The following is a 72,089-nucleotide window of genomic DNA, read 5'->3' as shown; positions in this document are numbered from 1 at the left end:
GGGATGAGTTGGAGCGCAGAGTGAAGGCAAAGCAGCCAACGAGTTCTCACCATATGTGGGAATTCCTTGAAGACTGTTAGAAAAGCATTCCAGGTGACTACCTCATGAAGCTGGTTGAGAGAATACGAAACTGTCATCAAGGCAAAGGGTGGTTACTTTGGAGAATCTAAAATATATTTTGATTTGTTTAACACTTTTTTTGGTTACTGCATGATTCCATATGTGTTATTTCATAGTTTTGATGTCTTCACTATTATTCCACAATGTCGAAAATAGTAATAAAATAAAGAAAAACTCTTGAATGAGAATGTGTGTCCAAACTTTTAACTAGTACTGTATATTTTTACCACTTTATATATATATATTTATTTATTTTCGCGGACCCACTGCAGACCCTAGGTTGAATATCCCTGTCTTAGCGCATCGCCACATTTCCTCATGCTAAATGAACACTTGATGAAAGGGCTGGATTCAATCCGTGGCGTTGAGGTTCAGTGTTACGGTGTGACTGAAATTTAAAGGCAACGTTCTCCCGTTAGTGGCAACTGCATTCACGATAAAATGTTAGCATGTTAGCTCAATTTGGGGAAATTACCATTTTAACATTTCTATCGCACGTAATCTGTAACGCTTCAGCGATACAGATTGAAGAAAGGCCCACATGACCATGTGAGGCCTAGCGGACATAAAAGGGCTGTTTCAGTATTGGCTAAGCATGACTGGACAAAAAGAAAACGTAATTACGGGGTGTAATGAACCACTATGTTCATCGATAATCAGCCATATTGGAGACATATCAGTGAGGTAATTGTTTTTTTTAGTATTAGTATTAAATATGTCTCTGTCAACAGACAGAATATCCCGTTTTCCTTCTTTTAAAACATCAGTGTGTCCCCGGACCTGAGATATCTCTGTTGTTCTATATATGTGGGTTAGGTCAGGGTGTGACTAGGGTGGGTACGCTAGTTTTGTATTATCTAGGGGTTTTTGTATGTCTAGGGGTTTGTATTATCTAGGGGGTTTTGTATGTCTATGTTGGCCTGATATGGTTCCCAATCAGAGACAGCTGTTTATTCGTTGTCTCTGATTGGGGATCGTATTTAGGTAGCCATTTTTCCTCATTGTTAGTTGTGGGATCTTGTCTATGTTCAGTTGCCTGTCAGCACTAGTTTTGTATAGCTTCACGTTTCGTTTGGTTGTTTTTTTGTTCATTCATTAAAAAGAGAATGTACGCATACCACTCTGCGCCTTGGTCCGATCCTTATGACGAACGTGACACAGTGTTAGTTTTTTTGACAGATGTTTCCAAATTGTTTTCAAATTATATATTGTGGTAATAGAGTTTCAGCCTGTTCTAAATGTAAAAAATACAACATATTTAACTTGTTCACCCCTTGGCAGGTGAAAGACGAGGAAAGTGGCAGGTTGGGCAGTAATGATCTCCTTTCCCTTTGCCAGGAGCTATTTGTCTATGAAGTAGGCCTATCACTGGTCTGTGGGAACTGGAACAGCTGGGAGATGGAAGATAGCTACACAAAGTGCCTGAATACACATCATTACCTGGCCATTTACAGGAATTAGAGCAGGTGTTGTGGTAGTTCGGGTTGACAGAACTGATGAAGTGAGGCTATCTTCACTAAGGCGTGATAAGGAATTTGGTGACACATCAACCGATCCCCAAACAAAGGGATTTCATGAAATGTAGCCTTCAAAAGGTTTCTGGTATTTCAATGATCCCTGATCATCCCAGATGTAGCGTGGTCCTTCGTACCTTCATTCTTAGTTAGATGATGCCATCTTAGTTCGCCGATGCCATCATAGTTAGACGATGCCTTCTTAGTTAGATGATGCCATCTTAGTTAGACGATACCATCATAGTTAGACGATGCCTTCTTAGTTAGATGATGCCATCTTAGTTAGACGATACCATCTTAGTTAGATGATGCCGTCATAGTTAGATGATGCCATCATAGTTAGACGATGCCATCATAGTTAGACGATGCCATCTTAGTTAGACGATGCCATCTTAGTTAGATGATGCCATCTTAGTTAGATGATGCCATCTTAGTTAGATGATGCCAACATAGTTAGATGATGCCACCTTAGTTAGACGATGCCATCATAGTTAGACGATGCCATCTTAGTTAGACGATGCCATCATAGTTAGACGATGCCTTCTTAGTTAGACGATGCCATTATAGTTAGACGATGCCTTCTTAGTTAGATGATGCCTTCTTAGTTAGATGATGCTATCTTAGTTAGATGATGCCATCTTAGTTAGACGATGCCATCATAGTTAGACGATGCCTTAGTTAGATGATGCCATCTTAGGTAGATGATGCCATCTTAGTTCGACGATGCCGTCATAGTTAGACGATGCCTTCTTAGTTAGATGATGCCATCATAGTTAGATGATGCCATCTTAGTTAGATGATGCCATCATCGTCAGATGATGCCATCTTAGTTAGATGATGCCATCATAGTTAGGACGATGCCATCATAGTTAGATGATGCCTTCTTAGTTAGATGATGCCATCTTAGTTAGACGATGCCATCTTAGTTAGATGATGCCATCATAGTTAGATGATGCCATCATAGTTATATGATGCCATCTTAGTTAGACGATGCCATCATAGTTAGACGATGCCTTCTTAGTTAGATGATGCCATCTTAGTTAGATGATGCCATCTTAGTTATATCATGCCATCATAGTTATATGATGCCATCTTAGTTAGACGATGCCATCATAGTTAGACGATGCCTTCTTAGTTAGACGATGCCATCTTAGTTAGATGATGCCATCATAGTTAGATGATGCCATCTTAGTTAGACGATGCCATCATAGTTAGATGATGCCATCATAGTTAGACGATGCCATCTTAGTTAGACGATGCCATCATAGTTAGATGATGCCATCTTAGTTAGATGATGCCATCATAGTTAGCGATGCCTTCTTAGTTAGATGATGCCATCTTAGTTAGATGATGCCATCATAGTTAGACGATGCCTTCTTAGTTAGATGATGCCATCTTAGTTAGATGATGCCATCTTAGTTAGACGATGCCATCTTAGTTAGACGATGCCATCTTAGTTAGATGATGCCATCATAGTTAGACGATGCCTTCTTAGTTAGATGATGCCATCTTAGTTAGATGATGCCATCTTAGTTAGATGATGCCATCATAGTTAGACGATGCCTTCTTAGTTAGATGATGCCTTCTTAGTTAGATGATGCCATCTTAGTTAGATGATGCCATCTTAGTTAGACGATGCCTTCTTAGTTAGATGATGCCATCTTAGTTAGATGATGCCATCATAGTTAGACGATGCCATCTTAGTTAGATGATGCCATCTTAGTTAGACGATGCCATCTTAGTTAGACGATGCCATCTTAGTTAGATGATGCCATCATAGTTAGATGATGCCATCATAGTTATATGATGCCATCTTAGTTAGACGATGCCATCATAGTTAGACGATGCCTTCTTAGTTAGATGATGCCATCTTAGTCAGATGATGCCATCTTAGTTAGATGATGCCATCATAGTTAGATGATGCCATCTTAGTTAGACGATGCCATCTTAGTTAGATGATGCCATCATAGTTAGATGATGCCATCATAGTTAGATGATGCCATCTTAGTTAGATGATGCCATCTTAGTTAGATGATGCCATCATAGTTAGACGATGCCATCTTAGTTAGATGATGCCATCATCGTCAGATGATGCCATCATAGTTAGATGATGCCACCTTAGTTAGACGATGCCATCTTAGTTAGATGATGCCATCATAGTTAGATGATGCCACCTTAGTTAGACGATGCCATCTTAGTTCGACGATGCCATCTTAGTTAGATGATGCCATCATAGTTAGATGATGCCATCTTAGTTAGATGATGCCATCTTAGTCAGATGATGCCAAAACACAGTCAGTTTAACCCTGGGCCTCCCTGTTGTTCCTCCTGGGGTTTCTCTTGTTAGAAGCTCATTTAAAGGGTTGACCAACCAAGCCTGTATTATCTGCCTGGTTAGGCAGCAGCAGCATGCTGAGGGACTGAACTGCACCACAGTGGGACGTCTGTTGACTTTTACATAAAAAGGAAGTAGCCATCTTCATTTGTCACAGTTTTGTTTTTGAGTGGCTGTTCCTTGTGACCCTCTTCGTAGTCCCTTGAGGCAGACTGTTGACATACGGTAAGGTCGGATTAAACCCCCTCCAAATCAAGTAGCTGGTCCTTCAGGAGACACCTGAAACCCCACCCCTCCAAATCAAGTAGCTGGTCCTTCCGGAGACACCTGAAACCCCACCCCTCCAAATCAAGTAGCTGGTCCTTCAGGAGACACCTGAAACCACACCCCTCCAAATCAAGTAGCTGGTCCTTCAGGAGACACCTGAAACCCCACCCCTCCAAATCAAGTAGCTGGTCAATGGGAACAGAAGACGTGGTTCTGTAATGTAAGATTCCATGGCATAGAAAACAAAATGGAAAAGTCTGTGAATATTCCAGCTCCCAGCAATGTGTGTGATCTTGGCAGCTGTAACTCCTGTCCTGTTCCTGTGTGGGACTAACTGGTTCCTGTGTGGGACTAACTGGTTCCTGTGTGGGACTAACTGGTTCCTGTGTGGGACTAACTGGTTCCTGTGTGGGACTAACTGGTTCCTGTGTGGGACTAACTGGTTCCTGTGTGGGACTAACTGGTTCCTGTGTGGGACTAACTGGTTCCTGTGTGGGACTATCTGGTTCCTGTGTGGGACTAACTGGTTCCTGTGTGGGACTAACTAGTTCCTGCGTGGGACTAGCTGGTTCCTGTGTGGGACTAACTGGTTCCTGTGTGGGACTAACTGGTTCCTGTGTGGGACTAACTGGTTCCTGTGTGGGACTAACTGGTTCCTGTGTGGGACAAACTGGTTCCTGTGTGGGACTAACTAGTTCCTGCGTGGGACTAACTGGTTCCTGTGTGGGACTAACTGGTTGCTGTGTGGGACTAACTGGTTCCTGTGTGGGACTAACTGGTTCCTGTGTGGGACTAACTGGTTCCTGTGTGGGACTAACTGGTTCCTGTGTGGGACGAACTAGTTCCTGCGTGGGACTAACTGGTTCCTGTGTGGGACTAACTGGTTCCTGTGTGGGACTAACTGGTTCCTGTGTGGGACTAACTGGTTCCTGTGTGGGACTAACTGGTTCCTGTGTGGGACTAACTGGTTCCTGTGTGGGACTAACTGGTTCCTGTGTGGGATTAACTGGTTCCTGTGTGGGACTAACTGGTTCCTGTGTGGGACTAACTGGTTCCTGTGTGGGATTAACTGGTTCCTGTGTGGGACTAACTGGTTCCTGTGTGGGACTAACTGGTTCCTGTGTGGGACTAACTGGTTCCTGTGTGGGATTAACTGGTTCCTGTGTGGGATTAACTGGTTCCTGTGTGGGATTAACTGGTTCCTGTGTGGATTTAACTGGTTCCTGTGTGGGATTAACTGGTTCCTGTGTGAGACTAACTGGTTCCTGTGTGGGACTAACTAGTTCCTGTGTGAGACTAACTAGTTCCTGTGTGGGACTAACTGGTTCCTGTGTGGGATTAACTGGTTCCTGTGTGGGATTAACTGGTTCCTGTGTGGGACTAACTGGTTCCTGTGTGGGACTAACTGGTTCCTGTGTGGGACTAACTGGTTCCTGTGTGGGACTATCTGGTTCCTGTGTGGGACTAACTGGTTCCTGTGTGGGACTAACTGGTTCCTGTGTGGGACTAACTGGTTCCTGTGTGGGACTAACTGGTTCCTGTGTGAGACTAACTGGTTCCTGTGTGGGACTAACTGGTTCCTGTGTGGGACTAACTGGTTCCTGTGTGGGATTAACTGGTTCCTGTGTGGGATTAACTGGTTCCTGTGTGGGACTAACTGGTTCCTGTGTGGGACTAACTGGTTCCTGTGTGGGACTAACTGGTTCCTGTGTGGGATTAACTGGTTCCTGTGTGGGATTAACTGGTTCCTGTGTGGATTTAACTGGTTCCTGTGTGGGATTAACTGGTTCCTGTGTGAGACTAACTGGTTCCTGTGTGGGACTAACTAGTTCCTGTGTGAGACTAACTAGTTCCTGTGTGGGACTAACTGGTTCCTGTGTGGGACTAACTGGTTCCTGTGTGGGACTAACTGGTTCCTGTGTGGGACTAACTGGTTCCTGTGTGGGACTAACTGGTTCCTGTGTGGGACTAACTAGTTCCTGTGTGCGACTAACTAGTTCCTGTGTGGGACTAACTGTTTCTGCCTGCGGTGTCTCTTCCACCATAAATCCTCCATTTTAGTCAAAGCCCCCTCCCCTCCTTCCCCATTAATACCTGCTGCTGATACACAATGAACCTCATGGGGATAGTTACCCTCTTAATGTTCCATTGTTACCACTCCTGTTAGGCTGACTGGAGGCAGAGGCAGCTGGTGGAGGGAGGGGGGGGGGAGGGAGAGGAGAGGAGAGGAGAGGAGGGGAGGGGAGTGGAGGGGAGGGGAGGAGAGGAGAGGAGAGGAGAGGGGAGGAGAGGAGAGGAGAGGAGAGGAGAGGGAGAGGAGGGGAGAGGAGGGGAGAGGAGGGGAGAGGAGGGGGAGGGAGGAGAGGAGGAGGGGAGGGGGGGAGGGGAGGGGAGGAGGGAGAGGGAGAGGAGAGGGAGAGGGAGGGAGAGGGAGAGGAGAGGAGGAGAGGAGAGGAAAGGAGGGGAGGCGAGAGGAGGGGGAGGGGAGAGGAGAGGGGGAGAGGAGAGAGGAGAGGGAGAGGAGAGGAGAGGAGGGGAGGGGGAGGAGATGAGAGGAGGGGAGGGGGGAGGGGAGGAGGCAGGAGGGGAGGGGGAGGGGAGGGAGGAGAGGGAGAGGAGAGGAGAGGAGAGGGAGAGGAGAGGAGAGGGGAGGGAGGGGAGGGGGAGAGGAGAGGGGAGAGGAGAGGAGGGAGAGGAGAGGAGAGGGAGAGGAGAGGAGAGGAGAGGAGAGGAGAGGGAGAGAGGAGAGGAGAGGGAGGAGAGGAGGAGAGGGAGCAGGAGGGGAGGAGAGGGAGCAGGAGGGGAGGATGGGGGGGGAGAGAGAGAGGGGTAAATCAGAGAGAAGGAGGTGGATTCTAATCAGTGAATGAAATGTCATGCTCGCGCGGGACAGAAGATAAATGATCCGTTGACAGCCCCCACCCTCTCAGCCTGTCAGAACCCTTGACAAAACAGCCAATTAACGGATTGCTAATTTCGCCGTTAGCCCCTCGGGTCGTCTTGTCCTGGCTCCGACCTACCACTTCCTAAATAAGCTGCCGTTTTGTTTTGTTTTGTTTAGTAGGTGGCAGGGGGCAGAGTGCTACTCAGAGGGGGCATACCTACACTTACACAGGAAGTTGCGGAGGACAATATTTCTTGTTCGAGAACGTTTGGTCAGATCAAAACATTTTTAAAGAAGAGAGTCTCCAATCCTAACATTAGTTTAGAGTGGCAGCCAATTGAGCTGTTTAAAAAAAACTATTTTCTCTATCCTTAATGTTGATCTGGCGTAGTGCTGAGTCATGGTGCTGACATGCCACACCACCAAGTCCTTGAGAAATATATAGTCCTAAAGCCTAATGTCATTTCGTAGAGGAGATTAGTCTTCAGCAGAATGTTTGAACAGTAGAGAGGCCCTGTGTTTGTACCCTGACCTTGGTATGAATCACCCAGGTCATTTAAATACTCCAGACAGGTCCTCCGTTTCACAGAGCAGGGCGTTCGGGGAGCACTCAGGAGATTAGCATGTCTATTTTACATGCAACGGTAAACTACCAACCTGGTTTTAACAGTCAACCCCGTCCCCTCTCCCAGGAATGTATTATCCTGGCGACAGATAGAAGGGGGTTCTAAATAACGACGAGCAGGAAAGGAAAACTTTCATAGAAACATGTTTAGTATGGTAATTTATGTTGCGACAACGCAGGGTGCAGCTCTATTGAGCTACATATGCATCTGCAAATAAAAAGCTTCATAACCAACACTTGGGAGGCTCAAGATCAGCAATATTACTCCAATAATATATCAAGGATGAAAACTCCTACTTTAAAATTTTTATTTTATTTAACTAAAACAAGTGAGTTAAGAACAAATTCTTATTGCAATGCCAGCCTACCCCCAGCCAACTGTGCGCTGCCCTATGAGACTCCCAATCACAGCTGGATGTGAAGCAGCCTGGATTCGAACCAGGTACTGCTGTGACGTCTCTTGTACTGAGGTGCAGTGTCTTAGACCACTGAGCCACTCGCTCGTCACACACAGGTCCTCCCATGTCAATGTGTGAGGTTGAAGATCGTCACACACAGGTCCTCCCATGTCAATGTGTGAGGTTGAAGATCGTCACACACAGGTCCTCCCATGTCAATGTGTGAGGTTGAAGATCGTCACCTGTTTGGAGCATTTGGGAGACCGTTTATGAGAGAAGACAAATTTATTATACTGGAATGTGTTTAAAGAACAAGAAGGAGGAGGAGGAGGAGGAGGAGGAGGAGGAGGAGAGAGAGGAGGAGGAGAAGAGAGAGGAGGAGAGAGAGGAGGAGGAGGGAGGAGGAGAGAGAGAGAGGAGGAGAGAGAGGGAGGGAGAGAGGGAGGAGGAGAGAGAGGAGAAGGAGGAGAGAGAGGAGGAGGAGGAGAGAGAGGAGAAGGAGGAGAGAGAGGAGGAGAGAGAGGGAGGAGGAGAGAGAGGAGAAGTAGGAGGAGAGAGAGGAGGATGAGGAGGAGAGAGGAGGAGGAGAGAGGGGAGGAGGAGGAGGGAGAGGAGGAGGAGGAGGAGGAGGAGAGGAGAGGAGGAGGAGGAGAGAGGAGGAGGAGGAGGATAGAGAGGAGGAGGAGGATAGAGAGGAGGAGGAGGAGGAGAGCGAGGAGGAGAAGGAGGAGAGAGAGGAGGGAGAGAGGAGGATGAGGGAGAGAGGAGAAGGAGGAGGAGGAGGAGGGAGGAGAAGGAAGAGGAGGAGGAGAGGAGAGGAGGAGAGAGAGGAGAAGGAGGAGGAGAGAGAGAGGAGGAGGAGAGAGAGGAGGAGGAGGAGGGAGAGAGGGGAGGAGGTGGAGAGAGAGGAGGAGGTGGAGAGAGGGAGAAGGAGGAGAGAGAGGAGAAGGAGGGAGAGAGGAGGAGGAGGAGAGAGGAGAAGGAGGAGAGAGGAGGAGAGAGAGGGGAGGAGAGAGGAGGAGGAGGAGAGAGGAGAAGTAGGAGGAGAGAGAGGAGGATGAGGAGGAGGAGGAGGAGGAGGAGAGAGGGAGGAGGAGGAGGAGAGGAGGAGGAGGGGAGAGAGAGGAGGAGGGAGGAGGGAGGAGGAGGAGAGAGGAGGGGAGGAGGAGGAGAGAGGGGGAGGAGGGGATAGGAGGAGGGGGAGAGGAGGGGAGGGAGGGAGGGGGAGAGAGGAGGGGAGGAGAGAGAGGCGAGGAAGGAGGAGAGAGAGGAGGAGGAGAGGAGGAGGATGAGGAGAGAGGAGAAGGAGGAGGAGAGAGAGGAGGAGGAGAGAGGAGGAAGAGGAGGAGGAGAGAGAGGAGGAGGAGAGAGGAGAAGGAGGAGGAGAGAGAGGAGGTGAGAGGAGGAGGAGAGGAGGAGGAGGGAGAGAGAGAGGGAGGGGAGGAGAGAGAGGGGAGGAGGTGGAGAGAGAGGAGGAGGTGGAGAGAGAGGGAGAAGGAGGAGAGAGGAGGAGAGAGGAGGAGGAGAGGAGAGAGGAGAAGGAGGAGGGAGAGAGAGGGAAGGAGGAGGAGAGAGGAGGAGGAGAGAGAGAGGAGGAGGAGGAGAGGAGGAGGAGGAGGAGGAGAGAGAGGAGGGAGGAGGAGGAGAGAGGAGATGGAGGGAGGAGAGAGGAGGAGGAGGAGAGAGAGGAGGAGGAGGAGGAGAGAGAGGAGGAGGAGGGAGAGAGAGGAGAAGGAGAGAGAGAGGAGGAGGGAGGGGAGAGCGAGGAGAGGAGGGAGAGAGGAGGAGAGGGGAGGAGGAGGAGAGAGGAGAAGGAGGAGGAGAGAGAGGAGGAAGAGAGAGAAGGAGGAGGAGGGAGAGAGAGGAGGAGAGAGAGGAGAAGGATGAGGAGAGAGAGGAGGAGAGAGAAGGAGGGGAGAGAGAAGAGGAGGAGGAGGAGGGAGAGAGGAGGAGAAGGAGAAAAAAGGGGGTTGCATCCTAAATGGCACCCTATTCCCTATATAGTCCACTACTATAGACCAGAGCCCTATTCCCTATATAGTGCACTACTTTAGACCAGAGCCCTATTCCCTATATAGTGCACTACTATAGAACAGAGCCCTATTCCCTATTTAGTGTACTACTATAGACCAGAGCCCTATTCCCTATATAGTGCACTACTTTAGACCAGAGCCCTATTCCCTATATAGTGCACTACTATAGACCAGAGCCCTATTCCCTATATAGTGCACTACTATAGACCAGAGCCCTATTCCCTCTATAGTGCACTACTATAGAACAGAGCCCTATTCCCTATATAGTGTCCTACCATAGACCAGATCCCTATTCCCTATATAGTGCACTACTATAGACCAGAGCAACATGGGACCTGGTCAAAAGTAGTTCACTATATAGGGAATAGGATGCCATTTGGGACGTGCCCTGGGAGGGTTGGGGTTCAGTGGGTGATACTAATGAATGATTTCCTCTCGTTCTGTCCATCGCGGAGGAGAGAAACACCTGATTAAAAAACAGCCAGTTCTATTGGTGGGCGTGTCAGCTCGTTAGCTAGCAGAGCAGAAGGCATGGAGTGAACACACAGAGCTAATTGAACTGGCAACTTTAATGTCCTGTCTCTCTGCTGCAGGGACGAGAGCAGGGACACCGAGAATGATGATTAAAACCCTGGGTTTTATAACTACTTGAGGTGTCTGGGAGGATGAACAGGAGCTATGATTAGATCAAGTTATCAATCACACACGTTCACATCTGTCAGCCTATCCTGGACTAGCGAGAGCAGGCTGTTTATTGGGTCCTGTCGACAGGAAGGCTATAATCTTTGAACATTTTGTGATGTTCTGTCATCTTGGTGTTTTTATGTTATTGATAAAACACGGTACTCATTGTTTGTTTTAACATTTTAATGATTTTAGAAGGGTGCACAAACTGTACATGCATTCATGATGTACAAGTAATTGCCAAAATAAAGGAAACATAAAGGGTTTTAGTAGTTAGAGAGGCAGGTAGTCTAGTGGTTAGAGGAGGCAGGTAGTCTAGTGGTTAGAGTGTAGGGGAGGCAGGTAGTCTAGTGGTTAGAGTGTAGGGGAGGCAGGTAGTCTAGTGGTTAGAGGAGGCAGGTAGCCTAGTGGTTAGAGGAGGCAGGTAGTCTAGTGGTTAGAGTGTAGGGGAGGCAGGTAGTCTAGTGGTTAGAGGAGGCAGGTAGCCTAGTGGTTAGAGGAAGCAGGTAGTCTAGTGGTTAGAGTGTAGGGGAGGCAGGTCGTCTAGTGGATAGAGGAGGCAGGTAGCCTAGTGGTTAGAGGAAGCAGGTAGTCTAGTGGTTAGAGTGTAGGGGAGGCAGGTCGTCTAGTGGATAGAGGAGGCAGGTAGTCTAGTGGTTAGAGTGAAGGGGAGGCAGGTAGCCTAGTGGTTAGAGAGGCAGGTAGCCTAGTGGTTAGAGGAGGGAGGTAGCCTAGTGGTTAGAGGAGGCAGGTAGCCTAGTGGTTAGAGGAAGCAGGTAGCCTAGTGGTTAGAGGAAGCAGGTAGCCTAGTGGTAAGAGGAGCCAGGTAGTCTAGTGGTTAGAGGAAGCAGGTAGCCTAGTGGTTAGAGGAGGCAGGTAGCCTAGTGGTCAGAGGAAGCAGGTAGCCTAGTGGTTAGAGAGGCAGGTAGCCTAGTGGTTAGAGAGGCAGGTAGCCTAGTGGTTAGAGAGGCAGGTAGTCTAGTGGTTAGAGGAGGCAGGTAGCCTAGTGGTTAGAGCATCGGGCCAGTAACCTGCTGGATCGAATCCCCGAGCTGACAAGGTGAAAATCTGTCATTCTGCCCCTGAACAGGCAGTTAACCCACTGTTTCCCGGTAGGCTGTCATTGTAAATAAGAATTTGTTCTTAACTGACTTGCCTAGTTCAATAAAGGTTCAAATGTAAAGTCCATGATTTGTTGTTGATGGAAAACACTCAGGAGCCACTCCAGAGTGTTCCATCAGGGTGAGATCTGGTGACTGACTGACACACACACACACACACACAGACACACACACACACACAGACACACACACACACACAGACACACACACACACAGACACACACACACACACAGACAGAGACACACACACATAGACACACACAGACACACACACACAGACACACACACACACAGACACACAGACAGAGACACACACAGACACATAGACACACACACACAGACACACACAGACACACACACACAGACACACACACACAGACACACACACACAGACACACACACACACACACACAGACACACACACACACACACACACACACACACAGACACACACACACAGACAGTCCCCCAATGCTCCTTTCAGACCCGTCTTTCAAAGTCTGCCTGAGGTCTCGGCAGCCTATATAACGGGCAACTGGGCATGTTATATACATGACCCTTAGAATCCTGTTTTAATTAGCTGAGGAACCACACCTGCTGAGGAACCACACCTGCTGAGGAACCACACCTGCTGAGGAACCACACCTGCTGAGGAACCACACCTGCTGAGGAACCACACCTGTGTGGAAGCACACCTGCTGAGGAACCACACCTGCTGAGGAACCACACATGTGTGGAACCACACCTGCTGAGGAACCACACCTGCCGAGGAACCACACCTGCCGAGGAACCACACCTGCCGAGGAAACACACCTGCCGAGGAACCACACCTGCCGAGGAACCACACCTGCCGAGGAACCACACCTGCCGAGGAACCACACCTGTGTGGAAGCACCGGCTTTACAACATACGTTGTATCCCTCAAGTGTTTCCATTATTTTGGCAGTTACCTTCGTTTCGTGACACACCGAGTACGTGCTTGGAATAGTTGTGAGTTGAGGAAACGACTGATCCAGATATGAAGTAAAGCAGAGCTTGTGAAAATACATCCCACCCACGATGCACTGGGAGTGACTATAGCCCAGCCATGTCATCCCTGGGCCTAGAGCAACAGATGTTTGAGACAGTCCTCCAATCCCCAAAAATGAACCCCCCCCCCCCCCTCCCATCGACCTCCCCTTCTCCCTCTCATTGTCGACCTCCTTCTCCCCTCTCATTGTCGACCGTACCGTGTGTCTGTTTGTGGTACCACCTCATTCACAGAGATTGTATCCGGGGCAGTAATTATTGGCTAACACTCCCTCGACACCCCTCCAGCACCTCGTCATTGTGTTGGCGTCTCAACGACGGCGGCCATCGTTAATCAAGCCATTTAGGACGGAGATACACCCCAGAGACCCTGGACCGTCGCTCCGCCCACTGCTGGTTAATGAGAAATGTTCAACCCTCCTGCTCAATCAGAGAGACACAACAAAAGAGAACAGACAGGATGGAAAAAATACATGTTTTCTCATAATATCTGTTGAGTTTTGGATGGACACACTATATACATAGACCCCATCAAGCATGACAATGTAGTTATCTATAGACCCCATCCAGCATTACAATGTAGTTATCTATAGACCCCATCCAGCATTACAATGTAGTTATCTATAGACCCCATCCAGCATTACAATGTAGTTATCTATAGACCCCATCCAGCATTACAATGTAGTTATCTATAGACCCCATCCAGCATTACAATGTAGTTATCTATAGACCCCATCCAGCATTACAATGTAGTTATCTATAGACCCCAACCAGCATTACAATGTAATTAGCTATAGACCCCATCCAGCATTACAATGTAGTTGTCTATAGACCCCATCCAGCATTACAATGTAGTTGTCTATAGACCCCATCCAGCATTACAATGTAGTTATCTATAGACCCCATCCAGCATTACAATGTAGTTATCTATAGACCCCATCCAGCATTACAATGTTGTTATCTATAGACCCCATCCAGCATTACAATGTAGTTATCTATAGACCCCATCCAGCATGACAATGTAGTTATCTATAGACCACATCCAGCATTACAATGTAGTTATCTATAGACCCCATCCAGCATTACAATGTAGTTGTCTATAGACCCCATCCAGCATTACAATGTAGTTGTCTATAGACCCCATCCAGCATTACAATGTAGTTATCTATAGACCCCATCCAGCATTACAATGTAGTTATCTATAGACCCCATCCAGCATGACAATGTAGTTATCTATAGACCACATCCAGCATTACAATGTAGTTATCTATAGACCCCATCCAGCATTACAATGTAGTTGTCTATAGACCCCATCCAGCATTACAATGTAGTTACCTATAGACCCCAACCAGCATTACAATGTAGTTATCTATAGACCCCATCCAGAATTACAATGTAGTTATCTATAGACCCCAACCAGCATTACAATGTAGTTATCTATAGACCCCATCCAGCATTACAATGTAGTTATCTATAGACCCCATCCAGCATTACAATGTAGTTATCTATAGACCCCATCCAGCATTACAATGTAGTTATCTATAGACCCCATCCAGCATTACAATGTAATTACCTATAGACCTAGACCCCATCCAGCATTACAATGTAGTTATCTATAGACCCCATCCAGCATTACAATGTAGTTACCTATAGACCTAGACCCCATCCAGCATTACAATGTAGTTATCTATAGACCCCATCCAGCATTACAATGTAGTTATCTATAGACCTAGACCCCAACCAGCATGACAATGTAGTTATCTATAGACCCCATCCAACATTACAATGTAGTTATCTATAGACCCCATCCAGCATTACAATGTAGTTATCTATAGACCCCATCCAGCATTACAATGTAGTTATCTATAGACCCCATCCAGCATTACAATGTAATTACCTATAGACCTAGACCCCATCCAGCATTACAATGTAGTTATCTATAGACCCCATCCAGCATTACAATGTAGTTACCTATAGACCTAGACCCCATCCAGCATTACAATGTAGTTATCTATAGACCCCATCCAGCATTACAATGTAGTTATCTATAGACCCCAACCAGCATTACAATGTAGTTATCTATAGACCCCATCCAGCATTACAATGTAGTTATCTATAGACCCCATCCAGCATTACAAAGTAGTTACCTATAGACCTAGACCCCATCCAGCATTACAATGTAGTTATCTATAGACCCCATCCAGCATTACAATGTAGTTATCTATAGACCCCATCCAGCATTACAATGTAGTTACCTATAGACATAGACCCCATCCAGCATTACAATGTAGTTATCTAAAGACCCCATCCAGCATTACAATGTAGTTATCTATAGACCTAGACCCCATCTAGCATGACAATGTAGTTATCTATAGACCCCATCCAGCATTACAATGTAGTTATCTATAGACCCCATCCAGCATTACAATGTAGTTACCTATAGACCACATCCAGCATTACAATGTAGTTATCTATAGACCTAGACCCCATCCAGCATTACAATGTAGTTATCTATAGACCCCATCCAGCATTACAATGTAGTTATCTATAGACCCCATCCAGCATTACAATGTAGTTATCTATAGACACCATCCAGCATTACAATGTAGTTATCTATAGACCCCATCCAGCATTACAATGTAGTTATCTATAGACCCAATCCAGAATTACAATGTAGTTATCTATAGACCCCATCCAGAATTACAATGTAGTTATCTATAGACCCCATCCAGCATTACAATGTAGTTATCTATAGACCCCATCCAGAATTACAATGTAGTTATCTATAGACCCCAACCAGCATTACAATGTAGTTATCTATAGACCCCATCCAGCATTACAATGTAGTTATCTATAGACCTAGACCCCAACCAGCATGACAATGTAGTTATCTATAGACCCCATCCAACATTACAATGTAGTTATCTATAGACCCCATCCAGCATTACAATGTAGTTATCTATAGACCCCATCCAGCATTACAATGTAGTTATCTATAGACCCCATCCAGCATTACAATGTAATTACCTATAGACCTAGACCCCATCCAGCATTACAATGTAGTTACCTATAGACCTAGACCCCATCCAGCATTACAATGTAGTTATCTATAGACCCCATCCAGCATTACAATGTAGTTATCTATAGACCCCAACCAGCATTACAATGTAGTTATCTATAGACCCCATCCAGCATTACAATGTAGTTATCTATAGACCCCATCCAGCATTACAAAGTAGTTACCTATAGACCTAGACCCCATCCAGCATTACAATGTAGTTATCTATAGACCCCATCCAGCTTTACAATGTAGTTATCTATAGACCCCATCCAGCATTACAATGTAATTACCTATAGACCTAGACCCCATCCAGCATTACAATGTAGTTATCTATAGACCCCATCCAGCATTACAATGTAGTTACCTATAGACCTAGACCCCATCCAGCATTACAATGTAGTTATCTATAGACCCCATCCAGCATTACAATGTAGTTATCTATAGACCCCAACCAGCATTACAATGTAGTTATCTATAGACCCCATCCAGCATTACAATGTAGTTATCTATAGACCCCATCCAGCATTACAAAGTAGTTACCTATAGACCTAGACCCCATCCAGCATTACAATGTAGTTATCTATAGACCCCATCCAGCATTACAATGTAGTTATCTATAGACCCCATCCAGCATTACAATGTAGTTACCTATAGACATAGACCCCATCCAGCATTACAATGTAGTTATCTAAAGACCCCATCCAGCATTACAATGTAGTTATCTATAGACCCCATCCAGCATTACAATGTAGTTATCTATAGACCTAGACCCCATCTAGCATGACAATGTAGTTATCTATAGACCCCATCCAGCATTACAATGTAGTTATCTATAGACCCCATCCAGCATTACAATGTAGTTACCTATAGACCCCATCCAGCATTACAATGTAGTTATCTATAGACCTAGACCCCATCTAGCATGACAATGTAGTTATCTATAGACCCCATCCAGCATTACAATGTAGTTATCTATAGACCCCATCCAGCATGACAATGTAGTTACCTATAGACCCCATCCAGCATTACAATGTAATTAGCTGTAGGCCTATCTTTCTTAATTTAATGTAGATTCATGAAATTTAGTACGGTAAATAAGGGATCATTTCACCTTTAGCACTGTAATCAATCTAGGTTTTGACTACCCCCCCCCGGTGTAATACAGAGGTCAGATCGTAGCGGCATGGACATCCCCTCAACCTCTGTGCCACATTTACGTATGAATAGCTGAGGGCTGAACGGCTCTTTTAGGGCCCGGGGTAAAGTCACTACCACGGCTGCTCCCCTCATCCAGGACAGTGTCTGCAGCGAGTCCTCTCTCTTTAGGACTTGTTGAGCGTCTGTTCACTACTCCTTTAGGTGATCTCTGCTGAGGAGTGATCTCTACAGAGGAGTGATCTCTACTGAGGAGTGATCTCTACTGGGGAGTGATCTCTACTGAGGAGTGATCTCTACAGAGGAGTGATCTCAACTGAAGAGTGATCTCTACTGAGGAGTGATCTCTACTGGGGAGTGATCTCTACTGAGGAGTGATCTCTACTGGGGAGTGATCTCTACAGAGGAGTGATCTCTACAGAGGAGTGATCTCTACTGGGGAGTGATCTCTACTGAGGAGTGATCTCTACTGGGGAGTGATCTCTACTGAAGAGTGATCTCTACAGAGGAGTGATCTCTACTGAGGAGTGATCTCTACTGAGGAGTGATCTCTACTGGGGAGTGATCTCTACTGAAGAGTGATCTCTACTGAGGAGTGATCTCTACTGAGGAGTGATCTCTACTGAGGAGTGATCTCTACTGAAGAGTGATCTCTACTGAAGAGTGATCTCTACTGAGGAGTGATCTCTACTGGGGAGTGATCTCTACTGAGGAGTGATCTCTACTGGGGAGTGATCTCTACAGAGGAGTGATCTCTACTGAGGAGTGATCTCTACTGGGGAGTGATCTCTACTGAGGAGTGATCTCTACTGGGGAGTGATCTCTACTGAAGAGTGATCTCTACAGAGGAGTGATCTCTACTGAGGAGTGATCTCTACTGAGGAGTGATCTCTACTGGGGAGTGATCTCTACTGAAGAGTGATCTCTACTGAGGAGTGATCTCTACTGAGGAGTGATCTCTACTGGGGAGTGATCTCTACTGAAGAGTGATCTCTACTGAAGAGTGATCTCTACTGAGGAGTGATCTCTACAGAGGAGTGATCTCTACTGAAGAGTGATCTCTACTGAGGAGTGATCTCTACTGGGGAGTGATCTCTACTGAGGAGTGATCTCTACTGAGGAGTGATCTCTACTGAAGAGTGATCTCTACTGAGGAGTGATCTCTACTGAGGAGTTATCTCTACTGAAGAGTGATCTCTACTGAGGAGTGATCTCTACTGGGGAGTGATCTCTACTGAGGAGTGATCTCTACTGAGGAGTGATCTCTACTGAAGAGTGATCTCTACTGAGGAGTGATCTCTACTGGGGAGTGATCTCTACTGAGGAGTGATCTCTACAGAGGAGTGATCTCTACAGAGGAGTGATCTCTACTGAGGAGTGATCTCAACTGAGGAGTGATCTCTACTGAAGAGTGATCTCTACTGGGAAGTGATCTCTGCTGAGGAGTGATCTCTACTGAGGAGTGATCTCTACTGAGGAGTGATCTCTACTGGGGAGTGATCTCTACTGAGGAGTGATCTCTACTGGGGAGTGATCTCTACTGAAGAGTGATCTCTACAGAGGAGTGATCTCTACAGAGGCGTGATCTCTACAGAGGAGTGATCTCTACTGAGGAGTGATCTCTACAGAGGAGTGATCTCTACAGAGGAGTGATCTCTACTGAGGAGTGATCTCTACTGAGGAGTGATCTCTACTGGGGAGTGATCTCTACTGAGGAGTGATCTCTACTGAGGAGTGATCTCTACTGAGGAGTGATCTCTACTGAAGAGTGATCTCTACAGAGGAGTGATCTCAACTGAAGAGTGATCTCTACAGAGGAGTGATCTCTACTGAGGAGTGATCTCTACTGGGGAGTGATCTCAACTGAGGAGTGATCTCTACGGAGGAGTGATCTCTACTGAAGAGTGATCTCTACTGAGGAGTGATCTCTACTGGGGAGGAGTGATCTCTACAGAGGAGTGATCTCTACAGAGGAGTGATCTCTACAGAGGAGTGATCTCTACTGAGGAGTGATCTCTACTGAGGAGTGATCTCTACAGAGGAGTGATCTCTACTGAAGAGTGATCTCTACTGGGGAGTGACAGAGGAGTGATCTCTACTGGGGAGTGATCTCTACTGGGGAGTGATCTCTACTGAAGAGTGATCTCTACTGAGGATCTCTACTGAGTGATCTCTACTGAGGAGTGATCTCTACTGGGGAGTGATCTCTACTGAGGAGTGATCTCTACAGAAGAGTGATCTCTACTGAGGAGTGATCTCTACTGGGAGTGATCTCTACTGAGGAGTGATCTCTACTGGGGAGTGATCTCTACTGAAGAGTGATCTCTACAGAGGAGTGATCTCTACTGAGGAGTGATCTCTACTGAGGAGTGATCTCAACTGAGGAGTGATCTCTACTGGGGAGTGATCTCTACAGAGGAGTGATCTCTACAGAGGAGTGATCTCTACTGAGGAGTGATCTCTACTGGGGAGTGATCTCTACTGAGGAGTGATCTCTACTGAGGAGTGATCTCTACTGAGGAGTGATCTCTACTGAAGAGTGATCTCTACAGAGGAGTGATCTCTACTGAGGAGTGATCTCTACTGAGGAGTGATCTACTCTACTGAGGAGTGATCTCTACTGAGGAGTGATCTCTACAGAGGAGTGATCTCTACTGAGGAGTGATCTCTACTGAGGAGTGATCTCTACTGAAGAGTGATCTCTACAGAGGAGTGATCTCTGAGGAGTGATCTCTACTGAAGAGTGATCTCTACTGAGGAGTGATCTCTACAGAGGAGTGATCTCTACTGAAGAGTGATCTCTACTGAGGAGTGATCTCTACAGAGGAGTGATCTCTACTGAAGAGTGATCTCTACTGAGGAGTGATCTCTACAGAGGAGTGATCTCTACTGAGGAGTGATCTCTACTGAGGAGTGATCTCTACAGAGGAGTGATCTCTACAGAGGAGTGATCTCTACTGAGGAGTGATCTCTACAGAGGAGTGATCTCTACAGAGGAGTGATCTCTACTGATCTCTACAGAGGAGTGATCTCTACTGAGGAGTGATCTCTACTGAGGAGTGATCTCTACAGAGGAGTGATCTCTACTGAGGAGTGATCTCTACTGAGGAGTGATCTCTACAGAGGAGTGATCTCTACTGGGGAGTGAGTGAGTGATCTCTACAGAGGAGTGATCTCTACAGAGGAGTGATCTCTACAGAGGAGTGATCTCTACAGAGGAGTGATCTCTACTGAGGAGTGATCTCTACAGAGGAGTGATCTCTACAGAGGAGTGATCTCTACAGAGGAGTGATCTCTACAGAGGAGTGATACTGAAGAGTGATCTCTACAGAGGAGTGATCTCTACAGAGGAGTGATCTCTACAGAGGAGTGATCTCTACTGAGGAGTGATCTCTACTGAGGAGTGATCTGCTGAGGAGTGATCTCAGAGAGTGATCTCTACAGAGGAGTGATCTCTGCTGAGGAGTGATCTCTACTGAGGAGTGATCTCTACTGAGGAGTGATCTCTACAGAGGAGTGATCTCTACTGAGGAGTGATCTCTACTGAGGAGTGATCTCTACAGAGGAGTGATCTCTACAGAGGAGTGATCTCTACTGGGAGTGATCTCTACAGAGGAGTGATCTCTACTGAAGAGTGAGTGATCTCTCTGCTGAAGAGTGATCTCTACAGAGGAGTGATCTCTACTGAAGAGTGATCTCTACAGAGGAGTGATCTCTACAGAGAGTGATCTCTACAGAGGAGTGATCAGAGGAGTGATCTCTACTGAGGAGTGATCGCTACTGAGGAGTGATCTCTACAGAGGAGTGATCTCTGCTGAGCAGTGATCTCTGCTGAGCAGTGATCTCTGCTGAGGTGATCTCTGCTGAGGTGTGATCTCTACAAATCAAATCAAATTTTATTTGTCACATACACATGGTTAACAGATGTTAATGTGAGGTAGCGAAATGCTTGTGCTTCTAGTTCCGACAATGCAGTAATAACTAACGAGTAATCTAACCTAACAATTCCACAACTACTACCTTATACACACAAGTGTAAAGGGATAAAGAATATGTACATAAAGATATATGAGATATATGATTATATGATATATGAGTGATGATACAGAACGGCATAGGCAAGATGCAGTAGATGGTATAGAGTACAGTATATACATATGAGATGAGTAATGTAGGGTAGGTAAACATTTTTTACATCAATTTCCATTATTAAAATGGCTGGAGTTGAGTCAGTATGTTGGCAGCAGCCACTCAATGATGGCCTTGAGATAGAAGATGTTTTTCAGTCTCTCGGTCCCAGCTTTGATGTACCTGTACTGACCTCGCCTTCTGGATGATAGCGGGTGAACAGGCAGTGGCTCGTGTGGTTGTTGTCCTTGATGATCTTTATGGCCTTCCTGTGACATCGGGTGGTGTAGGTGTCCTGGAGGGCAGGTAGTTTGCCCCGTTGATGCGTTGTGCAGACCTCACTACCCTCTGGAGAGCCTTACGGTTGTGGGTGGAGCAGTTGCCGTACCAGGCGGTGATACAGCCCGCCAGGATGCTCTTGATTGTGCATCTGTAAAAGTTTGTGTGTGCTTTTGGTGTCAAGCCGAATTTCTTCAGCCTCCTGAGGTTGAAGAGGCGCTGCTGCGCCTTCACAACGCTGTCTGTGTAGGTGGACCAATTCAGTTTGTCCGTGATGTGTACGCCGAGGTACTTAAAACTTACTAACCTCTCCACTACTGTCCCATCGATGTGGGTAGGGGGTGCTCCCTCTGCTGTTGCCTGAAGTCCACGATCATCTCCTTTGTTTTGCTGACACTGAGTGTGAGGTTATTTTCCTGACACCACACTCCGAGGGCCCTCACCTCCTGCCTGTAGGCCGTCTCGTCGTGGTTGGTTATCAAGCCTACAACTGTGGTGTCGTCCGCAAACTTGATGATTGAGTTGGAGGCGTGTGTGGCCACGCAGTCGTGGGTGAACAGGGAGTACAGGAGAGGGCTCAGAACGCACCCTTGTGGGGCCCCAGTGTTGAGGATCAGCGGGGAGGAGATGTTGTTACCTACCCTCACCACCTGGGGCGGCCCGTCAGGAAGTCCAGTACCCAGTTGCACAGGGCGGGGTCGAGACCCAGGGTCTCGAGCTTGATGACGAGTTTGGAGGGTACTATGGTGTTGAATGCTGAGCTGTAGTCGATGAACAGCATTCTCACGTAGGTATTCCTCTTGTCCAGATGGGTTAGGCCAGTGTGCAGTGTGGTTGAGATTGCGTCGTCTGTGGACCTATTGGGGCAGTAAGCAAATTGGAGTGGGTCTAGGGTGTCAGGTAGGGTAGAGGTGATATGGTCCTTGACTAGCCTCTCAAAGCACTTCATGATGAAGGAAGTGAGTGCTATGGGGCAGTAGTCGTTTAGCTCAGTTACCTTAGCTTTCTTGGGAACATGAACAATGGTGGCCATCTTGAAACATGTGGGGACAGCAGACTGGGATAAGGACACACCAGCCAGCTGGTCTGCGCATGCTCTGAGGGCGCGGCAGGGGATGCCGTCTGGGCCTGCAGGCTTGCGAGGGTTAACACGTTTAAATGTTTTACTCACGTTGGCTGCAGTGAAGGAGAGTCCGCATGTTTTCGTTGCAGGCCGTGTCAGTGGCACTGTATTGTCCTCAAAGCGGGCAAAAAAGTTATTTAGTCTGCCTGGGAGCAAGACATCTGTAGTCAGGTATAGGTCATTGATCATGGACACTCTAGTTAGGTATAGGTCATTGATCATGGACACTGAGGTCAGGTATAGGTCATTGATCATGGACACTGAGGTCAGGTATAGGTCATTGATCATGGACACTGAGGTCAGGTATAGGTCATTGATCATGGACACTGAGGTCAGGTATAGGTCATTGATCATGGACACTGAGGTCAGGTATAGGTCATTGATCATGGACACTGAGGTCAGGTATAGGTCATTGATCATGGACACTGAGGTCAGGTATAGGTCATTGATCATGGACACTGAGGTCAGGTATAGGTCATTGATCATGGACACTCTAGTTAGGTATAGGTCATTGATCATGGACACTGAGGTCAGGTATAGGTCATTGATCATGGACACTGAGGTCTGGTATAGGTCATTGATCATGGACACTGAGGTCAGGTATAGGTCATTGATCATGGACACTGAGGTCTGGTACAGGTCATTGATCATGGACACTCTAGTCAGGTATAGGTCATTGATCATGGACACTGAGGTCTGGTATAGGTCATTGATCATGGACACTGAGGTCAGGTATAGGTCATTGATCATGGACACTGAGGTCAGGTATAGGTCATTGATCATGGACACTGAGGTCTGGTATAGGTCATTGATCATGGACACTGAGGTCAGGTATAGGTCATTGATCATGGACACTGAGGTCAGGTATAGGTCATTGATCATGGACACTGAGGTCAGGTATAGGTCATTGATCATGGACACTGAGGTCTGGTACAGGTCATTGATCATGGACACTGAGGTCAGGTATAGGTCATTGATCATGGACACTGAGGTCTGGTATAGGTCATTGATCATGAACACTCTAGTTAGGTATAGGTCATTGATCATGGACACTGAGGTCAGGTATAGGTCATTGATCATGGACACTGAGGTCAGGTATAGGTCATTGATCATGGACACTGAGGTCAGGTATAGGTCATTGATCATGGACACTGAGGTCAGGTATAGGTCATTGATCATGGACACTGAGGTCAGGTATAGGTCATTGATCATGGACACTGAGGTCAGGTATAGGTCATTGATCATGGACACTGAGGTCAGGTATAGGTCATTGATCATGGACACTGAGGTCAGGTATAGGTCATTGATCATGGACACTGAGGTCAGGTATAGGTCATTGATCATGGACACTGTAGTCAGGTATAGGTCATTGATCATGGACACTCTAGTCAGGTATAGGTCATTGATCATGGACACTGAGGTCAGGTATAGGTCATTGATCATGGACACTGAGGTCAGGTATAGGTCATTGATCATGGACACTGAGGTCAGGTATAGGTCATTGATCATGGACACTGAGGTCAGGTATAGGTCATTGATCATGGACACTGAGGTCAGGTATAGGTCATTGATCATGGACACTGAGGTCAGGTATAGGTCATTGATCATGGACACTGAGGTCAGGTATAGGTCATTGATCATGGACACTGTAGTCAGGTATAGGTCATTGATCATGGACACTGTAGTCAGGTATAGGTCATTGATCATGGACACTGTAGGTCATGATCATGAGGTCAGGTATAGGAATCATGGACCACAGGTATAGGTCATTACTGTAGGTCCTGTGATTGACACACCACATATAGACTACTCAGGTATAGGCCTGATTGACCACCAGGTATATAGACTACTGTAGGCCTGTATTGAACATGGACATATAGTTAGGTATAGACTACTGATAGGACTGTATTGAACACCACATATAGACTACTGTAGGCATGTATTGAACACCACATATAGATACTGTATAGACACTGTAGGCCTGAACCCCACATATAGACTACTGTAGGCCTGTATTGAACACCACATATAGACTACTATAGGCCTGTATTGAACACCACATATAGACTACTGTAGGCCTGTATTGAACACCACATATAGACTACATATAGACTACTGTAGGCCTGTACACCACATATAGAATACTGTAGGCCTGTATTGAACACCACATATAGACTACTATAGAACCCCACATATAGACTACTGTAGGCCTGTATTGAACACCACATATAGACTACATATAGACTACTGTATTTAACACCACATATAGACTACTGTAGGCATGTATTGAACACCACATATAGACTACTGTAGGCCTGAACCCCACATATAGACTACTGTAGGCCTGAACACCACATATAGACTACTGTAGGCCTGAACACCACATATAGACTACTGTAGGTCTGTATTGAACACCACATATAGACTACATATAGACTACTGTAGGTCTGTATTGAACACCACATATAGACTACTATAGGCCTGTATTGAACACCACATATAGACTACTATACGCATGTATTGGCCCTGAACACCACATATAGACTACTGTAGGCCTGTATTGAACACCACATATAGACTACTGTAGGCCTGTATTGAACACCACATATAGACTACTGTAGGCCTGTATTGAACACCACATATAGACTACTGTAGGCCTGTATTGAACACCACATATAGACTACTGTAGGCCTGTATTCAACACCTCATATAGACTACTGTAGGCCTGTATTGAACACCACATATAGACTACTATAGGTCTGAACACCACATATAGACTACTGTAGGCCTGTATTGAACACCACATATAGACTACTGTAGGCCTGTATTCAACACCACATATAGACTACTGTAGTCTGAACACCACATATAGCCTGTATAGATTGAACACCACATATAGACTACTGTAGGCCTGTACACCACATATAGAATACTGTAGGCCTGTACACCACATATAGACTACTGTAGGCCTGTATATGACTACTGTAGGCCTGTATTGAACACCACATATAGACTACTGTAGGCCTGTATTTAACACCACATATAGACTACTGTAGGCCTGTATTGAACACCACATATATAACTACTGTAGGCCTGAACACCACATATAGACTACTGTAGGCCTGTATTGAACACCACATATAGACTACTGTAGGCCTGTATTGAACACCACATATAGACTACTGTAGGCCTGTATTGAACACCACATATAGACTACTGTAGGCCTGTATTGAACACCACATATAGACTACTGTAGGCCTGTATTGAACACCACATATAGACTACTGTAGGCCTGTATTGAACACCACATATAGACTACTGTGGGCCTGTATTGAACACCACATATAGAATACTGTAGGCATGTATTGAACACCACATATAGACTACTGTAGGCCTGAACACCACATATAGACTACTGTAGGCCTGACCACCACATATAGACTACTGTAGGCCTGAACACCACATATAGACTACTGTAGGCCTGTATTGAACACCACATATAGACTACTGTAGGCCTGTATTGAACACCACATATAGACTACTGTAGGCCTGTATTGAACACCACATATAGACTACTGTAGGCCTGAACACCACATATAGACTACTGTAGGCCTGTATTGAACACCACATATAGACTACTATAGGCCTGTATTGAACACCACATATAGACTACTGTAGGCCTGTATTGAACACCACATATAGACTACTGTAGGCCTGTATTGAACACCACATATAGACTACTGTAGGCCTGAACACCACATATAGACTACTGTAGGCCTGAACACCACATATAGACTACTGTAGGCCTGTATTGAACACCACATATAGACTACTGTAGGCCTGAACACCACATATAGACTACTGTAGGCCTGTATTGAACACCACATATAGACTACTGTAGGCCTGTACACCACATATAGACTACTGTAGGCCTGTATTGAACCCCACATATAGACTACTGTAGGCCTGAACACCACATATAGACTACTGTAGGCTGTATTGAACACCACATATAGACTACTGTAGGCCTGAACCACCACATATAGACTACTGTAGGCCTGTATTGAACACCACATATAGACTACTGTAGGCCTGAACACCACATATAGACTACTGTAGGCCTGTACACCACATATAGACTACTGTAGGCCTGAACACCACATATAGACTACTGTAGGCCTGTATTGAACACCACATATAGACTACTATAGGCCTGTATTGAACACCACATATAGACTACTGTAGGCATGTATTGAACACCACATATAGAATACTGTAGGCCTGTATTGAACACCACATATAGACTACTGTAGGCCTGAACCCCACATATAGACTACTGTAGGCCTGTATTGAACACCACATATAGACTACTGTAGGCCTGAACATCACATATAGACTACTGTAGGCATGTATTGAACACCACATATAGAATACTGTAGGGCTGTATTGAACACCACATATAGACTACTGTAGGCCTGAACACCACATATAGACTACTGTAGGCCTGTATTGAACACCACATATAGACTACTGTAGGCCTGAACATCACATATAGACTACTGTAGGCCTGTATTGAACACCTCATACAGACTACTGTAGGCCTGTACACCACATATAGACTACTGTAGGCCTGAACACCACATATAGACTACTGTAGGCCTGTATTGAACACCTCATACAGACTACTGTAGGCCTGTATTGAACACCACATATAGACTACTGTAGGCCTGTACACCACATATAGACTACTGTAGGCTATATAATAATCCAAAGCTGTTTCCATGTGAAAATGCTGTTTCCATGTGAAAATGTTCGAATGGGACAATTTGCTCCATTGGTTTTGAACAAGGCAGTTGGGCCAGTAACTGAAAATTTGCTTAATCCACTGTTCCCCTGAACAAGGCAGTTAACCCACTGTTCCCCTGAACAAGGCAGTTAACCCACTGTTCCCTGAACAAGGCAGTTAACCCACTGTTCCCCTGAACAAGGCAGTTAACCCACTGTTCCCCTGAACAAGGCAGTTAACCCACTGTTCCCCTGAACAAGGCAGTTAACCCACTGTTCCCCTGAACACCCACTGTTCCCCTGGCAGTTAACCCACTGTTCCCCTGAACAAGGCAGTTAACCCACTGTTCCCCTGAACAAGCAGTTAACCCACTGTTCCCCTGTGCAGTTAACCCACTGTTCCCCTGAACAAGGCAGTTAACCCACTGTTCCCCTGAACAAGGCAGTTAACCCACTGTTCCCCTGAACAAGGCAGTTAACCCACTGTTCCCCTGAACAAGGCAGTTAACCCACTGTTCCCTTGAACAGGGCAGTTAACCCACTGTTCCCCTGAACAAGGCAGTTAACCCACTGTTCCCCTGAACAAGGCAGTTAAGCCACTGTTGTGACGTTGATGTCGATTAAGGCAGCCCCCGATCTGATTCAGAGGGGTTGGGTTAAATGCAGGAAGACACATTTCAGTTGAAGGCATTCAGTTGTACAACTGACTAGGTCTCCCCCCTTTCCCCTTTCCCTATATTATGCTCACATAGCCACAATAGTCTATAGGCTACTGTCTCATATTGTAAGGGTACAGCCTCAGTGTTCACTGTAAACACACACCAGAAGTTGCACCATACATTCACATTTCCACTCACACTACCTCGATTTTTTCAGTGCCCTCAAAAATGGCTGATGTTGTCTATGATTAGATGTGGTGATGATTAGTGGGGGGGGGGGTCAGACACATTTCCTTCTGGGATATTAGTTTCAGCCTGTGATCATGGTTATAATGATACCTGTAATCAGCGATAACCATGTGTTCTCAACTACCAATAACGTTTATTGAACAGTAATACATCGATCAGCTTCATAGACGTTGATGAATGTTTTTTTTTTTTTTTTTTTAACAATACGCCACAATATCTAACACAATGTAGAAGATGGGGAACAAGGAGTGTGTGTGTGTGTGTGTGTGTGTGTGTGTGTGTGTGTGTGTGTGTGTGTGTGTGTGTGTGTGTGTGTGTGTGTGTGTGTGTGTGTGTGTGTGTGTGTGTGTGTGTGTGTGTGTGTTGTGTGTGTGTGTGTGTGTGTGTGTGTGTGTGTCTGACTGGCTGACTGTGAGAGAACTGTCCCTATGTCAGCTGGTGAAACTGAGTGGCAGAAAAGAAAAGTGTCGAGGTCAGATAAAGCCGTGCTTCAGTCATCTCGTCTTCCACTGACTCTCTAACCCTGACCAAACACATGCAGGTCCAAGCTTGCTGCTGTGCCTGGTGCTGTGTCTGACCACCAGCTAACTGACAGACACAGCAGTCGGCCTATGGCAGCAGGACTAGCTTATTGGTTATTCAATTATTTGTTACTATGTTTTGCCATGTAAGGGGCCCGATTCCGACCCGAGTTCAGAGTGTGCACAAATGGAACGTTATTCCCTTTTTAATGCAGTTTCTCTCTATGTGGGGGGGGGGGGTCAAAGAAGTGAAGGCGTGTCTGACCTTGACTTAATTCCCTCATAATTCCACCACCTTCATGAATGATGATGAAACGAAGAATTAGGTCAATCTTTCAGGTTCCAAGTGAAACTAAATCTACGTTATTTTTTTACAATAGAAATAACACACCTGTAATTTACAAATTGATAAGATCTATTTGATAAGATCTATTGATAAGAGCTATTGATAAGAACTATTGATAAGAGCTATTGATAAGAGCTATTGATAAGAGCTATTGATAAGAGCTATTGATAAGAGCTATTGATAAGAGCTATTGATATTATAAGAGCTATTGATAAGATCTATTGATAAGAGCTATTGATAAGAGCTATTGATAAGATCTATTGATAAGAGCTATTGATAAGAGCTATTGATAAGATATATTGATAAGAGCTATTGATAAGATATATTGATAAGAGCTATTGATAAGATCTATTGATAAGAGCTATTGATAAGCTCTATTGATAAGATCTATTGATAAGAGCTATTGATAAGAGCTATTGATAAGAGCTATTGATAAGAGCTAAGTAACTGAGTAAGCCGATTGGATCAGGGGATTCGTTAATATAAATAACAAATAGTGAACAATTGAGAATGTCAACTTTCAGGATCAATCAAACCACTATTTTTTATTCACCAATATATTTTGTGTGTCCAGGCTCAAACCTGTTTTTATTATTGTTCATAAATAGATTCCTAACTCTAAAAAAAATATACCACCTTTTTTTATTTGACTTTTATTTAACTACCAATTGGTGCTGAAAAGGAGATGAATATGTGTGTATTTACATGGCTTTCTGTCATTGATACATAATATTCTGAACTGTTCTCTCCAATTGAAGGTACACAAAATGTAATTTAATAAATGTACTGAAACCCTTTTGAATGAAAACTCCACCAGACAATGTGTTTCCCAGCAATTGGGAGGGTTTTCAATGGTCGAATTAAATGTATTCAGCGGGCACAAGCTAACCAGGCCTGCAAAAGCCGTTCACACCTCTATACAGTAAGTCTGAAAACCAACGACTAAGAAGTACATAGGAAAGGTGTACATCTTCTGAGTCTGAATTCGGCGCTAACATTTTCCTTTCACTTTGCACGCCCTATAATCCCGTTTCAATCCCACATGACACTGGAAACCAATCACAGCCTAGTCAACTGTAGCCCTGTCCAATCACAACCTTGTCAACTGTAGCCCTGTCCCTCCCCATTTCTCAGTCAATCAGACTTTGATCCGGTAATATATCTTTACGGTCCCATATGGGTTTTACTTTCACAAAGATAAAGACACAGTGCCTTTTATTAGTTTAGCAGATAGTCTGATTAATTACATCAGACCATTGAAAACCCTGTTGTTACTATGCAACGCTGGCATTCATAACGGTGAATTTGAAATTGCGGAAAACCCTCGATCATAGGCCAACTTTTAAATGAAGACAAAACGGATATTCTACATATACTTGACTATTCTGGATATATTTTGACTGAAAATAGTCATTGGTGTCCTGTAGGCAAAATATTTGCCGAGAAAATGTAGCCTGACATTTGTGAGAAAAATAAAGGATAAAGATAATAATTAATATTAAGGTGAGATTAAGGTGAGATTTTCGATTCATATTTTGTGGTTGGTACTCTTGTCGTAATAAAAATATAATACAAGGTAGGCTATATCATAATTCATAATATGAAAAAAACATATATAAATATAGCTTATATAGCATTTCTTAAAGAAACAAGTCGTTTACATTTCTGATACTACTCTCCGTATAATTATGTTAGATTCATATTAAATTCCATACAAAGATTCAACCATTTTAATGCCAAACACATTTAGGTTTGGTGAAAAAGACCTAATTCCATTTTGACTTTGATTTTAAAACGTGTGGATGAAGTGACTGAAACTGCAAACTTGGTTTTATGGCGTAAAGTACTTAATTAAGTAAAAATAAGTAAATCATTTCTAATTAAGTTTTTTTGATAGTATTTTTGATAATGTTTACTTTTACCTCACTACTTTCCTAAAGAGAATGATGTATTTTTTACTCAAAACATTTTCCCTGACACCCAAAAGTACTTGTTACATTTTCAATGCTTAGCAGGACAGGAAAATGGCCTAAATCACGCACTTAAAGAGACAATCCCTGGTCGTCCTTACTGCCACTGATCTGGAGGACTCACTAAACACAAGTGCTTTGTTTGTAAAGATCTGCGTGATTCGGAGTGTTGGGGTGTTGGAGCGTGCCCCTGGTTATCCGTAAATAACAAAAACAAGACAATTGTGCGGTCTGATTTGCTTAATATAAGGACTTTGAAATCATGTATACTTTTAATTTGACTTTGGATACTTAAGTATATTTTAGCATTAACATGTACATAAGTATATTTAAAATCAAATATTGTTTTACTTTTAGCAAGTAGCAGTTTACTGGCTGTCTTTCACTTTTACTTGAGTCATTTTCTAATAAAATATCTTTACTTTTACTCAAGTATGAAAATTGGGAACTTTTTCCACCACTGGTCTTATGCACCCAACAAAGTCAAACAATTGAATCAACAAAACATTTAACGTTAATTATTATTTTTGGTATAAAGATGATTTATATCACTGGATATTAGGCCACTTCTTCCTCTTGACGACAGAATTTGTGGACATGTCAATCAAAAATGTTGTATTTATTTTGTCTTAAAATGGAAAGGTCTAGAATCTATCAAAAAAAGATGAATGACAATGGACAGTAGGATTGCGTAATGTTTAGAATCTAAATGATATAGGCCTTTCACTCACTGCACGGGCTCGTAGTATTCCTAGGCTGCTGCTTCCTAGAAAGGTGACAATACATTTCCATAAACGATAGGTTAAATTTGAGCTTCATCTTTCTCCATTGGGTTATTTGTATTGTGTTACGTGCATTGTGATATTTTCTATTATGGAAAGAAATCACTGTGATGTCACGGATGGAAGACTGTTTTTTTTTAGACTTTAACTATTTGTTTTATCTCCTATATAAGCCTAATAAAGACTTTTTCCGCTATCGAGCTCCACCCTTATACTAGATGGATGAATTAAGGTCACTAATTCGTAAGGAACTCCCCTCACCTGGTTGTCTGGTTCTTAATTGAAAGAAAAAACAAAACATGCAGCTCCTCTACCCTCCATGGAATAAGTTTGACACCTGCTTTAAAGTCCTGCCCATGCTGTGTTATACACGCAGCCCAATTCTGATCTGATTGGTCAAAAGACCAATTAGTGGAAGAAGATGAGCCAATCAGAGGCAGGTTTGGGGGGGCGGGTTTGAGGAGGTTCAACCGAGTTGGGACGTCCCAAGGATCCCGTTTATACATTTCCGAGGTTCAATTGCAGAGCGTTGTGAGAAAAGTTGCCAGTTCCAGGTGGGGACGAATCGCAAAGGAAGCAGAGGAGCGACTGGCACCGCACCGCACGGACGGACGGACAAATTAGAACAAAAGAGGGGAAAAAGTAAATTGTCAAGAAAGTGATAACGTAACGTTTTATTATTATTTATTTAGAAAAACTGAAACATTAGACAAACAGTAGTGTTTTAAAACTATCTCGATGAGATGCTGTTTCGTTTCGCCTAAAACAACTATAATCCAGCAATCATAACCCAGAAGAATCATTTGAGTTGGTGTAAAGTCTCAGGAAAAGTACACAATGGCGAAATCTAAGAACTTTGGAATCGACGCGCTGTTGGCGCACCGGGTGGACCGAGACAGCTCCCCGGGACTGTGTTCTGAGGACAACCCATTCTCGTGCCGCCGGTCGGAGACCCCATCCCAGCGGAGGACCACCAGCGGTATCCACATTCAGACCGGGATTATCCCCAAACCGGGTCTATTGAATTTCTCTCACCAGGGACTGACCCAGCTGTCTCAGGGTGCCATCCCTGGAATGTATCCCACCCACATGTACCCCGTCGCGGCTCTGAGTGGCCAGCACACAGCCTTCGCCTATCCCAGTTTCGCCCAGCCGTACCCGGAGCACCTAAGGGCTGCAGTTATGGCTGGGTTTCCTCTTGAACACTGGATGAGAGCTGGAATGATGATGCCAAGACTCGGAGACTATGGTGGCAAGTAGCTTTCAGGCGTCTCATTTGTCATTCTTTGAATATAATTGAAGTGTCTCTCTCTACCACTGTTCATAATAGCTATAAAATATATTGTGTGAAAATAAAGTAGTTGTAAATAAATTATTGAAACATAATGTTGTCTTTTGCTTATTAAACCTAATTACTGTATTGGTGCTGCATAATTTCGGTATATTTTAATTGAATTATTTAGCCGTTATAATTTCGTTGAACAATATGTCGAATTTACTACATTGTAGCAGGACTCATGAAATAAATAAATAAAATATTATTTTCATGTCTGAGATCTTGCTCTTCTTTTTCTGAATTAATTAAAAATACTGGATTTGTAAATTATTCGTTTTGAATGCAGATATTATCTAGAATAAGCAGTCAAAACACACACAACATAAGTTGTCATTGCATCTTTCAGATGATCGTGAGTATCGTTGGACCAGTAGCCCATTTACTCCTGAACCATAATCATGTCTCTTTGTCTGTAATGATTTACCTTTAGTCATAAATAACATTTTAATTAACAGGCGATAGATTATTATTATTACAATATACAATAAAGAAACACCTGATGCAATATGTCCACTTCATCAACAAAGTCCCGCAATTGAAATTTTCATTAATTTAATGGCATTCGGTTGAGTTTTATAGCCCTGCTAAAGCCATATCACCGTGTCCTCAGGCCAACTGTAAACCAAAGTCCAATAAAACTGATATCATCAGAAAGGACGGCGTTTAAAGATGAAAATGTTTATATCTCAGCCCCATCATCCTCCCTTACAGAAGAGCAAGAACCTGAAATAAATGTGACATAAATAAACCATAGATTATTATCATTATAACTATTTTAGAATAACTATTATTATTATTAGTAGTAGTTTAACATGTGATAATAACCTCTCTCATGGTCTCCATTCCAGCCTCTTCTCAGGCCAGTCTGATGGGGAAGTGTCGTAGGCCCAGAACAGCCTTCACCAGTCAACAACTACTACAGCTGGAGAACCAGTTCAAACTCAACAAATACCTGTCCAGACCTAAACGCTTTGAGGTGGCCACCTCTCTCATGCTCACAGAGACACAGGTGAGCATGATGATCCCTGAACTGATTTTCAATCCTTTTTCTTTTTTTTGTGCAATTGTGTGAAAAAATAAAATAAACTTATGTGTCAGGGACCATGCACAATAGATATTGCTCCAGATTTAGCTACATAACTCATATCCATCTGCAGTCCCATAGAGATAACAGTTGGATAACTGTTATCACTAAAATGAGCCGCAGGTTGTTTTGACTGACATGTTTATCGTCGTGTAACTGTCGTGTTTCAGTTCTGACGCTGTGTTCCGGTTCTGTTCAGGTGAAGATCTGGTTCCAGAACAGGCGGATGAAGTGGAAGCGGAGCCGCAAGGCCAAGGAGCAGGCAATCAAGGGCCCAGGTGACTCCGGCTGTCCCCAAGGGGGGAAGCAGGGCAGCAACACCGGGTCTGGAGACACCCGTAACTCTGGTACCCCGGACGATGAAGATGAGGAGGATCTGGAAGCAGGGGAAGAAGATGATGCGTTAAGTGCTGATACCGTAGGAGCTGGAGGAGGTTTACTGTCTCGCCCTACACATTTCCTGAGGAACACTGCGACAGAGCTCAGCTATAGTTCTCATGGTTCCTACTCAGACAATGAACTAGAGGACAGTGGGCCTGAACTGGAGAGAAGGGTTGGGGTGGGGTTATGAGGACAGTGGGCCTGGACTGGAGAGAAGGGTTGGGGTGGGGTTATGAGGACAGTGGGCCTGGACTGGAGAGAAGGGTTGGGGTGGGGTTATGAGGACAGTGGGTCTGGACTGGAGAGAAGGGTTGGGGTGGGGTTATGAGGACAGTGGGCCTGGACTGGAGAGAAGGGTTGGGGTGGGGTTATGAGGACAGTGGGCCTGGACTGGAGAGAAGGGTTGGGGTGGGGTTATGAGGACAGTGGGCCTGGACTGGAGAGAAGGGTTGGGGTGGGGTTATGAGGACAGTGGGTCTGGACTGGAGAGAAGGGTTGGGGTGGGGTTATGAGGACAGTGGGCCTGGACTGGAGAGAAGGGTTGGGGTGGGGTTATGAGGACAGTGGGCCTGGACTGGAGAGAAGGGTTGGGGTGGGGTTATGAGGACAGTGGGCCTGGACTGGAGAGAAGGGTTGGGGTGGGGTTATGAGGACAGTGGGCCTGGACTGGAGAGAAGGGTTGGGGTGGGGTTATGAGGACAGTGGGCCTGGACTGGAGAGAAGGGTTGGGGTGGGGTTATGAGGACAGTGGGCCTGGACTGGAGAGAAGGGTTGGGGTGGGGTTATGAGGACAGTGGGCCTGGACTGGAGAGAAGGGTTGGGGTGGGGTTATGAGGACAGTGGGCCTGGACTGGAGAGAAGGGTTGGGGTGGGGTTATGAGGACAGTGGGCCTGGACTGGAGAGAATGGTTGGAGTGGGGTTATGAGGACAGTGGGCCTGGACTGGAGAGAAGGGTTGGGGTGGGGTTATGAGGACAGTGGGCCTGGACTGGAGAGAAGGGTTGGGGTGGGGTTATGAGGACAGTGGGCCTGGACTGGAGAGAAGGGTTGGGGTGGGGTTATGAGGACAGTGGGCCTGTCCTCATAACCACTATATCTGGAATAGGGTGCCATTCAGGACGTAAACACCATTTTCTCCACACTCACCAGCAGGTATTATTATCAACAGTCATGACTAGTGATGAAGACTGAGAATGTTATCCAAAGTAGGCTACTACTAACTACTCACCTCATCTGTGGCCCTAAGACATTCAGCAATGAGTGGTTATAACACCTCAGCTGTGGCCCTAAGACATTCAGCAATGAGTGGTTATAACACCTCAGCTGTGGCCCTAAGACATTCAGCAATGAGTTGTTATAACACCTCAGCTGTGGCCCTAAGACATTCAGCAATGAGTGGTTATAACACCTCAGCTGTGGCCCTAAGACATTCAGCAATGAGTGGTTATAACACCTCAGCTGTGGCCCTAAGACATTCAGCAATGAGTGGTTATAACACCTCAGCTGTGACCCTAATACATTCAGCAATGAGTGGTTATAACACCTCAGCTGTGGCCCTAATACATTCAGCAATGAGTGGTTATAACACCTCAGCTGTGGCCCTAAGACATTCAGCAATGAGTGGTTATAACACCTCAGCTGTGGCCCTAAGACATTCAGCAATGAGTTGTTACAAATAGTTATTATTTTTATGCTCCTCGTAGTTTTCTCTCTATCAAATGTCACACGTTTTGTGTTTTGTCCATTCTTGTCATAGTTGTGTGTCCAAAAACACCTCTTGTTTAACAATTTTCATTGCATTCAACAAGGATACCAACAATGACACAATTTTGTATTTGTATTTATTACGGATCCTGGGTTCGAGCTAAATAAAGGCAGTTATACCATGTTAAAAACATTACAATACATTCATAGCAGATTTCACAATACATTAAGTCCACTAAGCTATTTTCTTTCATACATCCGCCCAACATTTTGTCACACTTTTACTGCCAATATTGGCCCTGAATAGCACTGTTTGTTAACAACAACAAAAAACTCACAAAAAAGGATTGCATGCATCCAATATTGTATTTGAGGCCACATGTTGGAATTTTTGGATGACATTTACTGCAGTGGTCTAAATCGGGCGTGGGGGATTCTGGGTAGTCTGAAACAAATCTACTTTGAAACAAAAGTATACATCTCACACACATAGTTGTGGGTTTAACAAAAGAGGACGTCTGCACCATGTCAGATATAGAGTTGAAATGTATTCCATTTTGAGTTTTCTTCCCAATATTACACTTTATATACATCACATAAGTTGAAATATAACCTTTGGACATAGAAACACCGGATTTTCAAGCGTATTTAAAATTTAATTAAAAAATGTTAATTACATTCCACCCATGAGGCCACTAGAGGGCAAATTGGTAATTTGACTGCAGGAAAGGGATGTAAAAAAACACACAAAAAAAAACAAAAACAAACACGATCATTTTAATGCAACATAACGAAGCCGACCCAACTCTGAACAAGATATGAACTGTTACTTTAACACTAGGGTGTGAATGACTGTATACACTTCTCCATTACTCATATGGCATTATAAAATCATCCTTGAACCTTGCATTATCTAGGTAAATTGCAAATTATATTCTGTCATGTTATGATGTATTGTTATTGATGTTATTTAAACACTTTTGATTTCTAAGTCACATATTTAATGTTACACTAGGTGCTCTTATGTTGCTTTTTCAATGTCGTCGATGTGAAGAAAAATAATAAGAAAATAAAAAGAGTACTCATGAATGCAATGTTGTAATTGCAAAACCTCAAACAGGAGTGACTCCTAACCTTTCTTCCTATTCTACTTCAGCCAGAATCTATGATTATTATTATTTGACCCTGCTGGTCATTTATGAACATTTGAACATCTTGGCCATGTTCTGTTATAATCTCCACCCGGCACAGCCAGAAGAGGACTGGCCACCCCACAGAGCCTGGTTCCTCTCTAGGTTTCTTCCTAGATTCTGGCCTCTCTAGGGAGTTTTTCCTAGCCACCGTGCTTCTACACCTGCATTGCTTGCTGTTTGGGGTTTTAGGCTGGGTTTCTGTACAGAACTTTGAGATATCAGCTGATGTATGAAGGGCTATATAAATACATTTGATTTGATATAATATTTATTAACTTACTGTATGTCATTTTACATCTTTATAGGAAGAAATTATACACATTAAATATTCTGTTTATTATCTGAAATGACTGCTCAAGCTCCTATTTTAAGTAGACCTAATGCAAAAGATTAGCATTTCCTTATGTATTCTGCAGTGACGTAAGGCAACAGACTAATCTAAGAAGGGTCCCGGTGTTACACATTGAAATGCACGCCCACTCTCTTCATCACCACCAGCGTCAGTCCACCACTCTCATGTCTTGTTTAACCTCCAGATGACACAGAAAAGTATTTTAACACACAAGAGGAATCTACACTGCATAGTAAACACTGTGCTTGGAGAGAGGGACAATTTATGACCATGGCTTTCAAATATGAATTACAGAGGCAGGTTTACTGATAAGTCAAATAATTAAATTAACGAACGGGAAGTTAAAAAATAAAACGGAAATCTCCTGATGGTGATGTCAGCAAGCCCATTTAATTCGTAGAAAAGTAAATTATGATTATCTCAGAGTAAATGGGACTTTACTAGGAGCAGTGTAAGAGGCAAGGATTAAATATAATTAAAGAAAAGGGCTGTTGTATATAACCACGACTCCACACCACAAGGTCTCCATCACATAAGTAGAATGAGATTCTATTTATTGTCCCGTATCCTCCATCTACCGGCGCTCTGGGTCACCAGGCTGTTCATTATAACGCTCACCTGTCACCACCGTTACGCACACCAGCGCCTCATCAGACCCACCTGGACTCCATCACCTTGTTGATCACCTTCCCCATATCTGTCACTCCCTTTGGCTTCTTCTCCAGGCGTTATTGTTCCTGTTCCGTCGATTCGTGTCTGTACGCTGCTCGTGTTTCTTGGTTTTGCCGTTAAATTATTACCTTCCTTGTACTTGCTTCCCGACTCTCAGCGTAGTTACACCTTAAATGTCTACGGTCCACACTCTCCAATAACGTGTTCATCTTGTGATTGAATGCTTCCCCCGCCCTTCTTTCGTCACATATTGAGGAAATTAATTGAGAAATGTTAGTTTTTTCCCCTCATTCATAAGGGAAATTTCACAGGCACATATTTTTCAATTGCAACTATAGTCTGTGTCTGTATGAAGATTTACCAGTAAATGATGTATGATCCCCAACAGAAAGGCTGCAAAAAAATGAATAACGCATTTCGCAAACGAATGACAAATGTCCCTCTCAGGGGCCGTCGTTGCTATGGAGACAAATATTATGTCCTAATATTGAAACTGGAGTATCCTTACCCCGGCATAAATAGTGAATTAAATGTTTATTGTATCGTATTATATTTAAATGAGGTATGTCTATGTTATATTTAAGATTATACAAAAAACTAAATGGTTGTAAATTCTTGTCCAAAATATAGTCAGTGGTGCAACTCTTACTTGCTAGCTAGCTATAGCACATCTAACCTCATAGCCAGTCTAGATTTTTTTGCTGCTATTCCTCTGACAAACTTGTGGGAAAATATACCAATAGTATTGGCTTGAGTGTTTGCAAACAAAACGATAGGTTTTACAACAAGCCCTTTCAATGGGTTGGTTTTGTAATCTCAGCAGCATGACCTAGTAAAATACACCTTGTGTTTTGACCAATCAGCAAGTTGTGGTCTTGACCTAAATATGGACGGATTTCATGAGTAATCCCTCCTATTGTTTATTCCCCTTCGTGCCTACTTGCATCTACTTGCCTCATCATATCACTTAAGTAATCACTCCTACTGCTTATTCCCCCTCATGCCTACTTGCCTAGTCATATCACTTAAATCAATAGGGATTGAAGGCGTCATAAATCCACAGACTGTTTTCTTTTCGTGATGTTAAGGGGGAAAGATATTTTTTTGCACAGTGGTTTCAAATAGGCTGACATGGCAGATGACATCACATCTGAATGGGTAGGGGAATTTACAGCAAACACATATGCACTGATTGTACAAAACATTAAGAGCACCTGCTCTTTCTGTGACATTGATGGACCAGGTGAATCCAGGTGAAAGCTATGATCCCTGGTTGATGTCATGTTTTTTTCAATCAGTGTAGATGTTAGGGAGGAGACATTTTAAAGAAGGGATTTTTTTAAGCCTTGAGACAATTGAGACATGAATTGTGTATGTCTGCCGTTCAGATGGTGAATGGGCAAGACAAAGTATTTAAGTGCCTTTGAACGGGGTACGGTAGTAGGTGCCAGGCGCACGGTTTGAGTGTGTCAAGAACAGCAACATTACTGGGTTTTTCATACAGTTTCCTGTGTGTATCAAGAATGGTCCACCACCCAAAGGTCATCCAGCCAACTTGACACGACTGTGGGGATTTGCAATGAAGTCAACATGATACATTGAGCAAAATAAATAAAGAAATTAAATACAGTAGGGAAACACCTTGTTTAGTCCATAACCTGACACCTTGTAGTCCATACCCTGACACCTTGTAGTCCATACCCTGACACCTTGTAGTCCATACCCTGACACCTTGTAGTCCATACCCTGACACCTTGCAGTCCATAACCTGACACCTTGTAGACCAGCCAACCCTGACACCTTGTAGTCCATAACCTGACACCTTGAAGCCAATTCTAGATTTAACTTGGATTGGAGATATTTGATATGGGTCCATCCCCTGACACCTTGTAGTCCACTAAGTCAGAACTGTCCACCTAGACACCTTGTAGTCATTGACAGTCCATCCCCTGACACCTTGTAGTCCATACCCTGACACCTTGTAGTCCACCCAAAGGTCATTGACACCTGGGGACAATGAAGTCAACATGATACATTATAATACCTTTGACACCTTGTAGTCCATACCCTGACACCTTGTAGTCCATACCCTGACACCTTGTAGTCCATACCCTGACACCTTGTAGTCCATACCCTGACACCTTGTAGTCCATACCCTGACACCTTGTAGTCCATAACCTGACCCTGACACCTTGTAGTCCATACCCTGACACCTTGTAGTCCATAACCTGACACCTTGTAGTCCATACCCTGACACCTTGTAGTCCATACCCTGACACCTTGTAGTCCATACCCCTGACACCTTGTAGTCCATACCCTGACACCTTGTAGTCCATCCATAGTCCATATACTGACACCTTGTAGTCCACCCTGACACCTTGTAGTCTATACCCTGACACCTTGTAGTCCATTACCCTGACACCTTGTAGTCCATACCCTGACACCTTGTAGTCCACCCTGACACCTTGTAGTCCATATACTGACACCTTGTAGTCCATACCCTGACACCTTGTAGTCCATGACACCTTGTTGTCCATATCCTGACACCTTGTAGTCCATACCCTGACACTGACATTGACATACCCTTGTAGTCCATACCCTGACACCTTGTAGTCCATACCCTGACACCTTGTAGTCCATATACTGACACCTTGTAGTCCATACCCTGACACCACATTGACACCTGTCCATTACTGACACCTTGACACCTAGTAGTCCATACCCTGACACCTTGTAGTCCATATCCTGACACCTTGTAGTCCATACCCTGACACCTTGTAGTCCATATGACACCTTGTAGTCCATACCTGACACCTTGTAGTCCATACCCTGACACCTTGTAGTCCATACCCTGACACCTTGTAGTCCATACCCTGACACCTTGTAGTCCATACCCTGACACCTTGTAGTCCATACCCTGACACCTTGTAGTCCATATACTGACACCTTGTAGTCCATACCCTGACACCTTGTAGTCCATATACTGACACCTTGTAGTGACACCTTGTAGTCCATACTGACACCTTGTAGTCCATAACCTGACACCTTGTAGTCCATACCCTGACACCTTGTAGTCCATACCCTGACACCTTGTAGTCCATACCCTGACACCTTGTAGTCCATACCCTGACACCTTGTAGTCCATACCCTGACACCTTGTAGTCCATATACTGACACCTTGTAGTCCATACCCTGACACCTTGTAGTCCATACCCTGACACCTTGTAGTCCATATACTGACACCTTGTAGTCCATACCCTGACACCTTGTAGTCCATCCTGACACCTTGTAGTCCATACCCTGACACCTTGTAGTCCATACCCTGACACCTTGTAGTCCATAACCTGACACCTTGTAGTCCATACCCTGACACCTTGTAGTCCACACCCTGACACCTTGTAGTCCATATCCTGACGAACTGAGGATGTTCTGAGGGCAAATGTTAGAAATGTCCTTTCGAATGTTTGCTATTCCCAATGTACGTATGTTATAACACATTGCATGATTGAACATACCTGAAAGTAGCCTGTCGCTAGATTCTCTGTCTGTTGACTCACTGTGCTAAAGATGAAGAGGTAGGAAGGCGTATTTATTAAGCTCTTGTTGCAATTAGTTGCTTTTAATAGCATACGTTTTGATTCATTGATAGCCAATGAGTCAGACTTACAGCTGGAAGCTCTGTCACTCGTCAATGCTTTGAATAAAAGCTATTCAAACAGCACCCACTGGTGGTGTAACGGATGTGAACTGGCTAGCTCGTTAGCGGTGGTGCGCGCTAATAGCGCTTCAATCGGTGACGTCACTTGCTTTGAGACCTTGAAGTAGAGTGGTAGTTTGCTCTGCAAAGGGCTGTGGCTTTTGCGGCGCGATGGGTAAGGATGAGACGAGAGGTCCCTGCCCTACTGAATACTGGAATTGAGACCCAGACAGGGGCAGGGAGACCAATTGAGTTTTCATAGCATTGTCTCTATGTCCCAATCTGCTTTCTGTATCAACTCTAGGCTATACGGATAAATCAGATCTATGCTCAACAAGGAAAGCTTTGTACGGTGTCCATACTGAATGTGCTAATCTCATCCCCAGCCTGTTGTCTCTCGGTAACAGGTTATGAACGCACTAACTAAATGTGGATGCTACCATGATAACAGATAATCATGAATGAATGGTGAATAATGATGACTGAGATAGTTAGACGCACAGAGATCATATCCGCTAAACAATGCTAACCTCCCCTGTTATTGTAATGGTGAGAGGTTAGATATCATATCCCCAAACAATGCTAACCTCCCCTGTTATTGTAATGGTGAGAGGTTAGATCATATCCCCCAAACAATGCTAACCTCCCCTGTTATTGTAATGGTGAGAGGTTAGATCATATCCCCCAAGCAATGCTAACCTCCCTGTTATTGTAATGGTGAGAGGTTAGATATCATATCCCCCAAACAATGCTAACCTCCCCTGTTATTGTAATGGTGAGAGGTTAGATATCATATCCCCCAAACAATGCTAACCTCCCCTGTTATTGGTAATGGTGAGAGGTTAGAGATCATATCCCCCAAACAATGCTAACCTCCCCTGTTATTGTAATGGTGAGAGGTTAGATCATATCCCCCAAACAATGCTAACCTCCCCTGTTATTGGTAATGGTGAGAGGTTAGAGATCATATCCCCCAAACAATGCTAACCTCCCCTGTTATTGGTAATGGTGAGAGGTTAGAGATCATATCCCCCAAACAATGCTAACCTCCCCTGTTATTGGTAATGGTGAGAGGTTAGATCATATCCCCCAAACAATGCTAACCTCCCCTGTTATTGGTAATGGTGAGAGGTTAGAGATCATATCCGCTAAACAATGCTAACCTCCCCTGTTATTGGTAATGGTGAGAGGTTAGAGATCATATCCCCTAAACAATGCTAACCTCCCCTGTTATTGGTAATGGTGAGAGGTTAGAGATCATACCCCCAAACAATGCTAACCTCCCCTGTTATTGTAATGGTGAGAGGTTAGATCATACCTCCAAACAATGCTAACCTCCCCTGTTATTGTAATGGTGAGAGGTTAGATCATACCTCCAAACAATGCTAACCTCCCCTGTTATTGTAATGGTGAGAGGTTAGAGATCATATCCCCCAAACAATGCTAACCTCCCCTGTTATTGGTAATGGTGAGAGGTTAGAGATCATACCCCCAAACAATGCTAACCTCCTCTGTTATTGGTAATGGTGAGAGGTTAGAGATCATACCCCCAAACAATGCTAACCTCCCCTGTTATTGTAATGGTGAGAGGTTAGATCATACCCCCAAACAATGCTAACCTCCCCTGTTATTGTAATGGTGAGAGGTTATGCTAACCTCCCCTGTTATTGGTAATGGTGAGAGGTTAGATCATACCCCCAAACAATGCTAACCTCCCCTGTTATTGGTAATGGTGAGAGGTTAGATCATACCCCCCAAACAATGCTAACCTCCCCTGTTATTGTAATGGTGAGAGGTTAGATCATATCCCCCAAACAATGCTAACCTCCCCTGTTATTGTAATGGTGAGAGGTTAGATCATACCCCCAAACAATGCTAACCTCCTCTGTTATTGTAATGGTGAGAGGTTAGAGATCATGTCCCCCAAACAATGCTAACCTCCTCTGTTATTGTAATGGTGAGAGGTTAGAGATCATGTCCCCCAAACAATGCTAACCTCCCCTGTTATTGTAATGGTGAGAGCTTTGCAAATCTTGGGGGTATTTAAATATATATATATTATTTATTTGAACTAAATTAAACAAGTGATAGACAACAATACAGATTAAAAACACATTTTTGAAAATGGTGTGCAGGTGTGGTTGGAAGCCCAAGGGCTTATATGAAAACCTCACCACAAAACACTATATACTATAAATAAGTACAAAAACAGATGACAAAAATCTACAAATTATAAATGTATATATTTATTTATCAGTAATCAAGTACACTGTACATCAAGTGTAATAAATATACTGCAACTGCCAGATATCCAGCCATCTGTCATCCATCCAGCCATCTGTCATCCAGCCAGCCATCTGTCATCAGTTTTGTAACCCGGGTGTGAAGATTTTGTGACCCGGGTGTGAAGGTTTTGTGAACATGGCTTGAAGGTTTTGTGACCCGGGTGTGAGGGTTTTGTGACCCGGGTGTGAAGGTTTTGTGACCCTGACGTGAAGGTTTTGTGACCCTGACGTGAAGGTTTTGTAACCCGGGTGTGAAGGTTTTGTGACCCTGGCTTGAAGGTTTTGTGACCCGGGTGTGAAGGTTTTGTGACCCGGGTGTGAAGGTTTTGTGACCCTGACGTGAAGGTTGGGTGACCCTAACATGAAGGTTTTGTGACCCTGACGTGAAGGTTTTGTGACCCTAACATGAAGGTTTTGTGACCCTGACGTGAAGGTTTTGTGACCCTGACGTGAAGGTTTTGTGACCCTGACATGAAGGTTTTGTGACCCGGACGTGAATGTTTTGTGACCCGAACGTGAAGGTTTTGTGTCCCTGACGTGAAGGTTTTGTGACCCGGGCGTGAAGGTTTTGTGACTCGGGCGTGAAGGTTTTGTGACCCTGACGTGAAGGTTTTGTGACCCTGACATGAAGGTTTTCTGACTCGGGCGTGAAGGTTTTGTGAACCGGGCATGAAGGTTTTGTGACCCTGACGTGAAGGTTTTGTGACCCTGACGTGAAGGTTTTGTGACCCGGGTGTGAAGGTTTTGTGACCCGGGCGTGAAGGTTTTGTGACCCTGGCATGAAGGTTTTGTGACCCTGACGTGAAGGTTTTGTGACCCTGACGTGAAGGTTTTGTGACCATGATGTGAAGGTTTTGTAACCCGGGCGTGAAGGTTTTGTGACCCTAACATGAAGGTTTTGTGACCCTAACATGAAGGTTTTGTGACCCTAACATGAAGGTTTTGTGACCCTGACGTGAAGATTTGTGACCCTAACATGAAGGTTTTGTGTCCCTGACGTGAAGGTTTTGTGACCCTGGCGTGAAGGTTTTGTGACCCGGGTGTGAAGGTTTTGTGACCCGGACGTGAAGGTTTTGTGTCCCTGACGTGAAGGTTTTGTGACCCGGATGTGAAGGTTTTGTGACCCGGGCATGAAGGTTTTGTGACCCTGACGTGAAGGTTTTGTGACCCTGGCGTGAAGGTCTTGTGACCCGGGCGTGAAGATTTTGTGACCCCGGGCGTGAAGGTTTTGTGACCCTGGCGTGAAGGTTTTGTGACCCAGGCGTGAAGGTTTTGTGACCCTGGCGTGAAGATTTTGTGACCCCGGGTGTGAAGGTTTTGTGACCCGGGCGTGAAGATTTTGTGACCCCGGGCGTGAAGATTTTGTGACCCCGGGCGTGAAGGTTTTGTGATCCTGAGGTCATGCTGGCCTTCTGCCTGGGTTGTCTACTCGTGGATGAGGACAAACTGCGCTCTCTACTGGTCAGATAATGCCGGTACATGATATGCCTCTCCATCTGCATTGCTTGTTGTTTTGGGGTTTTAGGCTGGGTTTCTATACAGAACTTTGTGACATCGGCTGATGTAAAAAGGGCTTTATAAATACATTTGATTGAAATACCAGCAGCTGTGACACGAACTGTCTGTTCAGATGACATTGATAGACATCGAGAGAATCAATTTAGTTAGTCAATTAAATGTTTAGTTCTTGCCATAACAATACTGAAACTATGAAACACAACAACGTGTATAGAAAATGACTTTTGTAGGTACATTAGACGTTCTAATATAAAATGTGAGGAGGTCAGTTAGAATCAGTTAAAGGGACGTCCGGGATCTTCACATTCCTTCTAGTGCCGGTAGGAGGAGCACAAAACATCCTCTCTCCATTCTGTCTCTCCATTCTGGCTCTCATTCACAACTCTCGCTCTTTGGGTATTTCTCCTTCGCCAGTCTGATGAAATCCTCTGCACTATCCAGAGACACCAAGCGATCCTGGTAGAGGAGAAGAGAGGAGAGATGGCAGGAGAAGTAAGGAGAGGAGAGAAGGGAGGAGAAGAGAGGAGAGATGGCAGGAGAAGTAAGGAGAGGAGAGAAGGGAGGAGAAGAGGAAGGAGAAGTAAGGAGAGGAGAGAAGGGAGGGGAAGAGAGGAGAAGAGGAAGGAGAAGTAAGGAGAGGAGAGAAGGGAGGAGAAGAGAGGAGAAGAGGAAGGAGAAGTGGGACAAGAAGAGAGGGAGAGGAGGGAGGAGAAGAGGAGGGAGGAGAAGAGGAGAAGAAGGAGAGGCGGAGAAGAGAGAATGAGAAGAGAGGAGGGGGAGAACAGAGGAAAGGAGGGAGGAGAGGTGGAGAAGAGAGAATGAGAAGAGAGGAGGGAGGAGAGGTGGAGAAGAGAGAATGAGAAGAGAGGAGGGGGAGAACAGAGGAAAGGAGGGAGGAGAGGTGGAGAAGAGAGAATGAGAAGAGAGGAGGGAGGAGAGGTGGAGAAGAGAAGAAAGGAGGAGAAGATAGGATGGAGGAGAGAATGAGAAGAGAGTAGAGGGGGAGAACAGAGGAAAGGAGGGAGGAGAGGTGAGAAGAGAATGAGAAGAGAGGAATGGAGGAGAAGAGAGGAGAGAATGAGAAGAGAGGAATGGAGGAGAAGAGAGGAGGGAGGAGAGAAAACAACAAGTAGACATTAGTAGCTTGAATATTTCTCCCCTTCATTATTGTCCATTGATTACCCCCCTCCTTGTAAATAGGTGTGTGTGTGTGTGTGTGTGTGTGTGTGTGTGTGTGTGTGTGTGTGTGTGTGTGTGTGTGTGTGTGTGTGTGTGTGTGTGTGTGTGTGTGTGTGTGTGTGTGTGTGTGTGTGTGTGGTGTGTGCTCGTAGCAGTAGGACAGCAGTACCATAACAAAGAGGTATCTGTCTGTGCTAGCCACTCCTCGTGGGAACAAACTAGAGTGGTCCAGAGTGGTCTGTAACAGCTGTCTGGCTCTGTTCAGGTTATCCGATTCACTCAGTGTTGTCTGTAACAGCTGTCTGTTCACCGTCAGGAGAGAGTCAACCTCACGCTGGTAGCCTATAGGGGACACAAGCACAAATACAAGCAACCCGGCCCGGAGACGCCACATAGAATCAACAATTAGAATGTTCAGCTCAATAATACTGCAACTAAAACACTGTGTTCAAAACATTGTGTTCAGGGGTTGGAAAAAGGCATTGACCCAGTGCACAACACAAGCATTGGACTCCTCAGAATGTTAATACACATCTATGTCAAATGGAGACTGATTTTGCACAGTGCTCTGTTGTTGTGTTTTGTTGAGACGGCTGAAATGAAGGAACACGACAAGAACGATGCTTTCACTCCCTTTACTGTTTTCCCCACATCTTTGTTGTGTCGGATTCACGTTGGTTTAATATTGTCATTTATTATGTCAATAATCTACACAAAATACTCTGTAATGTCAAAGCGGAAGAAAATTATAACATTTGAAGAAAAAAATAAAATAAATATATGTGTGTGAAAAAAAAAAATTAAGCACTAATAAATGTATATGTTGATTTGATAAGTATTCAACCTCTTGAGTCAATACTTTGTTGAATCACCTTTGGCAACGTTTACAGTTTGTCTGGGTAAGTCTCTACGAGCTTTACACACCTGGATTATGCAACATTTGCCCATTTATTCTTTTATAAATTCTTCAAACTCTATCAAATTGTTTGTTGATCATTGCTAGACAACCATTTTCAGGTCTTGCCATAGATTTCCAAGCAGATTTAAGTCAAAACTGTAACTCATTAACACTCACTGACTTCTTGGTAAACAACTCCATTGTAGAGTTGGCCTTGTGTTTTATGTTTGTCACGAATATTACCGAAGGTGACTCCCCTTCTGGTTCGGTTGGCGCTCGGGCGGTCGTCGTCGCCGGTCTACTAGCTGCCACCGATCCATTGTTCTGTGTTCGTTTGGTTTTGTCTAATTGGTTTCACCTGTTTCTTGTTTGGTTGTTAGGGTGGGGTTATTTAAGTTAGTTCAGCCCGCTTCTGTTTGTGTGGGCTTGCTCATCTGTATGTGTTAGAGTGGTTAGTGGTTTTTATTTTTTATTTTATTTTTATTTTATTTATTTTTTCTTCGCTGTCCTTTATTTTTTCACATTTTGTTGTTCGTGTGATTTTCTGGGCATTAAAGCGTGTTTTTCCCGTATCCTTTTGCTCTCTACTCCACACCTATTCACTCATGTACCGTTACAATGTTGTTGTCCTGCTGAAATGTGAGTTAATCTCAGAGTGTCTGGTGGAAAGCAGACTGAACCAGGTTCAGGATTTAGCATGTGCTTAGCCCAATTCTGTTTATTTTTTATCCTGAAAAATTCCCCAGTTCTTAACGATTACAAGCAAACCCATAACATGATGCAGCCACCAATATGCTTGAGAAAATATGGAGAGTGGTACTCAGTAATGTGTTGTATTGGATTTGCCCCAAACATAAGACTTTCTATTCAGGACAAAAAGTGAATTGCTTTGCCATATTTTTTGCAGTTTAACTTTAGTGCCTTGTTGCAAACAGGATGCATGTTTTGGAATATTTTTATTCTGTAAGGGCTTCCTTCTTTTCACTCTGTCATTTAGATTAGTATTGTGGAGTAACTACAATGTTGTTGATTCATCCTCAGTGTCCAATCACATCCATTAAACTCTGTAACTGTTTTAATGTCACCATTGGTCTCATGGTGAAATCTGATCGGTTTCCTTCCTCTCCGGCAACTGAGTTAGGAAGGACACCTGTATCATTGTAGGGACTGTGTGTATTGATGCACCATCCAAAGTGTAATTAATAACTTCACCAACCTCAAAGGGATATTCAATGTCTGCTTTTTATTTTTATTTTATCCATCTACCAATTTGTGCCCTTCTTTGCATTGGAAAACCTCCCTGGTCTCTGTGGTTGAATCTGTATTTGAAATTCACTGCTCGACTGAGGGACCTTACAGATAATTGTATGTGTGAGGTACAGCGATGAGGTAGTCATTCAAACATCATGTTAAATACTGTTGTTGCACACAGAGTCCATGCAACTCATTATGTGACGTGTAAAGCACATTTTTACTACTAAACATATTTAGGTTTTACCATAACGAAGGGGTTGAATTGTCTCAAGATTACATTTTTAAATAATTTGTAAAGAAAATTCTAAAAACCTAATTCCCCTTTGACATTATGGGGTATTGTGTGTAGGCCAGTGACCAACAATCTCAATTTCATTCATTTTAAATTCAGGAACCTCTACAGGATTGGTGGGTCCCCGCGGGATGGTTGAGCTAAGGTAGGCTAATGTGATTAGCATGAGGTTGTAAGTAACAAGAACATTTCCCAGGACATAGACATATCTGATGTTGGAAGAAAGCTTAAATTCTTGTTTATCTAACTGCGCTGTCCATTTTACAGTAGCCATTACAGTGAGGGAATAGCATGTTATTGTTTGAGGAGAGTGCACAGTTATGAACTTGAAAAGGTATTAATAAAGAAATTAGGCACATTTGGGCAGTCTTGATACAAAATGAACAGAAATGCAATGGTTCATTGGATCAGTCTAAAACTTTGCACATACACTGCTGCCATCTAGGGGCCAAAATCTAAATTGTGCCTGGGCTGGAATAATACATTATGGCCTTTCTCATCCATTTCAAAGATGATGGTAGAAAAAAAACAAAATATTGGTTGTTTTTTCTTTGTATTATCTTTTACCAGATCCATTGTGTTATATTCTCCTACATTAATTTCACATGTCCACAAACCTCAAAGTGTTTCCTTTCAAATGGTATCAGAAATATGCATATCCTTGCTTCAGGGCCTGAGCTACAGGCAGTTAGATTTGGTTATGACATTTTAGGCGGAAAAAAAAGAGTCCAATCCTTAATTAATTTTAACCCAACAAAATGTGGAAAAAATCAAGATGTGTGAATACTTTCTGAAGGCCATGTACATAGAGAGCAGCAGAAAGGAAAATGTTAAGGAATTGAGATTTGAAGCGAGGAGATTATCTCTACAAACTTTATCTGACCTAGCTGTGTTAGAATCTGAAGAGAGGATATTATCTCTACAAACATTATCTGACCTAGCTGTATTAGAATCTGAAGAGAGGAGATTATTGATCTGACCTAGCTGTGTTAGAATCTGAAGAGAGGAGTAGAATCTGAAGAGAGGAGATTATCTCTACAAACGTGATCTGACCTAGCTGTGTTAGAATCTGAAGAGAGGAGATTATCTCTACAAACGTGATCTGACCTAGCTGTGTTAGAATCTGAAGAGAGGAGATTATCTCTACAAACGTGATCTGACCTAACTGTGTTAGAATCTGAAGAGAGGAGATTATCTCTACAAACGTGATCTGACCTACGTGCTGTGTTAGAATCTGAAGAGAGGAGATTATCTCTACTGTGTTAAACTGAAGAGAGGAGATTATCTGACCTAGCTGTGTTAGAATCTGAAGAGAGGAGATTATCTCTACTAATATAATAATAATAATAATAATAATAATAATAATAATAATATATCCCATTTAGCAGACGCTTTTGTCCAAAGCGACTTACAAGTCAGCTGGGGCCACTACTTTTACATATGGGTGGCCCCAGTGGGAATCGAACCCACGACGCTTGGCGTTGCAAGCGCCATGCTCTACCGACTGAGCCACACAGGACTCTACAACGTGATCTGACCTAGCTGTGTTAGAATCTGAAGAGAGGAGATTATCTCTACAAACGTGATCTGACCTAGCTGTGTTAGTTGAAGAGGAGATTAATCTGAAGAAGAGAGGAGATTATCTCTACAAACGTGATCTGACCTAGCTGTGTTAGAATCTGAAGAGAGGAGATTATCTCTACAAACGTGATCTGACCTAGCTGTGTTAGAATCTGAAGAGAGGAGATTATCTCTACAAACGTGATCTGACCTAGCTGTGTTAGAATCTGAAGAGAGGAGATTATACAAACGTGATCTGACCAAAGCTGTATTAGAATCTGAAGAGAGGAGATTACTCTACAAACGTGATCTGACCTAGCTGTGTTAGAATCTGAAGAGAGGAGATTATCTCTACAAACGTGATCTGACCTAGCTGTGTTAGAATCTGAAGAGAGGAGATTATCTCTACAAACGTGATCTGACCTAGCTGTATTAGAATCTGAAGAGAGGAGATTATCTCTACAAACGTGATCTGACCTAGCTGTATTAGAATCTGAAGAGAGGAGATTATCTCTACAAACGTGATCTGACCTAGCTGTATTAGAATCTGAAGAGAGGAGATTATCTCTACAAACGTGATCTGACCTAGCTGTGTTAGAATCTGAAGAGAGGAGATTATCTTACAAACGTGATCTGACCTAGCTGTATTAGAATCTGAAGAGAGGAGATTATCTCTACAAACGTGATCTGACCTAGCTGTATTAGAATCTGAAGAGAGGAGATTATCTCTACAAACGTGATCTGATAGCTGTATTAGAATCTAGCTGTATTAGAATCTGAAGAGAGGAGATTATCTCTACAAACGTGATCTGACCTAGCTGTATTAGAATCTGAAGAGAGGAGATTATCTCTACAAACGTGATCTGACCTAGCTGTGTTAGAATCTGAAGAGAGGAGATTATCTCTACAAACGTGATCTGACCTAGCTGTGTTAGAATCTGAAGAGAGGAGATTATCTCTACAAACGTGATCTGACCTAGCTGTGTTAGAATCTGAAGAGAGGAGATTATCTCTACAAACGTGATCTGACCTAGCTGTGTTAGAATCTGAAGAGAGGAGATTATCTCTACAAACGTGATCTGACCTAGCTGTGTTAGAATCTGAAGAGAGGAGATTATCTCTACAAACGTGCTGTGTTAGAATCTGAAGAGAGGAGATTATCTCTACAAACGTGATCTGACCTAGCTGTGTTAGAATCTGAAGAGAGGAGATTATCTCTACAAACGTGATCTGACCTAGCTGTGTTAGAATCTGAAGAGAGGAGATTATCTCTACAAACGTGATCTGACCTAGCTGTGTTAGAATCTGAAGAGAGGAGATTATCTCTACAAACGTGATCTGACCTAGCTGTGTTAGAATCTGAAGAGAGGAGATTATCTCTACAAACGTGATCTGACCTAGCTGTGTTAGAATCTGAAGAGAGGAGATTATCTCTACAAACGTGATCTGACCTAGCTGTGTTAGAATCTGAAGAGAGGAGATTATCTCTACAAACGTGATCTGACCTAGCTGTGTTAGAATCTGAAGAGAGGAGATTATCTCTACAAACGTGATCTGACCTAGCTGTGTTAGAATCTGAAGAGAGGAGATTATCTCTACAAACGTGATCTGACCTAGCTGTGTTAGAATCTGAAGAGAGGAGATTATCTCTACAAACGTGATCTGACCTAGCTGTGTTAGAAGCTGTGTCAGAACCTCTGAAGAGAGCTGGAGATTATCTCTACAAACGTGATCTGACCTAGCTGTGTTAGAATCTGAAGAGAGGAGATTATCTCTACAAACGTGATCTGACCTAGCTGTGTTAGAATCTGAAGAGAGGAGATTATCTCTACAAACGTGATCTGACCTAGCTGTGTTAGAATCTGAAGAGAGGAGATTATCTCTACAAACGTGATCTGACCTAGCTGTATTAGAATCTGAAGAGAGGAGATTATCTCTACAAACGTGATCTGACCTAGCTGTGTTAGAATCTGAAGAGAGGAGATTATCTCTACAAACGTGATCTGACCTAGCTGTATAAGAATCTGAAGAGAGGAGATTATCTCTACAAACGTGATCTGACCTAGCTGTGTTAGAATCTGAAGAGAGGAGATTATCTCTACAAACGTGATCTGACCTAGCTGTGTTAGAATCTGAAGAGAGGAGATTATCTCTACAAACGTGATCTGACCTAGCTGTGTTATCTGAATCTGAAGAGAGGAGATTATCTCTACAAACGTGATCTGACCTAGCTGTGTTAGAATCTGAAGAGAGGAGATTATCTCTACAAACGTGATCTGACCTAGCTGTGTTAGAATCTGAAGAGAGGAGATTATCTCTACAAACGTGATCTGACCTAGCTGTGTTAGAATCTGAAGAGAGGAGATTATCTCTACAAACGTGATCTGACCTAGCTGTGTTAGAATCTGAAGAGAGGAGATTATCTCTACAAACGTGATCTGACCTAGCTGTGTTAGAATCTGAAGAGAGGAGATTATCTCTACAAACGTGATCTGACCTAGCTGTGTTAGAATCTGAAGAGAGGAGATTATCTCTACAAACGTGATCTGACCTAGCTGTGTTAGAATCTGAAGAGAGGAGATTATCTCTACAAACGTGATCTGACCTAGCTGTGTTAGAATCTGAAGAGAGGAGATTATCTCTACAAACGTGATCTGACCTATCTGTGTTAGAATCTGAAGAGAGGAGATTATCTCTACAAACGTGATCTGACCTAGCTGTGTTAGAATCTGAAGAGAGGAGATTATCTCTACAAACGTGATCTGACCTAGCTGTGTTAGAATCTGAAGAGAGGAGATTATCTCTACAAACGTGATCTGACCTAGCTGTGTCAGAATCTTCTTCCATCGGCTGCTGATCTCTCGTTTGGTGTACCTCAGACTGTGGATGTCATAGTTGAGCTTCTCCCACTCCTGATAAACACACACACACACACACACACACACACACACACACACACACACACACTAAAACACAGAAACAGCCCAGATAGCACACATGCATCTCGCCGACGTCGAGAGGGCGGCTATGAGTGTGGGAGGACAAAATGCAGGCGCGTCACGCGGCCTCTCGGCATCGCCGTCACGCGGTCGCTCAGCAACGCCGTCACGCGGCCGCTCGGCATCGCCGTAGATCGTGTAGACTTCTCAAATTGTGTGTCACAATGCTTGAATATCTGCCTTCTCTCAAACATGTTCGATGTCATGGTTGGGGCATCATTTTTATCAGAGATATGTAGAAGGCTTATAGGCTCAAATAAATGTTTACCACCAATTTATTATTATCTAAATACATTTTTAGGTCCATAAACATAAACCGTTTTATTATTGCCAGTATAATTTAGCTTATAATCATTCTTATATTTTCCATTCAAATGCGATGTTTACACTCATTTGGTAAAGGGTCATTCAAATCGTGTAGTGAAACAGTATTTACCGTTGGATCCGACCTGAAATAAAAAGGTATTTTTGTGTCGTCTGTCGAGCATCTTTGACATGGGTGACATTTGGCACCGTCCCAAACAACGGCCGAAGGGCGAATGCGACGTCTTGCCAACGTGTAAATGCTCTCTGTACTACAAGTACATGTATGCATCGGGCCGACGAGGTGTCGGTGTGCTATCTGGGGCAGAGGTAAAGTTGTTGTTAATAGTTCAACTGCTGGCTGATATATCTCAGTCCCAAGGCATCGCTAACACAATGAGTCAGGGTCCTGCGCTGTTATTCTCAACATAGGGCCTGTTGTGTCCACCGCAGCAACAATGCTGACCTGACCATTTCATACGTCGATTATCCTTTCACTTCAGGAATCCGTGCACTGATAGTTTCTAGAGATCACATGTCACAGGTGATTGCTCATAGGCCTTTTTTGTGTGGCTTTTACAGAGTAAAGAAAAATACACAAATATATCAATATATCACACAAGAAAAGAAAGTTAAAAACAACAGCCCAGTAAGCACGGACCGACACATCTGCATTTTGGACGTCTTTTTTGGTCTTGATTTCCACATCCACGGAAGATGTTTTTTGGACCAGTTTGGCCTAATCTGAACCAATCATACACGTCTATGTTTGGTTCAGATTTGGTCCGTTCTGGACCAGCATTGATTTGACCCAAACATAGACGGGAGTTGGCAAGACAGCAGAAACAGATCTGAGAAGTGGTTAGGCCATCACCGAGACTAACTCAACCTGGTAAGGTGGTCCCCTTCTAGGCCATCACCGAGACTAGCTCAACCTGGTAAGGTGGTCCCCTTTAAGGCCGTGGAAGATGGACGCCTTCTAGGTCGTAGTAAGATGGACCCCTTCTAGGCCGTGGAAGATGGACGCCTTCTAGGCCGTGGTAAGATGGACCCTTCTAGGCCGTGGAAGATGGACGCCTTCTAGGCCGTGGTAAGATGGACCCTTCTAGGCCGTGGAAGATGGACGCCTTCTAGGCCGTGTAAGATGGACCCTTCTAGGCCGTGGAAGATGGACGCCTTCTAGGCCGTGGTAAGATGGACCCCTTTCTAGGCCTTGGAAGATGGTCCCCTTTCTACGCCTTGGTAAGATGGACCCCTTTCTAGGCCTTGGAAGATGGTCCCCTTTCTACGCCTTGGTAAGATGGACCCCTTTCTAGGCCTTGGAAGATGGTCCCCTTTCTACGCCTTGGTAAGATGGACCCTTTCTAGGCCTTGGAAGATGGTCCCCTTTCTACGCCTTGGTAATATGGACCCCATTCTAGGCCTTGGAAGATGGTCCCCTTTCTACGCCTTGGTAAGATGGACCCCTTTCTAGGCCTTGGAAGATGGTCCCCTTTCTACGCCTTGGTAAGATGGACCCCTTTCTAGGCCTTGGAAGATGGTCCCTTTCTATAAACATGATGCTGCCCTGAGAGTGAGAAATGTACAGAGAAGACCAAACTGAGTGTGTGCTCATGCGCATATCTCTAACTCAGAGGGTTTATTATTCTTAATCCCCAGCCTGGACTCCGTAGGACTCTAATCCCCAGCCTGGCCTCCGTAGGACTCTAATCCCCAGCCTGGCCTCCGTAGGACTCTAATCCCCAGCCTGGCCTCCGTAGGACTCTAATCCTCAGCCTGGCCTCCGTAGGACTCTAATCCCCAGCCTGGCCTCCGTAGGACTCTAATCCCCAGCCTGGACTCCGTAGGACTCTAATCCCCAGCCTGGCCTCCGTAGGACTCTAATCCCCAGCCTGGACTCCGTAGGACTCTAATCCCCAGCCTGGACTCCGTAGGACTCTAATCCCCAGCCTGGACTCCGTAGGACTCTAATCCCCAGCCTAGACTCGGTAGGACTCTAATCCCCAGCCTGGACTCCGTAGGACTCTAAATCCTCAGCTCGGCCTCCGTAGGACTCTAAATCCTCAGCTCGGCCTCCGTAGGACTCTAATCCCCAGCCTAGACTCCGTAGGACTCTAATACCCAGCCTGGACTCCGTAGGACTCTAATCCCCAGCCTGGAATCCGTAGGACTCTAATACCCAGCCTGGACTCCGTAGGACTCTAAATCCTCAGCTCGGTCTCCGTAGGACTCTAAATCCTCAGCTCGGCCTCCGTAGGACTCTAATCCCCAGCCTAGACTCCGTAGGACTCTAATACCCAGCCTGGCCTCCGTAGGACTCTAATCCCCAGCCTGGCCTCCGTAGGACTCTAATCCCCAGCCTGGACTCCGTCGGAATCTAATCCCCAGCCTGGACTCCGTCGGAATCTAATCCCCAGCCTGGACTCCGTCGGACTCTAATCCCCAGCCTGGTCTCCGTCGGACTCTAATCCCCAGCCTGGACTCCGTCGGACTCTAATCCCCAGCCTGGACTCCGTCGGACTCTAATCCCCAGCCTGGACTCCGTCGGACTCTAATCCCCAGCCTGGACTCCGTCGGACTCTAATCCCCAGCCTGGACTCCGTAGGACTCTAATCCCCAGCCTGGACTCCGTAGGACTCTAATCCCCAGCCTGGACTCCGTTGGACTCTAATCCCCAGCCTGGACTCCGTTGGACTCTATCCCCAGCCTGGACTCCGTCGGACTCTAATCCCCAGCCTGGACTCCGTCGGACTCTAATCCCCAGCCTGGACTCCGTCGGACTCTAATCCCCAGCCTGGACTCCGTCGGACTCTAATCCCCAGCCTGGACTCCGTCGGACTCTAATCCCCAGCCTGGACTCCGTCGGACTCTAATCCCCAGCCTGGACTCCGTAGGACTCTAATCCCCAGCCTGGACTCCGTAGGACTCTAAATCCTCAGCTCGGCCTCCGTAGGACTCTAAATCCTCAGCTCGGCCTCCGTAGGACTCTAATCCCCAGCCTAGACTCCGTAGGACTCTAATACCCAGCCTGGACTCCGAAGGACTCTAATCCCCAGCCTAGACTCCGTAGGACTCTAATCCCCAGCCTAGACTCCGTAGGACTCCAATCCCCAGCCTAGACTCCGTAGGACTCCAATCCCCAGCCTGGACTCCGTAGGACTCTAATCCCCAGCCTAGACTCCGTAGGACTCTAATACCCAGCCTGGACTCCGAAGGACTCTAATCCCCAGTGATGTCAGCAGTGACCAACACTTCAGCTCCGTGATGTCAGCAGTGACACCTATAACATAACACCTATAACATGTGTATAACATAACACCTATAACATGTGTATAACATAACACCTATAACATGTGTATAACATAACACCTATAACATGTGTATAACATAACACCTATAACATGTGTATAACATAACACCTATAACACGTGTATAACATAACACCTATAACACATGTATAACATAACACTATTAACACATGTATAACATAACACCTATAACGTGTATAACATAACACCTATAACAAGTGTATAACATAACACCTATAACATGTGCACAGCTCATTTGCGTAACCTAGGACCTAGAGAGAAGGGGCGGAAGGATATGGACTGACTATCAGAGGACAGAGAGGGGGCGGAAGGATATGGACTGACTATCAGGACAGAGAGGAGGCGGAAGGATATGGACTGACTACCAGAGGACAGAGAAGGGGCGGAAGGATATGGACTGACTATCAGAGGACAGAGAAGGGGCGGAAGGATATGGACTGACTATCAGAGGACAGAGAAGGGGCAGAAGGATATGGACTGACTATCAGAGGACAGAGAAGGGGCGGAAGGATATGGACTGACTACCAGAGGACAGAGAGGAGGCGGAAGGATATGGACTGACTATCAGAGGACAGAGAAGGGGTGGAAGGATATGGACTGACCATCAGAGGACAGAGAAGGGGTGGAAGGATATGGACTGACTACCAGAGGACAGAGAAGGGGCGGAAGGATATGGACTGACTATCAGAGGACAGAGAAGGAGCAGAAGGATATGGACTGACCATCAGAGGACAGAGAAGGGGCGGGAGGATATGGACTGACTACCAGAGGACAGAGAAGGGGCGGAAGGATATGGACTGACTACCAGAGGACAGAGAAGGAGCAGAAGGATATGGACTGACTACCAGAGGACAGAGAGGAGGCGGAAGGATATGGACTGACTACCAGAGGACAGAGAAGGGGCGGAAGGATATGGACTGACCATCAGAGGACAGAGAAGGGGTGGAAGGATATGGACTGACTATCAGAGGACAGAGAGGAGGCGGAAGGATATGGACTGACTATCAGAGGACAGAGAAGGGGTGGAAGGATATGGACTGACTATCAGAGGACAGAGAAGGGGCGGAAGGATATGGACTGACTACCAGAGGACAGAGAGGAGGCGGAAGGATATGGACTGACTATCAGAGGACAGAGAGGAGGCGGAAGGATATGGACTGACTATCAGAGGACAGAGAGGGGGCGGAAGGATATGGACTAATAACAAAGGTTACATGTAGAATGCATATTTACTGAGACCAACCTCCTATCACATTTCTTTTAAAGCTACAATATTTATCATGATAGTTACTCTCTCTCATATCTAATTGGTTGTAGTCTTCAAGTTCCCAGATGTATTTATTGACCTATTCTACACATGTACTGTGTAATAGCAAGGTTAGAGATAGTTTATAGATTAAGTAAAAACCAAAGGGCCTTGTCGTCAGTGGTGGGAAAAGTGTCCAATTGTCATACTTGAGTAAAAGTAAAGATACCTGAATAGAAATGACTCAAGTGAAAAGTAACCCAGTAAAATACTACTTGAGTAAAAGTATTTGGTTTTAAGTATACTTAACTATCAACAGTAGGTGTATGTGACCAATAACATTTGATTTGATTTAAGTGTAATTGCAAAAATATGCTTAAGTATCTAATGTAAAAGTAAAAGTATAAATCATTTCACATTACTTATATTAAGCAAACCATTTAAAACATGTACAAACTCGGCATTTGTGTTTAGTGAGTCTGTCATATCAGAGACAGTAGGGATGACCAGGGATGTTCTCTGTTTAGTGAGTCCTCCAGATCAGAGGCAGTAGGGATGACCAGGGATGTTCTCTGTTTAGTGAGTCCTCCAGATCAGAGGCAGTAGGGATGACCAGGGATGTTCTCTGTTTAGTGAGTCCTCCAGATCAGAGGCAGTAGGGATGACCAGGGATGTTCTCTGTTTAGTGAGTCCTCCAGATCAGAGACAGTAGGGATGACCAGGGATGTCCTCTGTTTAGTGAGTCCACCAGATCCGAGGCAGTAGGGATGACCAGGGATGTTCTCTGTTTAGTGAGTCCTCCAGATCAGAGGCAGTAGAGATGACCAGGGATGTTCTCTGTTTAGTGAGTCCTCCAGATCAGAGGCAGTAGGGATGTTCTCTGTTTAGTGAGTCCTCCAGATCAGAGGCAGTAGGGATGACCAGGGATGTTCTCTGTTTAGTGAGTCCTCCAGATCAGAGGCAGTAGGGATGACCAGGGATGTTCTCTGTTTAGTGAGTCTTCCAGATCAGAGGCAGTAGGGATGACCAGGGATGTTCTCTGTTTAGTGAGTCCTCCAGATCAGAGGCAGTAGGGATGTTCTCTGTTTAGTGAGTCCTCCAGATCAGAGGCAGTAGGGATGACCAGGGATGTTCTCTGTTTAGTGAGTCCTCCAGATCAGAGGCAGTAGGGATGACCAGGGATGTTCTCTGTTTAGTGAGTCTGCCAGATCAGAGGCAGTAGGGATGACCAGGGATGTTCTCTGTTTAGTGAGTCCTCCAGATCAGAGGCAGTAGGGATGACCAGGGATGTTCTCTGTTTAGTGAGTCCTCCAGATCAGAGGCAGTAGGGATGACCAGGGATGTTCTCTGTTTAGTGAGTCCTCCAGATCAGAGGCAGTAGGGATGACCAGGGATGTTCTCTGTTTAGTGAGTCCTCCAGATCAGAGGCAGTAGGGATGACCAGGGATGTTCTCTGTTTAGTGAGTCCTCCAGATCAGAGGCAGTAGGGATGACCAGGGATGTTCTCTGTTTAGTGAGTCCTCCAGATCAGAGGCAGTAGGGATGACCAGGGATGTTCTCTGTTTAGTGAGTCCTCCAGATCAGAGGCAGTAGGGATGACCAGGGATGTTCTCTGTTTAGTGAGTCCCGCAGATCAGAGGCAGTAGGGATGACCAGGGATGTTCTCTGTTTAGTGAGTCCTCCAGATCAGAGGCAGTACGGATGACCAGGGATGTTCTCTGTTTAGTGAGTCCTCCAGATCAGTGGCAGTAGGGATGACCAGGGATGTTCTCTGTTTAGTGAGTCCTCCAGATCAGAGGCAGTACGGATGACCAGTGATGTTCTGTTGATAAGTGTGTGAAATGGACCATTTTCCTGTGCATTGTCACGAGTTGCGTAGTTTTGTGTGTCATGTAAAATGTATGGAGTATAAGTATATTATTTTCTTTAGGAATGTCGTGAAGTTAAAGTAAAAGCTGTCCAAAATATAAATAGTAAAGTACAGATACCCCCCTCAAAAAACGACTTAAGTCGTACTTCACAGCACTGCTTGTTGTCCAGCAACAGGTTTGAATTAATCTAGTTCACCTTCAGTGTACCTGAGTGGACAGGTTGTGCCCTCACCAAGCTCTGTATCAGGTAGTATCTTTTCCCCAGCTCAGGTGTAGGTCGTGTCGCTCTCACCTCTGTGTACGTATCTGCCTCGTTCCTCATCGTGATAAAGGCTTGGAGCTCTCCGTCCGACTCTGGATCTACCATGGAGGTCCTGGGGCTGCTCCAGGGGATCCACTCCTGCTCCTCTGTCCTCCAAGACAGGCCCTCCTGACCCGGGCTTGGGTCACTGTGGCTGGACATGCAGGCTCTGGAGGTCTGAGTCCTGATGCTCTGCATTTTGGAAGTCTCATATCTGAAGGACCAGAGAGGTGCATTCAAGTTCATGTTGAGGTAGTCTCTCTCTCGTCACAGATTTGGTTCTGGGTGCCCTTATAGTTACAATACCACTCATTTGACTCTGCCTTGCCAATGCTGTGATTCAGGCCAGAAATAGCCTGAACACGTGCTGACTGAGAGATTCTCCTAAACGTAGTCTACATACCAGATTACAGAGGCTTCACAGACGCTGCTTGTCTATGTCTTCGGGCAGTGTGCCAAGATAAAACAAAATAGACTATGCTTTATATATAGATATTTTCCCATTCAGAAGAATCTCTAGATCTGAATGAAATAGACGAGAAGGGATTATCATGCTGTTCTAATAAACCATTTAAAAACAACAACATCATGCACAGACCAAATGTGAAGTGTATCATGAAACAATAATGCTTTTACCGTAACATAGCGTTCATAAAACAATAATACTTTTACCGTAAAATAGCGTTCATAAAAGAATAATACTCTTACCGTAAAATAGCGTTCATAAAATAATAATACTCTTACCGTAACATAGCGTTCATAAAACAATAATACTCTTACCGTAACATAGCGTTCATAAAACAATAATACTCTTACCGTAAAATAGCGTTCATAAAACAATAATACTTTTACCGTAAAATAGCGTTCTTCTCATCTAGGTTCTCATCAAGATTGCAGTAACGCCGCCAACAACAACTATACAACGCCCCCATCAGACCCAAGAACTGTCATCCAGCACATCTGATGATCCGAAGAATATCTTTACAATTTTCCTCAGGTTTTTACCATAAAATAAATATTTTAAGATGTAGCGTAACCAGTGAAGTTCCCAACATTGTGAGCCTGATCTCAGACACAACTCTGAAAACGTCTTGTTTTTCATGGTCTATTGGGGGGCGGGGCGGAGCGCTGAGCACGTGAGTCCATTCAAGAAGCGTGACGGTGTATCTGGAACCCATGAATGGAACATTTATTCAGCCACTGATGGACAATGCTATGAGCTCTGTCCTCTCTCCCTTGTGTTTACTCGTATGTGTCTGTGCTCTGAGAGTATCTATGTAGATGTAACAGTATAATTTTAGACCGTCCCACCGCCCATACCCGGGCACGAACCAGGGACCCTCTGCACACATCAACAACAGTCACCCACGAAGCGTCGTTACCCATCGCTCCACAAAAGCCGCGGCCCTTGCAGAGCAAAGGGGAACACCGACTTCCAAGGTCCTCGGAGCCAGTGACGTCACCGATTGAAACACTATTTAGAGGGCGCCGCCCTGGTGTCCTCCTCAGTCTATAGACTGACCGACGAGGGCTGGAACAAAACCTGGACTGGTGTCCTCCTCAGTCTATAGACTGACCGACGAGAGCTGGAACAAAAACCTGGGCTGGTGTCCTCCACAGTCTATAGACTGACCGACGAGAGCTGGAACAAAAACCTGGACTGGTGTCCTCCTCAGTCTATAGACTGACCGACGAGGGCTGGAACAAAACCTGGACTGGTGTCCTCCTCAGTCTATAGACTGACCGACGAGAGCTGGAACAAAAAACCTGGACTGGTGTCCTCCTCAGTCTATAGACTGACCGACGAGGGCTGGAACATCACTTTTATCAAGGTAGGCTGCACCACTGTATTTACAGTGCATCTAAGATTTGAAGTTCATAGATGACATGTCCGATTACATGTCATTCACAACACAGACGTCATGTTATCGTTCTCCTAGTGATTGGGGTATAATTTGACTGCTGCCGTGACAACTACTGTGGTACTGTCTCTCAGATGTAGGCTCAGGAAGTGACAGAGATTGTAGGGAGCAGGACAGATGAGATCCTCTGTTACCTGACCGTCCACTATTCTGGACAGCTAATACTGCTGTCCTACGGACACACACAGATATACAAGATGGCGCCGGAGAAGAAGGCAGACACCCTCAGATATACAAGATGGCGCCGGAGAAGAAGGCAGACACCCTCAGATATACAAGATGGCGCCAGAGAAGAAGGCAGACACCCTCAGATATACAAGATGGCGCCGGAGAAGAAGGCAGACACCCTCAGATATACAAGATGGCGCCAGAGAAGAAGGCAGACACCCTCAGATATACAAGATGGCGCCAGAGAAGAAGGCAGACACCCTCAGATATACAAGATGGCGCCGGAGAAGAAGGCAGACACCCTCAGATATACAAGATGGCGCCAGAGAAGAAGGCAGACACCCTCAGATATACAAGATGGCGCCAGAGAAGAAGGCAGACACCCTCAGATATACAAGATGGCGCCAGAGAAGAAGGCAGACACCCTCAGATATACAAGATGGCGCCAGAGAAGAAGGCAGACACCCTCAGATATACAAGATGGCGCCAGAGAAGAAGGCAGACACCCTCAGATATACAAGATGGCACCGGAGAAGAAGGCAGACGTTTTACCTGTCCCCAACCGATTGTTTTTTGCTTGTTCATTTGAATTGTTTATACCTTATTTTTAAAAATTATTTTGTACATAATGTTGCCGCTACCGAAAATGACCGAAAATAACTTGTGGACATCAGGACTGTGATGACTCACCACGGACTGGCAGAATCCTTTTTTCCCTTTAACGAGTCTGACGAGGCCGACGTGAATGAACGGCACCGCAGTACCTCCAGGCTCTGATCAGGCCCTATGCCCAGATCCCTGTGATTTTACAGAATGATATACTGCTCTCTCAGGAACAGGCTCAGATCCCTGTGATTTTACAGAATGATATACTGCTCTCCCAGGAACAGGCCCAGATCCCTGTGGTTTTACAGAATGATATACTGCTCTCCCAGGAACAGGCCCAGAACCCTGTGATTTAACAGAATGATATACTGCTCTCCCAGGAATAGGCCCAGATCCCTGTGATTTTACAGAATGATATACTGCTCTCCCAGGAACAGGCCCAGATCCCTGTGATTTTACAGAATGATATACTGCTCTCTCAGGAACAGGCCCAGATCCCTGTGATTTTACAGAATGATATACTGCTCTCCCAGGAACAGGCCCAGATCCCTGTGATTTTACAGAATGATATACTGCTCTCCCAGGAACAGGCCCAGATCCCTGTGGTTTTACAGAATGATATACTGCTCTCCCAGGAACAGGCCCAGATCCCTGTGATTTTACAGAATGATATACTGCTCTCCCAGGAACAGGCCCAGATCCCTGTGATTTTACAGAATGATATACTGCTCTCCCAGGAACAGGCCCAGATCCCTGTGATTTTACAGAATGATATACTGCTCTCCCAGGAACAGGCCCAGATCCCTGTGATTTTACAGAATGATATACTGCTCTCCCAGGAATAGGCCCAGATCCCTGTGATTTTACAGAATGATATACTGCTCTCCCAGGAACAGGCCCAGATCCCTGTGATTTTACAGAATGATATACTGCTCTCCCAGGAACAGGCCCAGATCCCTGTGATTTTACAGAATGATATACTGCTCTCCCAGGAACAGGCCCAGATCCCTGTGATTTTACAGAATGATATACTGCTCTCCCAGGAACAGGCCCAGATCCCTGTGATTTTACAGAATGATATACTGCTCTCCCAGGAACAGGCCCAGATCCCTGTGATTTTACAGAATGATATACTGCTCTCCCAGGAACAGGCCCAGAACCCTGTGATTTTACAGAATGATATACTGCTCTCCCAGGAACAGGCCCAGATCCCTGTGATTTAACAGAATGATATACTGCTCTCCCAGGAACGGGCCCAGATCCCTGTGATTTTACAGAATGATATACTGCTCTCCCAGGAACAGGCCCAGATCCCTGTGATTTTACAGAATGATATACTGCTCTCCCAGTAACAGGCCCAGATCCCTGTGATTTTACAGAATGATATACTGCTCTCCCAGGAACAGGCCCAGATCCCCGTGATTTAACAGAATGATATACTGCTCTCCCAGGAACAGGCCCAGATCCCTGTGATTTAACAGAATGATATACTGCTCTCCCAGGAACAGGCCCAGATCCCTGTGATTTTACAGAATGATATACTGCTCTCCCAGGAACAGGCCCAGATCCCTGTGATTTTACAGAATGATATACTGCTCTCCCAGGAAAATGCCCAGATCCCTGTGATTTTACAGAATGATATACTGCTCTCCCAGGAACAGGACCAGATCCCTGTGATTTTACAGAATGATATACTGCTCTCCCAGGAACAGGCCCAGATCCCTGTGATTTAACAGAATGATATACTGTTCTCCCAGGAACAGGCCCAGATCCCTGTGATTTAACAGAATGATATACTGTTCTCCCAGGAACAGGCCCAGATCCCTGTGGTTTTACAGAATGATATACTGTTCTCCCAGGAACAGGCCCAGATCCCTGTGATTTAACAGAATGATATACTGCTCTCCCAGGAACAGGCCCAGATCCCTGTGATTTTACAGAATGATATACTGCTCTCCCAGGAACAGCCCCAGATCCCTGTGATTTAACAGAATGATATACTGTTCTCCCAGGAACAGGCCCAGATCCCTGTGGTTTTACAGAATGATATACTGTTCTCCCAGGAACAGGCCCAGATCCCTGTGATTTAACAGAATGATATACTGCCCTCCCAGGAACAGGCCCAGATCCCTGTGATTTTACAGAATGATATACTGCTCTCCCAGGAACAGCCCCAGATCCCTGTGATTTTACAGAATGATATACTGCTCTCCCAGGAACAGGACCAGATCCCTGTGATTTTACAGAATGATATACTGCTCTCCCAGGAACAGGCCCAGATCCCTGTGATTTTACAGAATGATATACTGCTCTCCCAGGAACAGGCCCAGATCCCTGTGATTTTACAGAATGATATACTGCTCTCCCAGGAACAGGCCCAGATCCCTGTGATTTTACAGAATGATATACTGCTCTCCCAGGAATAGGCCCAGATCCCTGTGATTATACTGCTCTCCCAGGAACAGGCCCAGATCCCTGTGATTTAACAGAATGATATACTGCTCTCCCAGGAACAGGCCCAGATCCCTGTGATTTTACAGAATGATATACTGTTCTCCCAGGAACAGGCCCAGATCCCTGTGATTTTACAGAATGATATACTGCTCTCCCAGGAACAGGCCCAGATCCCTGTGATTTAACAGAATGATATACTGTTCTCCCAGGAACAGGCCCAGATCCCTGTGATTTTACAGAATGATATACTGCTCTCCCAGTAACAGGACCAGATCCCTGTGATTTTACAGAATGATATACTGCTCTCCCAGGAACAGGCCCAGATCCCTGTGATTTTACAGAATGATATACTGCTCTCCCAGTAACAGGACCAGATCCCTGTGATTTTACAGAATGATATACTGCTCTCCCAGGAACAGGCCCAGATCCCTGTGATTTTACAGAATGATATACTGCTCTCCCAGTAACAGGACCAGATCCCTGTGATTTTACAGAATGATATACTGCTCTCCCAGGAACAGGCCCAGAACCCTGTGATTTTACAGAATGATATACTGTTCTCCCAGGAACAGGCCCAGATCCCTGTGATTTTACAGAATGATATACTGCTCTCCCAGGAACAGGCCCAGATCCCTGTGATTTTACAGAATGATATACTGCTCTCCCAGGAACAGGCCCAGATCCCTGTGATTTTACAGAATGATATACTGTTCTCCCAGGAACAGGCCCAGATCCCTGTGATTTAACAGAATGATATACTGTTCTCCCAGGAACAGCCCCTGATCCCTGTGATTTTACAGAATGATATACTGCTCTCCCAGGAACAGGCCCAGAACCCTGTGATTTTACAGAATGATATACTGCTCTCCCAGGAACAGGACCATATCCCTGTGATTTTACAGAATGATATACTGCTCTCCCAGGAACAGGCCCAGAACCCTGTGATTTTACAGAATGATATACTGCTCTCCCAGGAACAGGCCCAGATCCCTGTGATTTTACAGAATGATATACTGTTCTCCCAGGAACAGGCCCAGATCCCTGTGATTTTACAGAATGATATACTGCTCTCCCAGGAACAGGCCCAGATCCCTGTGATTTTACAGAATGATATACTGCTCTCCCAGGAACAGACCCAGATCCCTGTGATTTTACAGAATGATATACTGTTCTCCCAGGAACAGGCCCAGATCCCTGTGATTTAACAGAATGATATACTGTTCTCCCAGGAACAGCCCCTGATCCCTGTGATTTTACAGAATGATATACTGCTCTCCCAGGAACAGGCCCAGAACCCTGTGATTTTACAGAATGATATACTGCTCTCCCAGGAACAGGCCCAGATCCCTGTGGTTTTACAGAATGATATACTGCTCTCCCAGGAACAGGCCCAGAACCCTGTGATTTAACAGAATGATATACTGCTCTCCCAGGAATAGGCCCAGATCCCTGTGATTTTACAGAATGATATACTGCTCTCCCAGGAATAGGCCCAGATCCCTGTGATTTTACAGAATGATATACTGCTCTCCCAGGAACAGGCCCAGATCCCTGTGATTTTACAGAATGATATACTGCTCTCCCAGGAACAGGCCCAGATCCCTGTGATTTTACAGAATGATATACTGCTCTCCCAGGAACAGGCCCAGATCCCTGTGATTTAACAGAATGATATACTGTTCTCCCAGGAACAGGCCCAGATCCCTGTGATTTTACAGAATGATATACTGCTCTCCCAGTAACAGGACCAGATCCCTGTGATTTTACAGAATGATATACTGCTCTCCCAGGAACAGGCCCAGATCCCTGTGATTTTACAGAATGATATACTGCTCTCCCAGTAACAGGACCAGATCCCTGTGATTTTACAGAATGATATACTGCTCTCCCAGGAACAGGCCCAGATCCCTGTGATTTTACAGAATGATATACTGCTCTCCCAGTAACAGGACCAGATCCCTGTGATTTTACAGAATGATATACTGCTCTCCCAGGAACAGGCCCAGAACCCTGTGATTTTACAGAATGATATACTGTTCTCCCAGGAACAGGCCCAGATCCCTGTGATTTTACAGAATGATATACTGCTCTCCCAGGAACAGGCCCAGATCCCTGTGATTTTACAGAATGATATACTGCTCTCCCAGGAACAGGCCCAGATCCCTGTGATTTTACAGAATGATATACTGTTCTCCCAGGAACAGGCCCAGATCCCTGTGATTTAACAGAATGATATACTGTTCTCCCAGGAACAGCCCCTGATCCCTGTGATTTTACAGAATGATATACTGCTCTCCCAGGAACAGGCCCAGAACCCTGTGATTTTACAGAATGATATACTGCTCTCCCAGGAACAGGACCATATCCCTGTGATTTTACAGAATGATATACTGCTCTCCCAGGAACAGGCCCAGAACCCTGTGATTTTACAGAATGATATACTGCTCTCCCAGGAACAGGCCCAGATCCCTGTGATTTTACAGAATGATATACTGCTCTCCCAGGAATAGGCCCAGATCCCTGTGATTTTACAGAATGATATACTGTTCTCCCAGGAACAGCCCCTGATCCCTGTGATTTTACAGAATGATATACTGCTCTCCCAGGAACAGGCCCAGATCCCTGTAATTTTACAGAATGATATACTGCTCTCCCAGGAACAGGCCCAGATCCCTGTGATTTTACAGAATGATATACTGCTCTCCCAGGAACAGGCCCAGATCCCTGTGATTTTACAGAATGATATACTGTTCTCCCAGGAACAGGCCCAGATCCCTGTGATTTTACAGAATGATATACTGTTCTCCCAGGAACAGCCCCTGATCCCTGTGATTTTACAGAATGATATACTGTTCTCCCAGGAACAGGCCCAGATCCCTGTGATTTTACAGAATGATATACTGCTCTCCCAGGAACAGGCCCAGATCCCTGTGATTTCACAGAATGATATACTGCTCTCCCAGGAACAGGCCCAGATCCCTGTGATTTTACAGAATGATATACTGCTCTCCCAGGAACAGGCCCAGATCCCTGTGATTTTACAGAATGATATACTGCTCTCCCAGGAACAGGCCCAGATCCCTGTGATTTCACAGAATGATATACTGCTCTCCCAGGAACAGGCCCAGATCCCTGTGATTTTACAGAATGATATACTGCTCTCCCAGGAACAGGCCCAGATCCCTGTGATTTTACAGAATGATATACTGCTCTCCCAGGAACAGGCCCAGATCCCTGTGGTTTTACAGAATGATATACTGCTCTCCCAGGAACAGCCCCAGATCCCTGTGATTTAACAGAATGATATACTGCTCTCCCAGGAACAGGCCCAGATCCCTGTGATTTTACAGAATGATATACTGCTCTCCCGGGAACAGGCCCAGATCCCCGTGATTTCACAGAAATATACTGCTTTCTCGGGAACAGGCCCAGATCCTCGTGATTTCACAGAATGATATACTGCTTTCTCGGGAACAGGCCCAGATCCCTGCTATTTCACTGAATGATATACTGCTCTCCCAGGAACAGGCCCAGAACCCTTTGATTTTACAGAATGATATACTGCTCTCCCAGGAACAGGCCCAGATCCCTGTGATTTTACAGAATGATATACTGCTCTCCCAGGAATAGGCCCAGATCCCTGTGATTTTACAGAATGATATACTGCTCTCCCAGGAACAGGCCCAGATCCCTGTGATTTTACAGAATGATATACTGCTCTCCCAGGAACAGGCCCAGATCCCTGTGATTTTACAGAATGATATACTGCTCTCCCAGGAACAGGCCCAGATCCCTGTGATTTTACAGAATGATATACTGCTCTCCCAGGAACAGGCCCAGATCCCTGTGATTTTACAGAATGATATACTGCTCTCCCAGGAACAGGCCCAGATCCCTGTGATTTTACAGAATGATATACTGCTCTCCCAGGAACAGGCCCAGAACCCTGTGATTTTACAGAATGATATACTGCTCTCCCAGGAACAGGCCCAGATCCCTGTGATTTAACAGAATGATATACTGCTCTCCCAGGAACGGGCCCAGATCCCTGTGATTTTACAGAATGATATACTGCTCTCCCAGGAACAGGCCCAGATCCCTGTGATTTTACAGAATGATATACTGCTCTACCAGGAACAGGCCCAGATCCCTGTGATTTTACAGAATGATATACTGCTCTCCCAGGAACAGGCCCAGATCCCTGTGATTTTACAGAATGATATACTGCTCTCCCAGTAACAGGCCCAGATCCCTGTGATTTTACAGAATGATATACTGCTCTCCCAGGAACAGGCCCAGATCCCCGTGATTTAACAGAATGATATACTGCTCTCCCAGGAACAGGCCCAGATCCCTGTGATTTAACAGAATGATATACTGCTCTCCCAGGAACAGGCCCAGATCCCTGTGATTTTACAGAATGATATACTGCTCTCCCAGGAACAGGCCCAGATCCCTGTGATTTTACAGAATGATATACTGCTCTCCCAGGAAAATGCCCAGATCCCTGTGATTTTACAGAATGATATACTGCTCTCCCAGGAACAGGACCAGATCCCTGTGATTTTACAGAATGATATACTGCTCTCCCAGGAACAGGCCCAGATCCCTGTGATTTAACAGAATGATATACTGTTCTCCCAGGAACAGGCCCAGATCCCTGTGATTTAACAGAATGATATACTGTTCTCCCAGGAACAGGCCCAGATCCCTGTGGTTTTACAGAATGATATACTGTTCTCCCAGGAACAGGCCCAGATCCCTGTGATTTAACAGAATGATATACTGCTCTCCCAGGAACAGGCCCAGATCCCTGTGATTTTACAGAATGATATACTGCTCTCCCAGGAACAGCCCCAGATCCCTGTGATTTAACAGAATGATATACTGTTCTCCCAGGAACAGGCCCAGATCCCTGTGGTTTTACAGAATGATATACTGTTCTCCCAGGAACAGGCCCAGATCCCTGTGATTTAACAGAATGATATACTGCCCTCCCAGGAACAGGCCCAGATCCCTGTGATTTTACAGAATGATATACTGCTCTCCCAGGAACAGCCCCAGATCCCTGTGATTTTACAGAATGATATACTGCTCTCCCAGGAACAGGACCAGATCCCTGTGATTTTACAGAATGATATACTGCTCTCCCAGGAACAGGCCCAGATCCCTGTGATTTTACAGAATGATATACTGCTCTCCCAGGAACAGGCCCAGATCCCTGTGATTTTACAGAATGATATACTGCTCTCCCAGGAACAGGCCCAGATCCCTGTGATTTTACAGAATGATATACTGCTCTCCCAGGAATAGGCCCAGATCCCTGTGATTATACTGCTCTCCCAGGAACAGGCCCAGATCCCTGTGATTTAACAGAATGATATACTGCTCTCCCAGGAACAGGCCCAGATCCCTGT

General features: G+C 44.9%; 2 protein-coding genes across 2 annotated transcripts; one reads left to right on the top strand and one right to left on the bottom strand.

Moving 5' to 3' along the window:
• Window positions 1-32,702: 32,702 nt before the first annotated feature.
• Window positions 32,703-35,059, top strand: LOC135518899 (motor neuron and pancreas homeobox protein 1-like). Its single transcript, XM_064943850.1, has 3 exons — window positions 32,703-33,320; window positions 34,253-34,413; window positions 34,688-35,059. Exons 1-3 carry the CDS (start codon window positions 32,906-32,908, stop codon window positions 35,057-35,059), a joined length of 948 nt encoding a protein of 315 aa, XP_064799922.1. The 5' UTR covers window positions 32,703-32,905.
• Window positions 35,060-45,463: 10,404 nt separating this feature from the next.
• LOC135521391 (melanoregulin-like) lies at window positions 45,464-61,720 on the bottom strand. The gene is made up of 4 exons (XM_064947292.1): window positions 61,514-61,720; window positions 54,295-54,385; window positions 47,639-47,811; window positions 45,464-46,746 (listed from the first exon to the last, which is right to left on the bottom strand). Exons 1-4 carry the CDS (start codon window positions 61,718-61,720, stop codon window positions 46,663-46,665), a joined length of 555 nt encoding a protein of 184 aa, XP_064803364.1. The 3' UTR covers window positions 45,464-46,662.
• Between the last annotated feature and the right edge of the window lie 10,369 nt (window positions 61,721-72,089).

This window comes from Oncorhynchus masou, chromosome 29 (genome assembly GCF_036934945.1).
Source record: "Oncorhynchus masou masou isolate Uvic2021 chromosome 29, UVic_Omas_1.1, whole genome shotgun sequence".
Lineage (NCBI taxonomy): Eukaryota > Metazoa > Chordata > Actinopteri > Salmoniformes > Salmonidae > Oncorhynchus > Oncorhynchus masou.
This window is presented reverse-complemented; position numbering and strand designations above follow the sequence as displayed.

Coding starts and splice junctions, on each gene's coding strand:
- LOC135521391 (XM_064947292.1), bottom strand. CDS start 61,720: ATGCAGAGCATCAGGACTCAGACCTCCAGAGCCTGCATGTCCAGCCAC. Junction 54,386..61,513: donor AGGCAGATACGTACACAGAG/GTGAGAGCGACA, acceptor TGTGTTTATCAG/GAGTGGGAGAAGCTCAACTA. Junction 47,812..54,294: donor GAAGATTCTGACACAGCTAG/GTCAGATCACGT, acceptor TGTCCCCTATAG/GCTACCAGCGTGAGGTTGAC.
- LOC135518899 (XM_064943850.1), top strand. CDS start 32,906: ATGGCGAAATCTAAGAACTTTGGAATCGACGCGCTGTTGGCGCACCGG. Junction 33,321..34,252: donor AAGACTCGGAGACTATGGTG/GCAAGTAGCTTT, acceptor TCTCCATTCCAG/CCTCTTCTCAGGCCAGTCTG. Junction 34,414..34,687: donor TCATGCTCACAGAGACACAG/GTGAGCATGATG, acceptor GGTTCTGTTCAG/GTGAAGATCTGGTTCCAGAA.